Genomic DNA, 62,150 nt, shown 5'->3' with positions numbered 1-62,150 from the left:
GTTCCAGGGTGAATTCTGTCCCTGAATTCCTTTTCTGCCTTGACCTAGTTTGTTTAGATGACGTAATTAATTAACTAATATCTGTATTATCACACTAATTCTTGTCCGTAATTTTATTCTTTTATTCGTTTTCTCAAACATCCGTTTTAAAGGTATTTTCGACATAAATCGCCTATTCCAATGTAATTAATGTAATTTTTATTATTGTAGCTTATATTTATTGTATTTCTTTTATTGTTTGTATGTTTCTCGCATGTAAATCCACCTTAAATCCAACTTCGACCCAATTGTATGCTAATTACATGTCAACCGACTTAGTTAAATTCTCATATGTTAGGATTAATCTATGGATGTTGCATTGCATGCATATAGCCGACGATATATCGAGTACGAATAACTTCCCTAATCATTAGTAGAGGCCGCTATCGAGGCGGGCGGGATTAGGTGTTCGATCAAAAGAGCTTCCTAATACGTACCCTCACCCCTTACTCCAGATCTCCGTGAGCACCCGTGTTCATTGGCATCCACGAGAGTCATTCTAGACATAGAATGCTAAGGGTAACGATTGCTTAGTGTTCATGTCACTACTTTGTGTCTTGACATGACACGAGGTATTCGAACGGTTCCAATTTCCCATAAAAATTGGTGGCGACTCCATACGAAATGCAAACGCTTGTTTTCGAGCCCCTTCATCCAAGCGCCCCCGTGGGCGGCCCGCTGTCCACATAAAGATAATTGTATTTTCTACATATGTCTTGTTGCGGATCCTTACATTATCTCTATAGAGACGAGGAATATCTTGGTACTCTTTTAACAGAAGTCGAACCATATGAAAACAACATACGACAACAATATGACAACTTACACACAACTCTTATCAATTTTGCCTACTTTATCATTCGCGTGCCTACTTTATCAATCACGTACAAACACAAGCCAAATAATCTCCATTTTACTAATCATATAAAAATTAACAGTTTTGAATTATTCTGTTAGAAATTGTGGAGCACAACTTTGTGCTGCTAGATGAAATTAATGCAATTGTGATAAAAACGAGGATCCGAGGGCAAATTTTTTTCAAGAAGGAGATTAGAACAAAACAAACAACCCAAACAGCCTTACCCTCACCCGTTTTTGGACCTCGTCACAATTTGAGGTCTAACTCTAAATCCGTCTAAGAACTCATGGTCCCAATCATCTTATTTGTGAATTTGGGACATTTTTGTCTAAGGACTTTTATCCCAAAGAGGTACCTATCAAGAATTAATTGAGAAAACTTTTCGCGGGTACACATGGTCCTCGGTTTTAAGCAATGTGCTGAATGTCGCTTTCAACATTTCCTTTTTGATCAAACAAGCTTTATGGATTTCTTTTCCTGTCATTTAGGTCTTATTCCATTTCTTGGATGGTCCTCTTGACAGCCTCAAGAAAGTCCACATGATAAATAAATAAGAAGAAAGTTAGGAAACAAAGGAGGATTGTACTTTTATCTCTATTTACTTTTTTTTCCTTTACTTTATGTTTTATCTTCAGAACTTGTAAGGCCTTTTGGCCCTTTTTTTGGCTTCGATTTGCACCTACCTTTGTGGGCCTTAGATTTAATTTGAATGGTTGAGATTGCATTGTTTGGTACTATATAAACCAAGCAAACCTAATGAGAAAAGCACATTATTTTGAATCAAAAACACAAGTGTATGTGAAAATCTTAGTTTTCTCCTTAAAATTATTTGCTTAGTGCAAGAAAACCCTCCGTAGCTTAGGCTTGGGGCTGAGTGAGTTCATTGCTAGGTACTTGAATTAGCTATTAGTCTTAAACCTTGGTTTCATGCTTGGTTTAATTCATGTCCAACTCACTTAACTTTGAGCATTTGAGTAGCCTCTGTAGTGTCTTAATTCGTCCAAAAAAATCGAGTCCTTGAGTTTTAGTTCAAGATTTTTTTTTTTCGATACATACCGGCAAGTATTTGTTTGACAAAAATGAGCGTTCGTTTCACACATATCTCAAAACCCATAAAATATAGGTATTTTATACCTAAGGATGGGGTAGATATGAGACTTATACCAGAGTATCTAATTAGGAAAAACAAATTAAAAAACATATGGCATATTGTAAATGAAATTTTTTTACTATATATTTATTTGATTAAATCTTTATTTACTGTTTGTGTGAAACAAGATTAGTACCTTAAGGTATCTTGGAGATCATAACTACCCTCCAACACTTTGTGATGCACCCTTTAATGCAAGGGTTAGAGTTACGGTTGTAGATGTGTAATCTAATAAATAACGCTAAATTACTTATAATAATTTAGCGCTTAAGGATGAATGATATAATTCACAAACTGAAACACAGGAATCTTCAACGATACTTATATATCAAGAAAGATCCAAAACACAACTTCAACTAGAGTCTTCACAAGAGTACTTGTGGATGCTAAATTACAAACTAAGGGATAGATAGCTGATTACCTCCATGATCGAATGGGCTCGCCGTGCTATGTCTAAAGCTAATGCTAATCTAATCTAAGACTAAGAATCTACGATCTAAAGATAGACTAAGTTGTAGTTTTTGTTATTGTTTGAGTTGTTGCGTGTGTTGCCCCTGGACGAAACTCTCTTTATATAGGCATTATTCGGCTGCTTCAGAAACTACTCCTTCGTGGGGAGGCAGTAGGATAACCGCGAAGTCTTCATGAATATTGCATCTGGGCGCTTGACAATCTCTTGGCTCATCGTTCCTCACTACTGGACTTTTATCCGTCTTATCTTTAGGGATGTCAATGGATCGGGTTCGGGTCGGGTGAAGCCTCATCCGTCATCCATCCGTCCTTTTAAAATCTCATCCAACCCGTTCGTCATCCGTGAAACATATCATCCATCATCCATCATCCATCCATCCATCATCCATGGATGAAACGGGTGGATCGGGTGATAAACGGGTGTTGTGTATTTATATGTTCGTTTCAAGTTAAAAAAAATGATGATTTTTTATTCTCTATAAAAATAAAGTTAGTATATTATTTTAGTTTAATTTTCTAGTGGGTAGGTTCAAAAAATATCTATATTAAGAGTATAAAAATATGAAAATTTGAATATTTTATATCTTAATAATGTGTTATATGTGTAAAAACATTACATAAAAAGTAGTAAAATCGGGTGATGGATGGATGGCGGGTGAAATTTCTTCATCCAACCCATCCGTCATCCATTTCATCCGTCATCCATCCATCATCCATTTAAGTCGGGTTTTCATCCATCTTTTAGGATCGGGTGAATCGGATTTCGATCGGATGCGGGTGAAAATGACATCCCTACCTGTCTTGGATCAATATGACTAGGCCCAATCTCTTTACTCTTTAGTAAATAAGCCCACATGGCACATACCCTTAAAATAATAAATTTAGTACGTTGATTAAATTAGGCATCAACATTTACCTTAATAACTAGTATTGGTGCCCGGCTTTGCCCGGGCTACCTCTACTTACCATTAATTTTTGTTTCATAAAATAAAATTACTTAAAGTTGCATAATCCATAAATTTATCATTAATATATTTTTCTATGACATATCCTAAAATTACGATGAAATAAATTTTGAGACAAATTCACTACTCCCGCTATTAATATTTTATTCTTATTAATGAAACAATAGTAATAACATTTCAGTAACTGCCGGTAATCATTGTTACTTTCACTACTCCCGCCGCAAATGTAAAATAATTAACATTTCTATACATCTAATAAACTATAAAGTTTAATAAAATTGAATAGATTTTAAATTTAGTATATAATTTTATGATGATTAATAATTAATATCATAAGTGTGCATGTTTATATTAATTAATTATTTTATTTTAAAGAAATTGACCATCTTCTAGTCTTCTATAAATATTTAGGAAAATTACCAAGCATCTTCTTTCTTTTAATATCCTTGAAATTGACCATCTTAATTAATTATTTTATTTTAAGAAAATTGACCATCTTAATTAATTATTTTATTTTAAGAAAATTGACCATGTTTTAGTCTCTTACAAATGTTTAGGAAAATTACCAAGCTTCTATATAATTTAATTTTAACCCAAATTATATAATATTTGCATTGAGATCCCTTAATCGGGTCCATCACACGGTGCTAGTGATTTAAAACTATAAAGTATAATTAATTTGTATAATTTTCTTTAATTACATTGAAGTTGTAACACCCCACGGTAATTGAAGAGGTCCAGTGATAGGCTTAAATGACTAGTGCTTAAAGGGATTAGAAGTACTACTCATATCAACAAAGTGCACTTTCTTTTATGGTCATCCATGCGAAAGAACTCCAAAGTTAAGCGTGCTTGACTGGGAGTAGTCTTAGGATGGGTGACCTCCTGGGAAGGTTCCCGGGATGCACATGAGTGAGGACAAAATGCGCTATAAAGGACCCGTGTTGATCTGTGGGCCATGTACACGGTACTGGTGAGCTATCATAAGTAATCGCTCCCAGGCCGGTTTGGTAGGGGTGTTCTAAGTCCCTTGATTTCTGGATTTAATATATAGTATTGATTGATTTCGAAAATAGTTATTTGAAATAATGTATATTACTTAAGATTTTTAATTTTAATTAAATTTTAACTTGGTACCCACTCATAGACGTGGCTAGGGGTGTTAATGAGACGAGACAGCTCGCGAGCAACTCGAGATCGGCTCGGTTAAAGCTCGGTCAAAGCTCGGCTCGGGCTCGGGATCGGCTCGAAAGCTTAACGAGTCAAGCCGAGCAAAGGTTGGCTCGACTCGAAAAGCTCACGAGCGGCTCGAACTTGTGTGATTACATAAGATATTGGTCATATTTTATAAAAATATTCTATCATGATTGCATCTTTGTATCACACGTACCAAATGTCTCGCTGATTTGCCAAACATTTTTACATATAACTTTCGAACCTTATTATTGAAAATATCGGTACAAAAAAATAAACAATTTTATATAGGCTCGATTTGGGCTCGAGTTTGGCTCGAGCTCGCGTTAAAGCTCGCAAGCTTTATAACGAGCCCATTTTTTTCAGGCTCGGGTAAGCTCGAGATCGGCTCGAGCTTGAATTTTGGTTCATGAGCACAAGCCGAGCAAGGCCAAGCTCGGGCTCGGCTCGGCTCGTTAACACCCCTAGACGTGGCAAACAGATCGGATCGTGTCGGGTTTGTGTTCGTGTCACATGTAAACGGGTCACAAACTCTCCAACCTAAACCCGACCCAATTAAATATCATGTCGTGTTCGTGTCGACCCACTTACATCAATGGGTCATGAAACCTCATCCCTAATCCGTTAATTTCGTGTCGGGTTCGTGTTGTGTTTTTATGTCATGTCCATATTTGGAAAGTTTGAGTATATTTATGTGATGGAGAATCAAGAAAAATTAAGATTAATTTAGTAAACGGATCATTCCTGTCGGATTCATGTTTAGAAAGGTCAACCCAAACCGTACCCAATTAAATATCGTGCCGTGTTCGTATCGAACCACTTACATAAACGAGCAATTAAGCCCCAACCTAAACTCGTTAATTTTGCGTCGAGTTCATATCGTGTTTTCTTGTCGTGTCATTGTTTGCCCGCTCTAATGACCACTCATCACAATTGAAATAAACACCGGTATAAAAAATTAAGGTTCAACACTTCAACCGCATCTCTTTTATACTTTCCGATTCCAAACTTATACCCACCCACGAAACAGATAGGAAATAGGGTTAAGATTTCTTGGCCTAGTTTACTATAAATAGAATCATAAAAACAAAAACTTTCCAAGTAAACATGTCGCGGCAGCCATTAATCCCACGTCAAAACGATGTGTTCATGAAGTTAGCACACCAGGTTTCATCAACCATAGCCAAAGAACATAACTTGGTGTTCTCCCCGCTATCGCTCCACGTCGTCTTAAGCTTGATCGCAGCCGGGTCATCCGGAGTAACCCTAGACGAGTTACTGGAATTTTTGAAGTCGGAAACTATAGATGACCTTAACAAACTCTCCTCGATTATCGCGTCGAATGTTGTTGCTGATGGTAGCTCCTTAGGTGGGCCCGAGTTGCAGTTTGCTAATGGGGTTTGGGTTAGTATGGATCTTCCTCTTAAACCTTCGTTTGTTGATGTCGTTCATGGAGTTTACAAGGCCGTTGTGAAGAATGTTGATTTTGTAAATCAGGTATGAATAATATGTATTATGTTTGATTCGAATTTCGAATTGATTGATTATATATTTGTTTTTTGTTCATCAATTAGTCTTGTCTAAAACCGTTATAGTAGCATTGGTAGTTATTAATACGGAGAAGTAATTTCATGAGGTATATCGTCCATTAGCACATAGTATGACGTATATACGTTTTACATGTGTAAAACCGTTTTATACAACTTTGGATTCGATCCCAATTTAATTCTTTGATTTATTTTGATTTGGGTCTGGATTATTTCCCAACATATTTATTAATATGGACTAGTAATCCGAATCGTATAACCTTTTGAACTTGCTAATTAACGACGCTAATATATACTTTTTGGTGGTCAAAATTAAATGTTACCTTTGATCTGAATCGTAGGGAGATTATTATGTCTTGATAGCTTTGTCTTGTATACTTCTTGTATCCCAATTCAATCATTTGTTTACATTTGATTAACATACTCCTCACAAAAAATATAAAAGTTAAACAAATGACTGAAAAGGAAGTATATATCCACTGGTTTACGTTTGCTTTATTTTCCAAATGAAGTATGCATAACTAACGTTTCCTTCTGTCTCAGCCAATAGCTTACATTTGCTTTATTTTTCCGCACATTATAAAATAAGCGTAAACTATTCTCGGAGACAGAGAAGAGTAATCTTTATTCCAACTAAGTATGCATAACTAACGTTTTCTTCCGTCTCAGCAAATAATTTAAATTTGCTTTATTTTTCCGCACATTATAAAATAAACGTAAATTATTCTCGGAGACAGAGAAGAGTAATATTGTTTTTCCTAACAATGTTGCTTGCTTGTTTTGGTAATGAAGGCAAGGAAAGTGACTTCTGAAGTGAACTCATGGGCTGAAAACCACACAAAAGGCCTAATCAAAGAGGTTTTACCTAAACACGTAATTACCGTCGAAACTAAACTCATTTTAGCCAACGCTCTCTACTTCAAAGGTTCATGGGATATCAAATTCGATGCAACGAAAACAAAATCATTCGACTTCCATCTTCTCAATGGCGATTCAATTCAAGTACCCTTCATGAGAAGTTACGAAAAACAATTCGTACGCTCTTTCGGTGACTTTAAAGTCCTACGCCTTCTTTATAAGCAAGGCAAAGACATAAACCGACAATTTTCCATGTACGTCTTCCTACCAAATGAAATAGACGGGTTGCCTAGCTTAATGGAGAAATTCAGCTCGCAACCCGGGTTCCTAGAAGAACATCTTCCAAGTGATAAAAAAGTTCTTATGTGGGATTTCAAGCTTCCGAAATTCAAGATTTCATTCGGGTTTGAAGCGACTGATGTTCTTAAGAGTTTAGGGGTTGAGCACCCGTTTATACCGGGTGGTCTTACTGAGATGCTAGTAGACCCTTTTACAAGTGATGAACTTTATGTTTCGAATATTTTTCAAAAATCGTTTATTGAAGTGAACGAGGAAGGAACTGAAGCTGCTGCTGTTACGGTTGCTAATTTAGTTATTCCGACTTCCTGTTCTAATATGCCTCAAACCTTTGTGGCGGATCATCCGTTTATGTTTATGATTAGAGAAGATATTAGTGGTGTTGTTCTCTTCATTGGCCATGTGATGGACCCTTCATCTTAATTCTTAACATTATGGAGTCTTATAGCATACTGTTTCCGTCTCAATTATTTGTTTACTTTTTATATTCATTTTAAGGATTATAAATGATGACTGGGGCAGTAATGAATTTTGTTATTATGGAAATCCTTTTGTTATGGTATTTCTTATTTCCAATGCAAGGTTATAATATGGAGTATCAAGTATATCTATGAGTTTTAGGTTTGTATTCCCCTCCCCTCTATTGATGTCTAAGGCCCTGTATAGCAAACAGTATATTGAGCGAAATTAGTAGATTTCTGCCTAATTAATAGTTTGACTAAGTAATCTACTATTTTCATGTGTTTGGTAAACGCGTATTTTGATAGCATATTGGTCAGAATCTACTGTTTTTGAATATGCTTCTAAGAGCAGCATATTCCATTAGCATATTCACTTTATTCATGAAATCATTTTAATTATCTTAAAATCTGCTATTGTTAACAAACACGTTTTTCCTGATTGTTTGATAGTCAAACCTACTAACCGTATTCTGCTAACGTTATCCGCTATCATGAATCTGCTTCTGTTGTTTGTCAATCAGGGCCTTGATTTGTATTTCTACTTCCATGGTACGATTATTATGTTTCATACGGAAAAAAAACTATGCTGCCAATCGATAATTTTTTTTAACAAGGACAAAAAAGATTGGCGCGGCGTTCCTCGTTTAACTAAATTTGAGTTGTTAAAATGGTTAAGGCTTTTCCGTGCAAATAAAATTTGACATGTTAAAAAAGAATGACGTTCTTGTCGATGAAAAGATAGGTCAGGTGAGATCTTGTTTAAACTATCTTACCGGGTGCATTATGAATATCAAACTTGTATAATTTCTAGTAATATGTAACTACTAAAGTGAAGAACAACAGAAAATAAGTTGATAATATATTTTTTTGTAACATGTTTTAAAATTATGATAAGATATAGTAAAATTTATCATCAAATTTTAAGCCGCATTACTACTTCCGTTGTTAATATTACTACTTACCTTCCCAATAAATATTACTATTCACCTACTCCCACGGTTTCTATATACTTTACTACTTCCGTTATTTTAACGTTAAATTCACGTTTTCATTAATTTTATCAAACTTATATATTTAGATAGGGTTTTTCTAAAATGTGCCCTTAGGGCACATGATAATAATCTAATTAGGGAAATATTGTTGAGAATATATCATGTTAAATTAGAGTTGAAACTCATATTTACCATAATTAGTGATATATTCTCAACAATATTTCCCTAATTAGCTTATTATCATGTGCCCTAAGGGCACATTTTAGAAAAACCCATTTAGATAAATAAAATATCTTCTCAAACTTGATTAGTTACGTAATTGTTCATACTTTCTAAATTAAAGTAATAAACTATTAGTCTATTTAATGATTTTTCTTAAGATACTTACTTTCCTAAATTTGCCTTGATTTCCGATTTATTCATTTCCCATATATTACTAGATAATAACTTATTAGATTAGATTAGACGCTACTACATAATTAGATCACAATAATATTGAGAAATATTAGATAGCGTTATTCTGAAGTTTGTATTACTAATATAAATACGGATTTTAGGAAATTAGAACCGTTATTCAATAATAATTCACGAAGTTAACAACAATGTCTCAAAACCAATTAATCCCAAATCAAAATTACAGTTGGGGTATGGGAGAGTTTGGGGCTGATGCTGAGGCCGATAACGGGGTATGAGGGGGTTAAGAAATGGGTTGAGGATGTATTGGAGGTGCTCGATGAGGAGGAGATCGGGGTGTTTATCACGGGTGTCTGGGCTATTTGGGAAATGCGTAATAAGGTGGTCTTTGAAAATCGAGTGGCAAGAGTTGAGGATGTAGTGTTGAGAGTGCGGGGAATGATTGGCGAGCTCGATGGCATGGAGAGGGAAGGGGAGCAGCGGCTGGTGGGAATGCAGGAGAGGACCCGTGAGGCGGTGGCGGTTGGTCGAGGGGTAACGGTGGAGCCAGGGGTTGTGTTTCTTAGTGTGGATGCGGGTGTTAAGGAAGGTGAAGGAATGGGCTTGGGGGTGCTGTGCAGGGATGCGGATGGGAATTTGTTATGGGGTTGGGAAGGCCGCCGTCGAGAGGAGTTTGAGGCAAGAGTGGCTGAGGCAGAAGCGGTTCTGTGTGCACTTCGGGAAGCTAAACGGATGAAGCACGCAAGGGTCCATGTGGAAAGCGATTGCAAGACTGTCATCGAGGCACTGAATTGTCGTAATTTAGGGCGTAGTGATTTTCATATTGTTATTAGTAAAATTTTAAAATTGTGTGTAGGTTTTAATTCCGTCTCTTGGTCTTATGTTTGTCGTACTTTTAACCGAGCTGCTCATTTGCTAGCTCATTCTTGTGCTGTGGGTGTGAGTAGGTTCCTCGATGGTACGTCTATTCCTCGTTACATCGTTGAAACCGCTAAAACTGATTTATTAATGAGAGTATAATCCTGTTTTAGGATTGTTTCAAAAAAAAAAAAAAAAAATTACGTGTTCATGAAATTAGCACATTGTATATCATCGACCAAAGCTAATGACAAGAACTTGGTGTTCTCCCCGTTGTCGCTCCACGTTGTTTTGAGCTTGATCGCGGCTGGGTCGTCCAATTCAACCCGTGAAGAGATACTAGGGTTTTGAAGTCGGGATCTGTTGATGAGCTTAACAAACTCTCATCAGATATCGCCTCGTATGTCGTTATTGACGGTACGCCCGCAGGTGGACCCGAGTTGCAGTTTGCTAATGGGGTTTGGGTTGATGACACGGTTCCTCTTAAAGCCTCGTTTGTAGATGTCGTTCGTCGTGTTTACAAGGCTACGATTGAGAATGTTAATTTCTTACAGGTATGTATAATTTATTTTTGAGAATCGAGGCCAAACATACTTTTATATATGATATGAATTGCATTATGATTTCTTAATTAAACTAGATTTTACGTGTGCTTGAGTAATAATGGGTACATAGTATAACATTATTGGACTTGTTTGAAAGGAAAACTAAACCGTATTTGATGCTAATGGGATTTAAACTCAACACGAGTATTATAACTTTGTACTCAGTGAGGGAACTGTGAGCTGAGGGTAATGCATTACTCTTTCTAATGATCAAATCCGAGCACCATATAAATTCATAATTTTTCTCTCACAAAAAAAACGCTTTATTTTCTCCTCATAAAACAAAGCAAGTGTAAACTATTCAATGGGACAGAGAAAGTAAGTTTTTAAATTTAAATGTAGTGAGTGGCTATTTAGCAATGAATTTAACATTACTCTCTCCAGTTCTATGGAATTATCCCATTTTTTGTGATTAAGAGGATTATTTAAATAAATCGGCGAATTTCAAAGAATCAAAGGGAGTAACATACTAACTTTGTCTTTCTGTGTGCTTTCTTCTTTCATTACCCCATGACGAGAAATTTTATGTCACCGGGTGTATCAAGTCACCATACACCTGATTTATGTACGGTGAAATGGTGAATTCTCATTCTCATTGGATAGGGTGTACGGTGAAATGGTACGCCTGATTTATGTTTCCCTCATAATCGACAACACAAATAAGATTATATATACATCCAGTTGTAACATAAACATTGTACAACCAAGTATAAGAATCCGAACTTATATGTATTTTTTCTGAGCTAATTCGAAGTTCATGTTTTTAATGTGTAAATGGATGAGTTCAATACTTTCTTATAAAACTCATACTTGTATTATTTAACATAAAGTTCAGATACTTTATCACAAAGCTCAGATTTTACACCGTACAACATATACAACTGGTTGTATAATCCATAAATTGAATCGTCAACTAACACAGTGTTTATTTATAGGCAAATAAGGTGGTTTCCGAAGTGAACAAATGGGCTGAAACCAACACTAATGGCCTAATCAAAGAGGTATTACCTTCCAATGCAATTACTGATGAGACGAAACTCATAATCGCCAATGCTCTTTACTTCAAAGGAGATTGGAATGTCAAATTTGATACATCAAATACAAAGCCATATGATTTCTATTTCCTCAATAGTGGTTCAATTAAAGTACCCTTTATGACTTCCTCTAAGAAACAATACCTCAAAACTTCTCAACATTGCAAAGTCCTTCGTCTTCCTTACGAGCAAGGCTTAGACTTCGACAGACAATTTTCCATGTACGTTTTCCTCCCACACGAGAGAGACGGGTTGTGGAACTTAATGGAGAAATTAAGTTCACAACCCCGGTTCCTAGAGGAACACATTCCACTACATAAGGTCGGGTTAGGTCAATTCAGGCTTCCGAAGTTTAAGATTTCATTTGGGTTTGAAGCGACTAATGTTCTTAAGAGCTTAGGGGTTAAAGAGCCCTTTGTACCGGGTAGTCTCACTGAGATGGTAGAAAATAACAATTATCTTTGTTATGTTTCGAATATTTTTCAAAAATCGTTTATTGAAGTGGACGAGGAAGGAACTGAAGCTGCTGCTGTTACGGTTGCTCTATGTTATTTTCTTGTCCGGTGTATACCCCTGAAAATTTCGTAGCTGATCATCCATTTATCTTCATGATTAGAGAAGATATTAGTGGTGTTGTGCTCTTCATTGGCCATGTTATGGACCCTTCATCTTAAAAGTTCCTTCTATTCTTTGTAAGAGATATTTTAATCAAAGTTAAACAAAAGATAATAATCTCTGTGTTTAGCATGTGTGGATTAATTAAGGAGATTATCTTATGATTGTTTATGATGTGTTATCTTTTTTTTTTTTTTCTTATTGTACAACTCTTGCATTTTTGGTAAGACACTTTAGGCAGTTTATCTGATCAAAGTAGCTTATTTGACCAAATTTTCAGCTATCTAATTTTTTTACAAGTATTTGGTAAGTAGGTTATTTGACCAAATAAGCTAACTAAAATAAAATGCTACCTCAGGTAGAGTTTGAGAAATAAGGTACCTGAATTCTGAAATGAGATATTTTCCATCTTTTACCTCTTTAATTTATAATATTAAATAATTATCATATTCTTTTACGTCATTTTATCAAAATCAGCTAACTTTTCCGCTAGTTTACCAAACACATTTTTATTTTTTATATAACCAGTTATCTTATCAGCTCCTAATTTTCAGCCACTTTTTCAGTTATCTTTTTAGTTAGTTTTACCAAACAAAGCCTACGTAGAGGTCTTGCAAGCCGACCACCGTGTCGTGGCAAACAGTTCCTACGCTCTTTCATAGACTTCATCAAGTCCTACGTCTTCCTTACAAGCAAGGCGAGGACTTGAACCGACAATTTCCCATGTAGGTCTTCCTTCTACATAAATAGACGGGTTGCCTACTTGCCTAGCTTAATCGAGATTAAATTAAGCTCCTAACCCGGGTTCCTAGAGCAACACCTCCGGCGACATAAAAAGGTCGAGATGTGAAATTTCATGCTTTCGAAAGTCAAGATAGCATATTTGTGAAATCGCCAAAAAAACTTGATTTTTTTTAAATTTTAGTAATTCGACATGAAAATAAGATTTATTAGGAAAAAAATTGTACTTTTAAGTGCCCTATTTTATTAATGAATTGATTTTTTCTTCAAAATAAAAATTAGGAAATTAGAAGCGTTATTCAATATATAAATACCCTTTTAAGGTTATTATTTCTCAAACCCTAAATCATACTCCATATCAATAATAATACAAGAAGTAAACATGTCTCAAAACGACGTGTTCATGAAATTAGCACAATGCCTATCAACAACCGAAGCCAATGACAAAAATTTCGTGTTCTCACCGCTGTCGCTCCACGTTGTTTTGAGCTTGATCGCGACAGGGTCGTCTGATTCAACCCGTGACGAGTTACTAGGGTTTCTGAAGTCGGAGTCTGTCGATGAGCTTAACAAACTTTGTTCAGACATCGCCTCGTATATCCTTGCTGATGGTACGCCTTCCGGTGGGCCCGAGTTACGGTTTGCTAATGGGGTTTGGGTTCATGACAAAGTTCCTCTTAAACTCTCGTTTGTAGATACCGTTTGTGGTGTTTACAAGGCTAGTATTGCGAACCTTGATTTCTCAAAGGTATGAATGCTTGCTCCTCCTCATTTATAGTGTTATAAAACGGTACTACACAAGTATATTTTTACTTTTACGCTAACTTGACTTTCTTGTGATTTGTATTAAATCTATGAAGTATCCATAGATTGTAGTATTACTGTATTAGATTTGTTTACTTTTGATTAAAATAAAATACCTAGAGACAAAGTTAGCAAGGACCGACCAGTAGTTTTTGGTATTAATAAAGAAAAAGTAAGTTCGCACCAAAAAAAAAAAAAAAAAAAAGTAAGTTACAACGATTATAAATAAGATTTACACTATAAGAATTTGTGTAAAGCAAAGTTGAAAGATAATCTTACGAAGAGTATTTAGTTTCTTAAAGATTAATAGTCATATTCACTAAATATTTATTTTCTTTGATTCGGCGGGTTTGGAAAAATTATCAACAAAAGAAATTTCGGGTGTAGGTCTATATTCATACTCATATATATAATGAGTAGGTCTTGTATAAGATGGGTTACACACTAATATAAATATAAAACGGATCTAAACAAACCCAATTAGTAAGTAAAATTGGCTAAAAGATCTCGTTTTACGATAAATTTGTGTAAAAACGCCTTGCAGTAGTATTTTTGCCATATTAATATCCCAAACAAGTAGGAAATGTTTTATTGTTCTTGGTTTTATTTGTGTCTAAAGGGAATTATGGTGATATAAAATAATTATTAATTAATGCTAATGGATCGAGTTCAATTCATGAATACTACTCCCTTCGTCCCGATCAATTGTTGTCCTTTAGTTTTGGCGGAAAGACCAAGGAAAGAGGAGGGGGTCAATTACTAAATGACAAGTGGATCAAATTGAGTGTGATGGATCAAATTGCTCATCAGGTTGATTCTCAAAATAGAAATGACAACAATTCACTGACAATTTTGAACGTGTTTGATTGAGCAATTATAATGTGATAATGAATAGAACAATAGTTAAACATTATTCATTTTACCAGGTGAAATTTTTCGCCCCCCTAACTGCAATCTTGGCTCCGTCATTGTTAGGACAATGAACCCGCTAACATTGTTATTTGATGTATGTGTCTATATGTAGGCAAAGAAAGTGGTTTCCCAAGTGAACAAATGGGTTGAAGACCAAACTAAAGGACTAATCAAAGAGGTATTACCTTCCAAAGCAATTACTCCCAAGACAAGACTAATTATCTCAAATGCCCTTTATTTTAAAGGAGATTGGAATGTCAAATTTGATAAATATAATACAAGGCCATATGACTTCTATTTTCTCAATAATGGTTCAATTAAAGTACCCTTTATGACTTCTTACAAGAAACAATACCTCAAAACTACTCAACATTGCAAAGTCCTTCGTCTTCCTTACGAACGAGGTGTTGACTTTGACCGACAATTTTCCATGTACGTCTTCCTTCCACACGAAAGAGACGGGTTGTGGAACTTAATGGAGAAATTAAGCTCACAACCCGGGTTCCTAGAGGAACACATTCCACTACGTAAGGTCGAGGTGGGTCAATTCAGGCTTCCGAAATTTAAGATTTTGTTTGACTTTGAAGCTACTAAAGTTCTAAAGAGCTTAGGGGTCGAGAAGCCTTTCGTACCGGGTAGTCTCACTAACATGGTAGAATCTGAGGAGGACTTTTATGTTTCGAATATTTTTCAAAAATCGTTTATTGAAGTCGACGAGGAAGGAACTGAAGCTGCTGCGGTTACGACTGCTCCAGTTTATGGTACTTTATGTGCTAGTTTCTACATCCCTGAGAATTTTGTAGCTGATCATCCGTTTATGTTTATGATTAGAGAAGATATTAGTGGTGTTGTGCTCTTTATTGGCCATGTGATGGACCCTTCATTATCTTAAAAGTGACGTATTGGATCGAGCATGAATTTTGTGCTATACGTAACACCTTAGAGTATACTGCGTCTATATTATTTCTACGTTAATTAAGGAAATGTAACTATTTATAAAGGTCATGTTATATATTTGGATTAATTAAGGAGATTATTATCTTATAATAATATTTATTTATTTACAATGTGTTATGTTATTTTTTTTAATGTACGTAAAGGTTGTGCATGACGATAAGTAGACCTTGGACGGGTTAGTGCCAAGCAGGGTCAGCCTATGGCGGGTCACGCTCTTCTGACTGAATCCTGTCAAGGAGCTGCCCAGGTAGATTTAGGCTTGACCTTAACTCGACCCAATATGATATTTTTTTTGTTTAAGGAGAGGTGGCAATCGGGTCACTCGGGTCGGTTACGGGTTGGGTTAAAGCGGGTCAGGTCATATCGGGTTCGGGTTATGTTGGGTCTGTGACGAGTTCGGGTCGGTTCGGTTTATGTCGGGTCATCTTCGTGTCGGGTCATCGGCGGGTGGCAAGTCGGGTCGGGTCATTAGCGGGTCAGAGTCGGGTCGGGTTATCAACATATATTTTATCTTATATATTTAGTTTTAGATGGTAATTTTATATTTAAATAATTGGTAGGTGTATTAATTGTAGTTTTAAGTGAAAATAATTAAGATGAATGTCAATTTGGTGTCATTTAAACCATTATTAAGCTAGTTCATCTATCGGGTAGAGAAAATATCGGGTCACAGGTCGGGTCGGGTCGGTTCAGTTCGGGTTCGGGTTGGAAAAAATAGGGCTGCTATCGGTTATCGGGTCGGTTTGAGTCGGGTCAGTTCGGTTTCGGTTCACCCAATTTTCGGGTTATATCGGGTCGGGTTTCGGACGGGTCGGGTCGAATTCCTCGAATCGGGTCAGCTTTTGTTAGCTCTTAAGGATCAAGGAAGGACGGAGGCTCAGAGTCTCAAACTTGAGCCCAAAACCGGCCCATATGGATGTGACAGGCCATGCATTCCACTGAAAAAAGGGCACAATAGCCCGGATGGGTGAGACTTGCCTGTGCTACTGTCCCCTCTACTCTCTAGCGGTAAGTGTATGTATAATTTTATCAGCTACTCTTGCTATAGACGGATATATTCGTTTATAATTAAAGACGGGTTAAATAACTTGAAAGTGGTGATATTTTTTGCCCCTACCACCCACTTGTTATTTGTCCTATTAGAAATGTGATATTGTATTTAACCCGTCTTTAGTTATAGACGGATATGTGCCGTCTATAATGAGATTTTGTGTAATTTCATGGTCTCATTTTTCTCGGTAAGTCTTCCTTAAAACGACATTATTGATGGGGCATATTCTGCACCCCCTGACCGAGTCAACATATTGAGCAAGGTCAAGGATCAAGAGACAGCAAGTCAACATGTTAGACCGCCTAACCGACGCAGCCTGTCGGCCGGTCACTTGGGTCTCGGCTGGACAATCGGCCAGCCGGGAGACATATCCGCGTACTCATATCCAAGACCCCTCGGTATGGAGTCAGCCGGCCTGCCATGGGTCCCTCGGCCGAGGGTAGAACAGTCTTTCCACCTGCTAGCCACTTGGCCACTACGTGACAAAAGGTGAAAGTCTATAAATACTCCACTTCTCTCATTGAGAAGGGGATCCACAATCTAACCTAAAGTTACACTATTCATCTGGTATAAACTCCTTTATCTCTCTACAATATACTTTGTCAAGTAACACACAACTTAATCCCTTTAAGTTCACTGACTTGAGCGTCGGAGTACGCTCGGTGCAAAGCCGAGCCCTCAGTTTGTTCATCGTTTCAGGAGAGACCGAAAGGAAGAGTCAAAGCAAGGAAGGACATCCATTCACCAAGCTTACGTGGTAAACAATACTGCTCTGGAATTATACACGGAACAATTATAATCTTATATACCTTGTGTATGTAACAATACATACATACAATAATATAATAGTAAACCCGTTTTAAGTTGAAGACGAATAATGTCGTGTCAAATAAGAATTTGCGAAAATATAAATCAAGGAACAAATAAAGTTCTCTCCCCAAAGGGTCACCCCGTAAATGCAAGACACTCATGCCCCAGTCACTTTCCCTATTGTCACCACCTACACAACGTGGAAGGGAGGCCCAAATTCCGTATGAATCATTAACAACAATTGGTCCAAATACTAGTATATTTTTTTACACAAAATCTCATTTGTGACGGCACATATTCGTCATTTTGGAGTGACGGATACCATTTTCCCTTACAAATGACCCAAATAGAGGATAGAGGGAAGTACATGGGGGTGCCCCCACCTTGTCCCCCCTATTCGTTTTATGAGTGGCATTATCCGTCACTTGCTCCGACCCGTCTTCAACAAGACTAATTGTTTTTTTTATGAGATGATTTTGTAAAAAAAATTAAAAGTGGTATATTTTTTCAATTGCTATAATTTTACGAATAAATGCAAAATAGACATTTTTCTCAATTGCTAAAATTTATATGAAAATTATGTTCCAAATTTGAAAATTCAAAATACAATACATGTTGATACCACGATCCAATAATAACTTGATCAAAACCTTATCAGTTATCACTCGATGATGATCTAATAAAAACAACGATCTCACAAACCAAATTGAGCATAAAGTATAATCGGATCTAGTCATTTTGGGTTTCGGTCATTCTCCAATCAATTATTAACAAGTTATTTGTGATAAAAAATCAGTGTGCAGTGCGTAAAGGTGAAATCCAGCCGTTTACCTCTTCGTGAGAGCACCCGCGGCGAGAGGTTCAAGCCTCCACAAGAGCAGCAAAAATCTTGTGGAGCATTCTTGCTCTGGTGAGTCCGTGTCTAATAGACTTCAAGTCTGATACTCTCGGGTGGCGAGGGTTTATCCAGTGCGCATCGAAGGTAACGCCTGTGGATTCCCTCGTAAAAAAAAAAATAAATAAAAAAAATCAGTTTGCAACAATAAAAATCAGGTTATACCAGCAATTTGATTTAGGGTCAAGTTTGATTCTTGAGTTTGGGTATCGAGTTGGATGCAGGTGGGGTTATTCAAGTCGGGTTTTGCCAAGTCTATTAGCAAGACCGCTTAGGTAATCATGCAAGGTCTTAAATTAAAACGGTATTAAGCATGACCGAACGACGTCTATAAATACGGTCCGTTTTTCTTAAGACCATTACTTTTGGTTTGAAATAAGACGGGTAACATGTCATCATTTTATAATAAAATGTTGTTATTTTTTGATAACATGTTACCATTATTGTTCACATCATTTTCAGGGTTAAAAATGACACCTCTAGTCATAACATTTTGTGAATTAATTGGTTACATTTTCTTAAAAAATGGCAAAATTTTATCCGTCTGACAAATAAGACCAAAAGTGTCCGTCTGAAACAAGAATTTGTGCTATAAATATCCTCTTAAGTCGGCACACCATAAGAATCCAATCAAATCAAAATCCCAACTTCTCATTTCATCGCACTCTTCTCTAAAATGGATCTCCGCAAACTAATCACCGACCAAACCGACGTGTCACTCAAATTAGCACACCACGTGGCATCAACCGAGTCAAGCAAAACCAACTCAGTATTCTCACCACTTTCTCTCCACGTGGTACTCAGCCTGATCGCTGCCGGCTCATCCGGGTCGACCCGGGACGAATTACTTTCGGTTCTCCGATCAAACTCCATCGATGACCTCAACAAGCTTTCATCGGAGCTCGTTTCGCTTGTGTTTGCAGATGGGAGTGCAGCAGGTGGGCCCAAGTTGAGCTTCGCTAATGGAGTTTGGGTTGATCAGACGATGCCGTTTAAACCCGAGTTTAAACGGGTCGTTGATGATTTGTATAAGGCTGCTTCTTCTCAAGTTGATTTTCTTAATAAGGTAAGTATTTAATTTACGTATATTTGCGTGATTTGTAGGCTATCATATCTGTCGGGTTCATATTTGTAGGCTATCATATTTGATAATTCACGCTCAATTTGTTCCACTTGTTATTTAATAATAATTGACTCATTTCTTTTTCCTTGGTCTTTGTGCCAAAACCAAAGGACAACAAATGATCGGGAGGGAGGGAGTACTCGGGTAAGGCCGCCTTACACAAGAATATTGTAAAACTGGTTGATTAGTTTCGTAACTGCTTTTCCGTTAATATGGATTATGATTTTTTGGTGATTGAATGAATCCGTTTTACCCAAAGTTAAATCGCTATAGTAAGACTAACTACTTTGTTGAATTATGAGACGGTTTCCATTGTTGTGATTGCAAAAATGTTAAGGGTTTGAATCCATTTGATGCCTTTGAGGTTTCGAATAATGGGCTGATTGTAACATTGTTGTACCTTTTTGTGTGGTAGAAATGTGGTGATGTTGTTTAATACTCGTACCTCATTTTTTTTCGATGTTTTGTGATTTTCATAGTTATGGCCTAAGGATAAGTGATGCTAGACCAGTTTAAGATGCTTTAGAATTCGAGTATGCTTGCCTTATGCGATTTTAGGAAGTACTCTGTAACCTTATTTTGATGTCTATTGTTCATCTGCATGAAAATGTTCATCCTCTTCACTACCAAATACAGTATAAAACCTCACCAGATAATGAATATTAGCAATAATATAGCCTGTGATTTTTTTTAAAATGAAAATTTAGTTTAGATGTTTTGTGATTGAGATTCATACTTTTGTCCTCGAAAAAAAGTGATACTAGGCTAGTTTAAGATGCTTTATCGAGTAATGCTCACCGTTGTTTAGGAATCTTCTTTTTAATGGTGTGTACTTTCAGTAGAGCATCTCAGGTTTTATGTATTTGATTGAAAAGAATGCCGAGTCTTATCTCAAACAACATCTGGCGCTTTGTCGTTGTTCACTTACGTTACGCGTATGGTACAGAGAATAAAGTCAGTGGGAATGCACTAAGCCTAATATAGAAACTCGTCGTGTTTTTTATGGTGTGAAGCTTCGTGTTGTTGTAGGCATCTTGTAAGGGTTTCTGAATTCTTCCAGGTTTTGAACTATTCTACTGGTTAGTACGTCAGCAAGTGTCCGATGTTAACACCAACTTACTGTCTTGTGTCTTTAGGATTCGAGTAATGCCCACCGTTGTTTTGGCATCTTCTTTTTTAATGGCGTATACTTCTAGTAGAGCATCTGTGCTTTTACTTATTTGCTTGAAATGAGTGTGGAATCTTATCTTAAACAACATTTAACGCTTTATCATCGTGCACTTACACGTATGGTAAAGAAAATAAAGTCAGTGGGAACGCACTAAGCCTAATGTAGAAAGTCGTAACTGTTTTTATGGTGTAAAGCTTCTTTTTGTTGTGGCATCTTGAAACACCTATTTACTGTCTTTTGTCTTTTATCCGGTGGCGGTGTTATGCTATCCTGTCGACAATTACTTAAGAAATGGATTGAAAGATTTAGAACATCCACGAGCATGTGGGTAATATTGTCAAATGTCAATATTGTCCATAGAGGCTTACTATGACTATGCATTTGGTGACTAAGGGTGTGTTTGGTTACCATTTTAGGAGGGAAAGGAAGGGGAGGGGGAGGGAGGGGAGGGAAGGAAAGGTAGGGGAGGGGAGGGGAGGGAAAATGAATTATGGTTGTTTGGATAGCAAATATGATGAAAGGGAGATGGAAGGGAGGAAGAGGGAGATGGTAGAATGGATGGAGGATAGTGATGAAATGAGAGTCAAAAAAAGTTTTCCTTCAAAATCTTGCCAATGATGGAAAGATTTTGGTTTAGTCTAAAAGAGAGAAATTAAATCCTCCCATTCCCCTCCCCTTCCATTTCCCTCCTTTCATATATTGTAACCAAACAAAGGAAATTGACTCCCTCCCTTTCCCTCCCCTCCCTTTCCCTCCAATTCTCTCAATCCAAACATACCCTAAATGATGAAAGGTCATCTATTTTGTGACAAAAAGCAGGGGATAAAAACTAAATTTGGTCGTTCATGTCGTCGATTTCTAGCTGCAACATTGAATTGTGATTTTGATTTTCGTTGTTCAATGCATACTCATTTTTTCTTGATTAATAATTGTGTCAGTATGTACAGAACTGCATTTCACCGGTGTATCCGACACGGGTGTGTGTCCAAGTGTCGGACTCAGCTATTTTTTTATGAAAAATATGCATATTTTGGTCTAAAATGAGTTGTCCAAATGTCATACCCATGTCTGATGTCCGAGTGTCGAGTGTCGGACACGGGTACGCGAGGAAATTAGAAGAGTCTGAGTCACATGGATTTCACCCCTAATGTTCTTCACTCTATTTTTCATTTTAATTTATTTTACTGTGACACGTGTCTGATATGCCAGAGTCGACACCGTCACCTTATCAGATTTTTTTTTTTTAGTTGCCAGCAGATTTTATAAAAATGAATGTTCATGATTTATTACGATGTTTTGGAGCTATATATGAACCTGTGGTAGTTATTACTGATATGAAACATTAATGCAATTGAGTAGTGAAGTACTGATCAGATGAACTTTTTTCCCTTGATTTTTCCGACTTTAGGCAGTTGAAGTAGCTTCTGAAGTGAATTCATGGGCAGAGAAACAGACAAGCGGTCTCATTAAAGAATTACTGCCTCCTGGATCAGTTGATAGGAATACCAGGCTTATATTTGCAAATGCACTATACTTTAAAGGAGCATGGACTGAGAAATTTGACGCATCAAAAACAAAAGAAGATGACTTCCATCTACTCGGTGGCACCTCAGTCAAAGTGCCATACATGACAAGTAAGACGAAACAATTTGCCAGAGTTTGTGATGGTTTCAAAGTCCTTAAACTTCCTTACAAGCAAGGAGAGGACAAACGTCAATTCTCTATGTATTTCCTTCTTCCTGATCAAAAAGACGGTCTGTTAGGGTTATCAGAGAAAGTGGGTTCTACACCCGGTTTCCTAAATCAGCACGCTCCATACGAAAAAGTCGAAGTAGGCGACTTTAGAGTTCCACGGTTCAAAATATCATTTGGGTTTGAAGCTTCTAAGGTTTTGAAAGGTTTTGGAATTAACTCGGCTTTCTCGGAAGGTGGCCTGACCGAGATGGTTGACTCTCCTGTTGATAAAAACCTTGTTGTCTCGAACATTTTCCACAAATCTTTTATCGAAGTGAACGAGGAAGGCACAGAAGCCGCTGCTGCCACTGCCGCTGTGGTAATGTTGAGGAGTATTAAACTTGCTCCCAAGGTCGACTTTGTGGCTGATCATCCATTCATGTATTTGATCAGGGAAGACATGACCGGAGTGGTGCTTTTTTTCGGACATGTCCTGAATCCTCTTGAGAATTAGGAAAATGTTTCGGGTTTGCTGACAAATACGGAATGACGGGTACTAACATCCAATGTATAAGCTTTATGTTTTAGATACCATCTTATGAAGGTATGGATAATTATGTGTGTTTTTAGACCTGAAAGAGTGAAGACGTAATGTAATTTAGTACTTTTATATTGCAGAATAAACCATATACATTTCGTGCACGATTTTCGAAATGGATGCATGTATTAACTATTTCTATAGAGTTTGTGCACTTGGGGTATCTTACTCTTTGTGGTTTAATTTCAATTGTTCTTTCTAGCAGTGCTTGTTTAATACTTCTCACTAACTGGGTTATACAAAATGGGATGGAGGGACTAGTATGTTACGTTTTCCCGTTCGACCTGTTTATAGAGAGCGGATTCTCTGTACCATATGGTCTAATTGTTGCTTAACTATCTCTCGTTCTATTCTATTCATAAAAAAAGATTGATTTTGTAATTACGGAAATTTCTCATGGTACCCCTTAATTTTGTCGTATTTCCCACGGTACCCCTGTTTTTAAGAATCTGCCTATGATATCCTCGAGGTTCTATTCTATGCAGCATACATAAAATCTTTGACATGATGATGTACTATATGTTCCATTTTTGTGCCCATGCTACCCTAATGTAACGGTCGTTAAGTTTTGATGACGTGGCAATAAATTAGTAATTAAAAATTACGGAAATTTCTCATGGTATTCCTTAACTTTGTCAGATTACTAATTCATTGCCACTTCATCAAAACTTAACGTCAATTTAATGGGTCGTTATATCTGACAAAATTAAGAGGTACCATGGGAAAATTTCTTCGTAATTATGTTGAGAGGGTGACGTGTCAAATAGAAATTCGCGGCCTCGTGAGGATTAAATCATTTGTCCAGTTTACGGCTCTGTTTGGCAAAACTACCTGAAAAGGTAGCTGAAATCTGAAAAGATAGCTGAAAACTGAAAAGGTAACTGATAAGGTAGCTGAAAATTAGGAGCTGATAAGGTAATGATTATATAAAAATGTGTTTGGCAAACTAGCTGAAAAGGTAGCTGATTTTGGTAAAATGATATAAAAGGATATAAAAATTATTTAATATTATAGAATAAAGGGTTACAAAATGAAAAATAAGTCATTTCAGGTACCTTATTTGACCAAATAAGCTACTTGTCAAACACTTGCAAATAAATCAGGTAGCTGAAATTTTAGTCAAATAAATTATTTGAAGTGTCGTGCCAAACGGAGCCTACGTGTTTCATTAATGACCTACGTTTGTTGCTCTTTTTAACACATCAGCCTTAATCTGAAAAAAAATTGTGTAAATTATATTAACCGGATGATGTGGGAAAAGAAGAATGTACTACGTCTCTTCGGAGTTTTTGTGATATTTGTAACATCTACCTGCATTACAAAAGAAATCAAATTTGCAAATATTCTCCAACGACAATACAAATCAAAACAGATGAACAAAGTTGACATGGACCTCCGACAATTGATCACGAACCAAACCCACGTGTCACTCAAATTAGCACACCACGTGGCATCAGCAGAGTCAACCCCAAAAAACTCAGTATCATCCCCACTCTCTCTGCACGTGATACTCGGCCTAATCGCAGCCGGGTCATCCGGGTCAACCCGGGATGAGATACTCTCGGTTCTCAAGTCAAACTCCATTGATGACCTCAACAAGCGTTTCTCGGAAATCGTGCCGGTTGTGTTCGCAGATGGGAGTACGTCAGGTGGGCCCAAGTTGAGCTTCGCTAATGGAGTATGGGTTGATCAGAGTTTGCCGTTTAAATCCGGATTTAAACGGGTCGTTGAGGATTTGTACAAAGCTGTCTCTTCTCAAGTTGACTTTCTCAACCATGTAAGTCTCTGGTTTTTGTGTTTTTTTTTTTTTTTTTTTTTTTTTAATAAAACGCGCACATAAATAATAAAGGGGAACGGGATTCGAACATATTATCCACAATACATTCGTCTCGTCTTAGTCACTAGACTAAAACGTCTCTGGTAGTTTATGTATTTTGATACGACATTAGTTGTAGATGCCAGCTAGCTTTGTCGATAATGTTCTGACAGGACATAGTTTATGTATTAATAATAAGGTTAATGATGATAACAAGAGTTAGCTCAAGTGACATAGTGCGCTCATTTAAACCAAAAGAAAAATAAGGTAAAAGAATTTTGATCATGGAACGACGGTCTTGAAATCCTTATTTTGACCATCTTTTTATCCATTAATATGTTACTCCCTCCATTCAACTCCACTTTACATGTTTCTCTTTTGCACACTATTCACAAGCGGACATTCAACTTCAATTTTCTCTCGATACATAAGTTAAAGTATATTCATGCGGAATCTTATTTGATTCGTTTTAAAAGTACATTAACAATATGTAGTTTTTATAATTTTTGCAAATACGTAACTAAAGATATTTACCGCCTAAAAGTTGCGTTGACAAACGTGATAAAGGAAACATGTAAAGTGGAGTTGAATGAAGGGAGTATAAATTTTGTCAAAACAAATATAATAGAGGAATTTTTCGGATCATATTTACTTTTTGACCTCACAAATTCTTGTCAAATTTGAATGGAGGGAATATAAATCACAAATTCTTGTCAAATTTGAATGGAGGGAATATAAATGGTTGTGCATTCGAATCTTGTCATATGTCGTGTAACACAAATTCTTGTTTAAGATGAAGTATTAGTCTTAAACTTAAAACGGCTCAAATAAGTTATACTCCGTATATGTCAAAAGTGAAATGCCTAGGGTGTAGGGAGTAGCCGAGTAGGTACTAACAGGATATATCCGTTTTAAGAGAGACTAATCGGTCATATGTAATTGTTGTCGATTGGTCATCACTTGGGACTAGGAAGACTAATTGTTGTTTGCAATTGGTTTCATTTGCATATGCCTCGATCGTGTCTTGAATTCTTGTAGTGTTTTGTTGTGATAGTAAAGGATGTCCATGTATTTGATGCCTTCTAATGTGTTGTTTGTACAAATTGGTAAAATTTTGTGTGTTGCAGGCCTTGATGTTTAAGGTCTCATTTTAATTAAATTCCATAACATATAAGTATATAACCACTTTAGGGACGGAACCTAGAATAAAAAGTACAGAATACATGGAAGTATGGAACTAAAATAAAAAAATACTCGGGATTTTCTTACATATGCCTTGAATTTTGTTAGTAGAATACTTATCATTAACTGTTTTTTTTTCCGACTTGAAGGCAGATGAAGTAGCTTCAGAAGTGAATTCATGGGCGGAGAAACAGACATGCGGCCTCATCAAAGATTTGCTACCTCCTGGATCAGTTGATAACATGTCGAGGCTTATATTTGCAAATGCATTATACTTTAAAGGAGCATGGGATCAGAAGTTTGATCCATCGAAAACAAAAGAAAACGACTTTCATCTCCTCGATGGCACCTCAGTCAAAGTCCCCTACATGACCAGCTACTCCGACCAGTTTATCAGAACATTTGACGGTTTCAAAGTTCTTAGTCTACCTTACAAGCAAGGCGAGGACAATCGCCAATTCTCCATGTACTTCCTTCTTCCTCATGAGAAAGACGGTCTGCTAGCGTTATATGAAAAAGTGGCTTCTGAACCCGATTTCCTAGACAAACACCTTACGCACGTGAAAGTCGAGGTTGGTGATTTTAGACTTCCACGGTTCAAAATATCATTAGGGTTTGAAGCTTCTAAGGTCTTGAAGGGTTTAGGAATTAACTCGGCTTTCTCGAGGGGTGGCCTGACCGAGATGGTGGATTCTCCTCAGGCTGAAGACCTTGGTGTCTCGAATATTTTCCACAAATCTTTTATCGAGGTGAATGAGGAAGGCACAGAAGCTGCTGCGGCTTCTGCCGGTGTCTTTAGAGAGATGTGTCTTAGAGAGAAAGTGGACTTTGTGGCTGATCATCCATTCATGTATTTGATCAGAGAGGACACGACTGGAGTCGTGCTGTTCGTCGGACATGTCGTGAACCCTCTTGAGAATTAGGAAAACATTTCAAGTTTCCTGATAAATATGGAACTGATGCATCTTGGGAAAGTATTGTGTGTTTTTGTACTCAAATTGAAGACATTATGTATACTTTAATTTTCTTGTTGGTGTGAAGGTGTTATATATGTTCACAAAATCTAATTGAAGACGGCATGTATCCGTCACTTTAAAGTACTCATTAGTATTGATTAAACCTGGTGAAAACTACTCAGTATTTTGAAAAGTATAACTAACGGCTTGTAGGAATTTTACCAAGTTTTAACCACTAGACTCTATCCTTACGGGCATATTTTCTCCATATTACCTTAGTTCTTAATCTAAATATTTATTTGACCAGGTAACCAGCAGCCGCTACCTTAACTTAGATATTTAGCTTTCTTAAAGTCAGAGTCCCTCCGTAATATTTAAGCATCAACTCTTAATACGTTTTTTTAGCGGCCCTAATTTTTCTCAACATGGACGACCTCCGACAATTGATCACAGACCAAACCCACGTGTCACTCAAAATAGCACACCACGTGGCATCAACCAATTCATCGCCGACCAACATAGAATTCTCCCCACTCTCACTTCACGTGATACTCGGCCTTATCGCAGCCGGGTCATCCGGGTCGACCCGGGACGAGTTACTATCCGTTCTCTGGTCGCACTCCATTGATGACCTCAACAAGCTTTTCTCGGAAATCGTGCCGCTTGTGTTTGCAGATGGGAGTACGTCAGGTGGGCCCAAGTTAAGGTTCGCTAATGGAGTTTGGGTTGATCAAAGTTTGCCGTTTAAACTCGAGTTTAAACGGGTCGTTGAGGATTTGCATAAAGCTTCCTGTTCTCAAGTTGACTTTCTCCACAATGTAAGTCTCTAGTTTGTTTGTTTTAATGCGATAGCGTTTGTAGATGTCAGTTAACTTAGTCGACAATGTTATAAAACGACATGGTAAACAAGCAATTACCTAAACATCCAAATGTCTTGTAATTCTTGAGAAAAAGGATTCATAATAATGGATTTTTGAGTTTTTGTGTATTTTTTTTAATTCTGTAGCGTTTATAAATTAAATTTTAGTTTTATATCTAATTTTTTTGAGTAAATGAACTCAAATTTTTTATAATAAAACTTAAAATTTTTAAATTTATACTCAAAAACTTCATTTTAATGTTCAAAAAGTATATCATCTAATGTAGTACATCTAATGTATAATCCAGTTACTAGTGATCCTTTGTGTTCAATTGTTGTTGTGCTCGTGACTTCTTGTGATCGTGTGTTAAAATTGCATATATGAACAAATTCGAATTAGGTGGTGTCATCTGATGGCTCATTTGAATTAAATCCGATAACATATAACCAGACGCAGGGCAGAACGCAGAATCAGGAATAAAAAATACTCCATATATGGATTTTTCTAACAATTGCCCTGAATCTTTTAGTTTTACTTGTAGTGTTGTTTTAATTTGTGATCAACCCGTCTCACGTATCTGTCTCGCCAAACTTGAATTGTAAAGGCTTAGACTACATTTCAATTTTTAGTAGATTTTATGAAGATAATGTTAATTTAATTAATTAGTATAATACTGAATTACTATTGAATATGTTTTAGCTTAGGGGTTAAGACGGAGGTATTCTAGACAATAAGTCCCAGGTTCAATTCCCCCCTTCCCTTTCGTAATGCGACTAAGTGTGCACTTCGTTGAATAAAAAAAAATTGACGGTTTCAAAGTTCTTCAACTACGTTACCAGAATGGGAAGGGGAGGCGGCACTTCTCCATGTATTTCTTTCTTCCTGATGAAAAAGACGGACTGTTAGCGTTATCTGAGAGAGTGGCTTCTGAACCCGGTTTCCTAGATAAACACTTTCCGTTCAGGGAAGCTAAACTTAGCGATTTTAAACTCCCACGGTTTAAAATATCATTCGGGTTTGGAGCTTCTAAGGTTTTGAAGGGTTTAGGTATTAACTTGGCTTTCTCGGGAGGTGGCCTTACCGAGATGGTGGACTCTCCCGAGGGTAAAAACCTTGGCGTCTCGAGCATTTTCCAAAAATCTTTTATTGAGGTGAACGAGGAAGGCACATAAGCTGCTGCGGTTTCTGTTCTTCGCATAAAGAAACTGTGTTTTAGAGTTGTTGAGAAAGCGGACTTTGTGGTTGATAATCCGTTCATATATTTAATCAGAGAGGACATAACTGGAGTCGTGTTGTTCGTCGGACATGTCGTCAACCCTCTCGAGAATTAGGAAAACATTTCATGTTTTTAAGAAACATTTGGCATTATTACCCTTCAGTTCATTTGAGTGCGTGAACAATTTCAATAATTAGCTACTTCGGGCAGGGGCGAGGTCACTATAGGCTTTGGTGTAGCCGCCGCTTCACCAAAGGCGAAAAATTCGGTTAGAATTTCGTGATTTGCTACCAATATTTATTGCTTTCACACTAATTATCTATACACTTTAACTTGAGTATATATTTACCGCTTTGACTTGAGTATATATCCGGTTAGAAACATTTGGCATTATTTACTGCTTTCACACTAACTACTGGTTTTGATATAACTCGAAGGTAGTGGTCGTAGATATCAGCTAGTTTAACTACTCGGTAAAATTATAATAAGACATGCGTATTTGAATCCTGTTATTATGTGGACATGTTTTCAAATGGTCACCCTTTGAAAGTAGATTTGTCAGCATTTGACCTTTTACCCGTTAGGGCTAAGATCCGTAAATGTTAATTACCGCCTTTAAATAACCCGTTTTTTCGGGTTTGCTGATAAATACGAAATTGCGGGTACTAACATCCAATGTATAAACTTCATAAATACGGATTATTATGCAACAATGTACTCCGTATATTCGATTAGATTAGATTAGATTAGATTAAATTAAATTAAATTAGATACAATGAGTGGAGGACCAATGGACCATTCAAGTTGTGATCAAATACGTTTATACTTCCTCTATTCCATATGATAGTTTACGTTTGCTTTATACATGTACGTCAATGTTTGTTTTATTTTGTTCATATTTTAGTTATATATCATTAAAAATTATAAAAATTTGATTTTCATAATGCACTTGATAAGATGATTTAAACAAGATTTCATATGACTATCTTTTTTATATTATATACGTTAGAAGTTGTATTGAAAAAATTTTTCACCTATAAACAGTGTCAAAAAAGCAAACGTAAACAATTCAATTAAAAAAAAAAGTACTTCGTATATTATATTCCAGTTAGTCTTGCTGAAGACGGGTCGGAGCAAGTGACGGGTAATGCCACTCACAAAACGGATAGGGGGGACAAGGTGGGGGCACCCCCATGTGCTTCCATCTCTCCTCTATTTGGGTCATTTGTGAGAGGAGATGGTATCCGTCACTCCAAAGTGACGGATAGTGACGGATACCTGCCGAATTCGGAGATTTTGTGATTATATTCATACTTCCTCCATTCAAATATTTACTCAAAAAGTCAAATCTCACAAATTCAAATATTGTCCTCCTCTCCACAAAACAAACAAATCAAAGCTAATGGAGAGGGTTGACATGGACCTCCCACAATTGATCACAAACCAAACCCACGTGTCACTCAAAATCGCACACCACGTGGCATCATCAGAGTCAACCCCAAAAAACTTGGTATCATCGCCACTCTCTCTGCACGCGATACTCGGCCTGATCGCAGCCGGGTCATCCGGATCAACCCGAGACGAGTTGACCTTGTTTCTTGGGTCGAACTCAATCGATGACGTCAACAAGCTTTTCTCGGAAATCGTGCCACTTGTGTTCGCAGATGGGAGTAAGTCAGGTGGGCCCAAGTTGAACTTCGCTAATGGAGTTTGGGTTGATCAGAGCTTGCCTTTTAAACCCGAGTTTAAACGGGTCGTTGAAGATTTGTATAAGGCTGTTTCTTCTCAAGTTGACTTTCTCACCAATGTAAGCCTCTAATTTATGTGTTTTGACTTTTGATATAAAATGGATATGGTTATTCATGGAAGGTAAACGGTCCTAGATGTTAGCTAGCTTAACCGGTTAACTTGGGTTTGATTCCCGTCATTTGGACATGTTATCATTTATCAAATGGTCACCCCGTCGACCTAAAGAGTAGACTTGCCATTTGCCAATAGTTGACCTTTGACCCATTTTTCACTACGAGTTAAGATTTTGGTGAATTTTTTTCAAACTGAAGATCTTAAGACGATCAATTTGACAAAAAGTTTTATCGTATTCTGAACTTGTAATTAAGAGCTTTTAACCGTTCAAATTTTTTACAAGAAAAGAGCGGTAAATCTTAGAAAATGAAAAAGTTGATGAATACCAAAAGAATATCCCTTAAATCTTTCATTCATGATGCCTATAATTGGTACTTTCTCATCTTTAGATATCTAAAGTACCCCTCCAACTCAATATCTGTTTAAATTTTATTAAAATACTCATCATAAAATAATAAAAGTGTAAACTTCATTTTTATATTTTGTGCTCCGTCACAAAATAATATAAGTGTCAACTTCATGTTTATCTGTTGCCTCTATGTTACTATTGACTACGATGTAGGGAGTATCAGATTATATTTCAATTTTCAGCAGATTTTATAAATGTGAACGTTAATGTTATACTAGGCCCGTAGGCCGTTCCAAGGCAATATGAAGTTATGAACTGCTTAGTAATATCAAAATTGATTGCAATAAAATACTGATCACGTGATGAACTGTTTTTTAATTATTTCTTTTCCGACTGAAGGCAGCTGAAGTAGCTTCTGAAGTGAATTCATGGGCAGAGAAACAGACAAGCGGCCTCATTAAAGATTTGCTACCTTCAGAATCAGTTGATGAGACGACGAGGCTTATATTTGCAAATGCACTGTATTTTAAGGGAGCGTGGAATAAGGCGTTTAATCCATCGAGAACAAAAGAAGACGACTTCCATCTCCTCGATGGCACCTCAGTCAAAGTACCTTACATGCGTAGCTATGAAGACCAGTATATTAAAACTTGTGATGATTTCAAAGTCCTTCGTCTACCTTACAAGCAAGGCGAGGACAAGCGCCAATTCTCCATGTATTTCCTTCTTCCAAATGAGAAAGATGGTTTGTTAGCATTATCTGAAAAAGTAGCTTCTGAACCAGGTTTCCTAGATGAACACCTTCCCGTTTGGGAAGTCGAAGTTGGAGACTTTAGAGTTCCGCGGTTCAAAATATCATTTGGGTTTGAAGCTTCTAACATTTTGAGGGGTTTAGGAATTAACTTGGCTTTCTCGGGAGGTGGCTTGACTGAGATGGTGGACTCTCCTGAGGGTCAAAACCTTGGCGTCTCGAGCATTTTCCACAAAGCTTTTATTGAGGTGAATGAGGAAGGTACAGAAGCCGCTGCAGCTTCTGTTGGTGTCATGAGGGCATGCTGTCTAAGAATTGTTGAGAAAGTGGACTTTGTGGCTGATCATCCATTCATGTATTTGATCAGAGAGGACACGACTGGAGTCGTGTTGTTCGTCGGACATGTCGTGAACCCTCTTGAGAATTAAGAAAACACTTCAAGTTTGCTAATCAATATGGAACTGATATAGTGATTGCCTTTTGCCTTGTATTGACTGTTGCATCTTGTGAAGTTATTGTGAGTGTGTTTTGCACCTCATTGTTTGAAGACGTTATGTATTTTTAAATTTACGTTGGCAATGGATTTTGTTTTGCGAGATTTAAACCCGCTCCACTTACCTATTGAATTACTGATTCATATCCAATTACGATCCATATACAAAACATTAAAATTCATATCCAATCTATTCTACTTTTTTTCAAAACCATATATACTTGCTCAGAAACTCGATTTGATCACTATATACAAAAATAAAATTTTAAGTTCAACAAAGCGTAAATTATTGACTCGGATCGGTTTTACAAAATCTACAACGTGCTTTGCATGTAATATATATACTCGGATATGTACCAAGTCAAGTTATTGACTCGGATCGATTTTGCCAAGTCTACGACGTGCTTCTCGGTAATCGACTTCCCAAAAACCAAAATCGCTAAATCAAAACACATGGACAAGGTAGACATGGACGACCTGCGTCAATTGATCACAGACCAAACCCACGTGTCACTCAAACTCGCACACCACGTGGCAACATCCGAGTCAACCCCAAAAAACTCGGTATTATTGTTATGGAAAGATATTATTTAGCAATAATAATAGGCATATTGTTATTGCTAAATAATATCAACATCCGAGTCAACCCCACTCTCAATCCACGTGATACTGGGTCTAATCGCAGCCGGATCCTCCGGTTCGACCCGGGACGAATTGACCACAGTTATCGGGTCAAACTCCATTGATGAACTCAACAAGCTTTTCTCGGAAATCGTGCCGCTTGTGTTCGCAGAATAAACCATATACATTTCGTGCACGATTTTCGAAATGGATGCATGTATTAACTATTTCTATAGAGTTTGTGCGCTTGGGGTATCTTACTCTTTGTGGTTTAATTTCAATTTTTCATTCTAGCAGTGCTTGTTTAATACTTCTCACTAACTGGGTTATACATGTTGGAGAAAATGTGCAGCAACAATTAAAAAGCGAAAAAACAGAAGAGATATAACCCGAATAGTAGTGCCGTGGTAACGGAGCCACTGCCTTGAAAACTATATTCCGATACGACCGTGGTGGCGATCAGCTAGTGCCGGTAGTTCCCCAAGGATAACACTACAGTCTCCAACTCAGTTGCGCCCACTCGGAACTGTGAGACTTGGAACGAAAATAAATATCTTTACCCAGAATTATAAGAAGAGAAGAGAAGAGGAGAGTGATGATTTTTGTGTGTATACTGTGACGGTAGGGCTCCTATTTATAGCAAAATAGGAGCAGTTAGAGGAGCGTAAACAGCTTCCTAAAACGGGGCAGTCAAGGACTGAAAGTGGGGAGGAAGAATCGCACCCACTAACAGTCACAAAGACTGATTAAAAACCGCACAAGCCCAATGAACTTAGACAGTTCAGAAACACACAAAACCAAAAACAAAGGACAAAAGGGGGCCTTTGGCCCGCACCGCAGGTGCTCTACCCAAACCCGAGCCCGAGCTCGAGCCGGGCCGGGCCGGCGCGCGCGCGCGTGTGTTGGACCCAAACCCACAGGCCCAACAAACACAACAAAACCCACCTTGGTCCATTCTCTTAACCATACAAAGGAGGGAGGATATAAAAACAAGAGGAACTTGTTGTTTCCCACCGATGTGGGACAACAAACAAGTTATTGCCTTCTTCAATTAGGCATTATGTCCAACAATCCCCCACTAATGGCTAAGAGAAGACAGAAAGAAAGAAAACTGGGTAAAGGAAGGATTGGATACTTAGGTATCAATATCTTTCGATTTGAATTGACACTTTAGTGAAATGAGGAAACAACTTACTTACAGCGAGAGAATATCTTGCGATTTGAATTCCTAGCTGAGCTTCGGTCGATACCCCCCACAACACATATCATACCTTCAAATTAAGGTCGTTCCGCGAAAGTGCAACGCGCTCTTTTAGAGCTATGCGTTTACCTCGGTACTAATAGATGTGTTCAGAAGACTTCACATAGTCTAATGATCGTTACATCTACGTAGGTGACTCAAGTGCTTCTCAATAGCACTTCTCACACGAGTCATTAAGGACCTAAGTCCAACCTGGTGTATAATTCATCAAGTGCGTCTCAAAAGCACCACCATAAAGGCTATGAATCATACAACGCCATAGGAATAGAAGCTTTAGACCTAGTCAAGTCTCACTCTTGACCTAAGGACTTAAGCCCCATTCCCCTCGACGTATCAACGACTAGTCTCCTAGCTTGACCCTTTAGTAAAGGGATCGGCAAGATTGTTTTCGGACTTCACATAGTCCAAAGCAATCACTCCATTGTCTTGGAGTTGTCTAACTGCAGCGTGCCTTATTCGAATATGTCTCTTTTTCGAATTGTAGACACTATTCTTTGCAACACCAATGGCGCGACACTGCGAGTCACGGTGCGGGGAGACCGGTGTTAGCCGTCCGCCCCCCCACATTGGTATATCGGCTAAAAGGTTTTTCAACCATTCGGCCTCTTGTCCCGCCAACTCAAGAGCTATGAACTCGATTCCATGGTAGAGCGTGCAATACAAGTCTGTTTAGAAGACTTCCACGATATAGCACCTCCACCCATGGTAAAGACATAACCACTAGTAGAGCAGATCTCATCGTTACGCAACCTTGATTCGCATCACAATATCCCTCTAACACAGCAGGAAATTTACTATAATGCAAACACAAGTCAACTGTTCCTTTTAGGTATTTTAGTAAACGACGAAGAGCATTCCAGTGTTCATTGCTAGGGTTATGTGTATAACGACTCAGTCTACTAACTGCATAAGCAATGTCTGGTCGAGTACAGTTCATTAAAAACATCACACTACCTAGGATTTTAGCATATTCTTCTTGGGAAACACTCTTGCCCAAGTTTTTACACAATGCTACACTAGGATCATAGGGTGTTCTAGCAGGCACATCATCAAAGCAGTTAAACTTTCTCAACACTTTTTCAACATAATGAGATTGACTTAGACAGATTCCATTGGGGTTTCGGATGACCTTAACTCCTAGGATAACATCAGCTTCTCCTAAGTCCTTCATCTCAAATTGTGATGACAAAAATTCTTTGGTTCTAATTATCACCTCTAAATTATTACCAAGTATTAACATGTCATCAACATAAAGGCATATAAGCACACAATCGGATTCTATTACCTTTGAATAAACACATGAATCAGAATTGTTAACCACATAGCCATTACTTATCAAAGTGTTGTTAAATTTCTCATACCACTGTTTAGGTGCTTGTTTCAGTCCATAAAGAGACTTGTTCAGTTTACACACTTTACTCTCTTGATCCTCAATCACAAAACCTTCAGGTTGAGACATATAGATCTCTTCCCTTAGTTCACCATTCAAAAAGGCAGTTTTAACATCCATCTGATGTATAACAAGGTTATGAATAGCAGCTAAGGCAATAAGAGTCCTAATAGTCGAAATTTTGGTCACAGGAGAGTAAGTATCAAAATAATCAATACCCTTCTTTTGTGTAAAGCCTCTAACTACAAGTCTAGCTTTGAACCTCTCTATTGTACCGTCAGGTCTCATTTTCTTTTTAAAGATCCATTTACTTGTAATGGGTTTACTACCTTTAGGTAAATCAGTCAACTCCCAAGTCTGATTTGACACAATAGAGTCAAGTTCACTTTTAATAGCATCTTTCCAAAAATTAGCATCAATGGATTTCATTGCCTCACTATACGTTTTTGGGTCATCTTCTATTAAAAAGGCTGAAACAAATTCATCACTAGCACAAACAGTGTATCCATGTTCAGACAGCAAAGTTGAAACAAAATCAGCTCCAAAGTTCTTTGGACATCTAGGTCTCTTAGTCCTTCTAGGTTCAACAACATGATCAATAGAAGTGCTACTACTAGCATGTGAAGAGATATCAACAGATGTAACAGGTAAACTAGGAGGTGAATCAACATTCTTCTGTAATGGAAAAACATGCTCAAAAAACACAGCATCTCTAGCTTCAGATATAGAACGGTCACTTAAAGACATGAATCTATAAGCGGAACTATTTTGAGCATAACCTATAAAAACACAATCATAGGTCTTTGGTCCAACGGTAGGTCTCCTAAAATCTGGTAAACCCACTTTAGCCAAACACCCCCATACCTTAAGGTAACTCAGGTTAGGAGGATAGCCCTTCCAAATTTCATAGGGTGTCTTGTCAAGTTTCTTATGAGGTACACGGTTAAGAATGTGACAAGCCGATAGAATTGCTTCCCCCACATATCGTCGGATAGGCCGAACTTAAAAGCATAGCATTCATCATCTCTTTTAAGGTTCTATTTTTTCGTTCAGCCTACGCCGTTAGCGAGGTAAGTAAGGTGGACTAGTCTCATGTATTAAACCGTTAGCGGCACAAAAGTCGGCTAGATAACTAGATTTATACTCACCACCCCTATCAGACCTTACCCTTTTAATTTTTTTACGTCGAGTTGATTTTCGACTTCATTTTTAAAGTTTATAAACGATTGTTTTGCTTCATCTTTAGTCTTAGCGAGATAGACACGGGTGTACCTTGAACAGTCGTCTATAAAGGTGACATAATAATTCTTTCCACCTCTACTTGCCACATTTTTGAAGTCAGCTAGGTCGGTGTGAATTAACTCAAGAAGACTCGTATTCCTAGTTGTGACTGGTTTACTAGGTTTCTTTGTGAATTTAGCCTCAACACAGCTAGCACATTTAGAGAATTCTTGACTCGTCAAACTTGGAATTAAACTCATAGTTCTAAGTTTTTTAATATAGTCAACATTCACATGACCTAATCTACCATGCCAAACATCAATAGACTCAGCAATATAAGCAGAAGTAGATGCATTATTATTAAAAACTGAATCAGTGTTCAATACAAAAAGACCCCCAGAAAGATAACCCTTGCCCACAAATTCCCCATTACGCGACATTACAACCTTGTCAGCCTCAAAAACAAGTTTCAAACCAGCTTTGTTCAATAAGGCACCAGACACGAGGTTTCGACGCAATGAGGGTACAAATAAAACATTGGTGAGAGCAAGTGTTTTCCCCGAGGTGAGTTTGAGAAAGATCTTGCCTTTGCCTGTGATGATTGCAGATGAAGAATTACCCATGTAGACACATTCCCCATCAGCTACTTCCTCGAACTCAGCAAATAACCCCTTATCAGCACAGAGGTGTCTAGAAGCACCAGTATCCAAGACCCATTCAGCAGCATTGCCCACCAGATTAGCTTCCACAACCACAGCAGCAATGACATCGTCGATCACAAAGAACATTAGCTTTCAGCATTTTCTTTTCGATTACCTTTGGTAGGCTTTGTGACCAGTTTTCCCACAGACGTAGCAAACAATGGGACCCTTTGGTTTCTGAATCTTAGCAACTGGTTTGGTATGCTTCCCTGGACCATTCTTCTTAGCCTGACCCTGGTTCTTACCCTGACCAACCTTGGCCTTACCCTTACCCTTGAACTTCTCAGTATAAGACGGACCACCAGACTCAACCAGATTAGCATTAACAGCAGCAACAGAAGTTTTAACAGGTTGACTAACAGGTTTGTCTTTAAGGCGATTTGCCTCTTCGGTCCTCATGTGTCCTACTAGTTCTTGGAGAGACAGGTCCTTTTTCTTATGCTTAAGGTGGTTCCTATAGTCAGACCAGGAGGGAGGGAACTTTTCTAACAGAACATTAGCCACGAAAATGTCATCTAATTTCATACCCTCATTCACTACATCAGCACATAGGTTTTCGTAGACATGAACTTGTTCCATGATGGGTTTCCCGTCAGCCATCTGAAATTCCAGCCACTTACCCACAACATATTTCTTTTTCCCGCATCATCACCCCATACTTAGCCTCTAAGCTTTCCCATATCGTTTAGACGACTTATGAACCATAAACAGTCAAACAGGGTGTCGGTCATGTTGTTTAGAAGCGGCATCTAACAAGTTTATTGTCCTTATCAAATTTCTTAATATCCTCTTCGTTTGACTTAGCCCAGATTTAGCGGGAGGGGTGTTCTCTACGGTCTCGAATGCTGACCTCTTTAACAGAGCGGGCGGGTCACTAAACAAAGACATAATCAATTTCCAATTGTTCGAAGAACATCAACGATTTGTGACCAACGCTTATAATTATGACCGTCTAATTTTTCCTGTTTAGTCAAATCAGGAAGAGTTTTTGCTAAAACAGACGACATTGTTCTGACAATTAACAACAACGAGATATATAGTTTTCAAATTGTTGGAGAAAATGTAAAAGCAACAATGAAAAAGCGAAAAAACAGAAGAGATATAACCCGAATAGTAGTGCGTGGTAACTGAGCCACCGCCTTGAAAACTATATTCGGCACGACCGTGGTGGCGATCGGCTAGTGCGGTAGTTCCCCAAGGATAACACTACGGTCTCCAACTCGGTTGCGCCCACTCGGACTCGTGAGACTTGGAACGAAAATAAATATCTTTACGAGAATTATAAGAAGAGAAGAGAAGAGGAGAGTGATGATTTTTGTGTGTATCTTTGTGACGGTAGGGCTCCTATTTATAGCAAAATAGGAGCAATTAGAGGAGCGTAAACGACTTCCTAAAACGGGCGATCAAGGACCGAAAGTGGGGAGGAAGAATCGCACCCACTAATGATCCAAAGGCGATTAAAAACCGCACAAGCCCAATGAACTTAGACAGTTCAGAAACACACAAAACCAAAAACAAAGGACAAAAGGGGGCCTTTGGCCCGCACCGCAGGTGCTCTACCCAAACCCAGACCCGAGCCCGGGCCGAGCCGGGCCGGCGCGCGCGTGTGTTGGACCCAAACCCACAGGCCCAACAAACACAACAAAACCCACCTTGGTCCATTCTCTTAACCATACAAAGGAGGGAGGATATAAAAACAAGAGGAACTTGTTGTTTCCCACCGATGTGGGACAACAAACAAGTTATTGCCTTCTTCAATTAGGCATTATGTCCAACAATACAAAATGGGATGGAGGGAGTAGTATGTTACGTTTTCCCGTTCGACATGTTCTTAGAGAGCGGATTCTCCGTACCATATGGTCTAATTGTTGCTTAACTATCTCTCGTTCTATTCTATTCTATTCTATTCTATTCATAAAAAAGATTGATTTTGTAATTATGGAAATTTCTCATGGTACCCCTTATTTTTGTCGTATTTCCCACGGTACCCCTGTTTTTAAGAATCTGCCTATGATATCCTCGAGGTTCTATTCTATGCAGCCTACATAAAATCTTAGACATGAACGATGTACTATATGTTCCATTTTTGTGCCCATGCTACCCTAATGTAACGGTCGTTAAGTTTTGATGACGTGGCAATAAATTAGTAATTAAAAATTACGGAAATTTCTCATGGTATCCCTTAACTTTGTCAGATTACTAATTCATTGCCACATCATCAAAACTTAACGTCAATTTAATGGGTCGTTCGTTACATCTGACAAAATTAAAAGGGACCATGAGAAAATTTCATCGTAATTATGTTGAGAAGGTGACGTGTCAAATAGAAATTCGCGGCCTCGTGAGAATTAAATCATTTGTCCAGTTTACGTGTTTCATTAATGACCTACGTCTGTTGCTCTTTTTAACACATCAGCCTTAATCTGAAAAAAAAATTGTGTAAATTATATTAACCGGATGATGTGGGAAAAGAAGAATGTACTACGTCTTTTAGGAGTTCTTGTGATATTTGTAACATCTACCTACATTCCAAAAGAAATCAAATTTGCAAATATTCTCCAACGACAATACAAATCAAAACAGATGAACGAAGTTGACATGGACCTCCGACAATTGATCACCGATCAAACCCACGTGTCACTCAAAATAGCACACCACGTGGCATCAGCAGAGTCAACCCCAAAAAACTCGGTATCATCCCCACTCTCTCTACACGTGATACTCGGCCTAATCGCAGCCGGGTCATCCGGGTCGACCCGGGATGAGATACTCTCGGTTCTCAAGTCAAACTCAATTGATGACCTCAACAAGCGTTTCTCGGAAATCGTGCCGGTTGTGTTCGCAGATGGGAGTACGTCAGGTGGGCCCAAGTTGAGCTTCGCTAATGGAGTTTGGGTTGATCAGAGTTTGCCGTTTAAACCCGGATTTAAACGGGTCGTCGAGGATTTGTACAAAGCTGTCTCTTCTCAAGTTGACTTTCTCAACCATGTAAGTCTCTGGTTTTTGTGTTTTGATTTTTTTTTTTCTAGTAAAACGCTCACATAAGTACGGGATTCGAACCTTGGACCTATTTTCCACAATACATTCGTCTTAGCCACTAGACTAAAACGTCTCTGATAGTTTATGTATTTTGATACGGCATTAGTTGTAGATGTCAGCTAGCTTTGTCGACAATGTTATGACAGGACATGGTTTTTGTATTAATAATAAGGTTAATGCTGATAACAAGAGTTAGCTCAAGTGACATAGTGCGCTCATTTGAACCAAAAGAAAAATAAGGTAAAAGAATTTTGATCATGGAACGACTGTCTTGAAATCCTTATTTTGACCATATTTTTATCCATTAATATGTTACTCCGTATAAATTTTGTCCAAAAACATATAATGGAGGAATTTTTCGTATCATATTTACTTTTTGACTTCACAAACAATAAATTCTTGTCAAATTTGAATGGAGGGAATATAAATGGTTGTGCATTCGAATCTTGTCATATGTCGTGTAACAAAAATTCTTGTTTAAGATAAAGTATCAGTTTTAAACTTAAAATGGGTCAAATACATTACATAGGTCAAAAGTGAAATGCCTAGGGTGTAGGGAGTAGCCGAGTAGGTACTAACAGGATAATATATGTTTTAAGGAGACTAATCGGTCATATGTAATTGTTGTCAATTGGTCATCACTTGGGACTAGGAGGACTATAATTGGGTGTGTTGTTTGCAATTGGTTTCATTTGCATATGCCTCGATCGTGTCTTGAATTCTTGTAGTGTTTTGTTGTGATAGCAAAGGATGTCCATGTATTTGATGCCTTCTAATGTGTTGTTTGTACAAATTGGTAAAATTTTGTGTGTTGCAGGTCTTGATGTTTAAGGTCTCATTTTAATTAAATTCCATAACATAGAAGTATATAACCACTTTAGGGACGGAACCTAGAATAAAAAGTACGGAATACATGGAAGTATGGAACTAAAATAAAACAATACTCGGGATTTTCTTACATATGCCTTCAATTTTGTTAGTAGAATACTGATCATTAACTGGTTTTTTTTTCGACTTGAAGGCAGATGAAGTAGCTTCAGAAGTGAATTCATGGGCAGAGAAACAGACAAGCGGCCTCATCAAAGATTTGCTACCTCCTGGATCAGTTGATAACATGACGAGGCTTATATTTGCAAATGCATTGTACTTTAAGGGAGAATGGGATCAGAAGTTTGATCCATCGAAAACAAAAGAAAACGACTTTCATCTCCTCGATGGCACCTCAGTCAAAGTCCCCTACATGACCAGCTACTCCGACCAGTTTATCAGAACATTTGACGGTTTCAAAATTCTTAGTCTACCTTACAAGCAAGGTGAGGACAGGCGTCAATTCTCCATGTACTTCCTTCTTCCTGATGAAAAAGACGGTCTGCTACCGTTATATGAGAAAGTGGCTTCTGAACCCGATTTCCTAGACACCCACCTTACATACGTGAAAGTCGAAGTTGGCGATTTTAGACTTCCACGATTCAAAATATCATTAGGGTTCGAGGCATCTAAGGTCTTGAAGGGTTTAGGAATTAACTCGGCTTTCTCGAGGGGTGACCTGACCGAGATGGTGGATTCTCCTCAGGCTGAAGACCTTGGTGTCTCGAATATTTTCCACAAATCTTTTATCGAGGTGAATGAGGAAGGCACAGAAGCTGCTGCGGCTTCTGCCGGTGTTATTATGTTGATGTGTCTTAGAGAGAAAGTGGACTTTGTGGCTGATCATCCATTCATGTATTTGATCAGAGAGAACACGACTGGAGTCGTGCTGTTCGTCGGACATGTCGTGAACCCTCTTGAGAATTAGGAAAACATTTCATGTTTCCTGATAAATATGGAACTGATGCATCTTGGGAAAGTATTGTGTGTTTTTGTACTCATTTTGAAGACATTATGTATACTTGAATTTTCTTGTTGGTGTGAAGGTGTTATATATGTTTGCACCTGAAGTGTTAACTATTGTACTATTTTATGAAGGTGTTTGTTGGACCTCTAGTCCTAATTAATTGTTTTGATAATGACAGTAATGATTTGTATGTGAACTTAATATATAAACATATGCGTGTAATTGTGTGCTTAAGTCTTTATTTAGAAAGGAACAATTACAATGACGCAAGCTTGAAGTTTGGACCAAGGAGGTACAACTTCAAATACATTTGATCGATGCATTCAAGCGAGATCAAGATTGGAAATCAACCACGAGACTCAAGATGAAGAGACTTGTGAAGAGACGATTCGTGTACTGAAGATCTACTGAAGATTAGATAGTATAGGTCGTCATTCGGTAATGGTTTTACTTTGTTTGATTTAAAGGTTAGTGAAGTTATGACCTAATAGACATAACTTCATTGCTAGACAAAAATGATGCGTTAATTTTTGGAAAATATATTTTTAATGGTTTATAAAAATAAGAGAGTATTTATTTGGTTGGAATTAATTAATTAGAATTTAAGTTAAATAAACTATTGGTTTGTAACACGATATTTATATCGTCATGCAACCTAGGGCTTTAACTAAATTCTATCTCGATTTGTTGCGGGCTAAAGAAGCAAGTAATGGACCGATGGAGGCCTAGAGGCCGGCCAAACCCTAGGTGGCCGAACCCTAGGTGGGCCGAGCTCTAGGAGGCCGAAACCCTAGGGTGGCCGAATCCCTAGGGAGGCCAAACTCCTTCCTTTGCTTCTTTCTTGTTCTTCAAGTCATTTGTTTCCAGAACATTCCTATGCCCTAATTCCAGAACATTCCAAACCCTAATCCTCTCTACTATAAATACTCTCATTCATTCAACATTAATGGTTGACACACACATCTACATATTTCAAAGAGAGAAAAATATTTTTAAGCAAAAATCATTTGAGCTTTAATTCATATTTTCATATTTGCTTATACAAAAATCACGCATCAATTTGTCAATCACTCGAAGAAAAATCGTTATTGGATATTAAATACACAAGGATAGTATACTCACTCGCATAACGTGAGATTAGTATTTATCGTTGTATTTTTCTTATTAACGTAAGAGCAACCTAGAGTATTTAGCGATACTCAACTTGAGTTATAATCATATAGTTGATTATACGAGTGGATTGGTAATTTTTGTAATCCGGAGAAAGGTACTAAAAATTATTAATCGAGAATAGTGGACGTAGGTTTCGACTTGTGAAACTGAACCACTTCAAAATCCTGTGTGTCTCTCTTTCTCTCTCTCTTTATTATTGTTATTTCGATTTTGCATATTATTGTTAATAATTTAATTAGTTGATTTTAATCAATAAAATCAAGTAATTAATTTATATCATATATTTCGAAAAAGTGGTCATCGTTTTTAATACTCAATTCACCCCCCCCTCTTTCGTATTCGATCAATAGACTCCACAATTGGTATCAGAGCCTCGTGCTCTTGATCGCCTAATGACTAGAGTTGATCGATTTTTTTTTGTAGTCTATTTATCGTTTTTTTTTCCATTTGCATTTATTTTTTATCAAATGGATTCCAAACACCTAAAGTGTCCTATATTCAATGGGAAGAACTATGGTTTATGGAAAAATATGATGACCCACTTCATTAAGGGAAACGATTGGGAGTGTTGGTTGATTATCAAGAATGGTCCTAATAAGATCTTACTTGCAACCGTGAATGGCACTACCGTCGAAAAAAAAGAAAGAAGAAGACTATATTGAGGCGGATTATAAAAAGGCCGAGAAGAATTCAAAAGCAATAAGCTTATTGCAAAACGGTATGATTGCCTTTGATTCGATCGTTTCTCAACCAGTTCATCTGCCAAGGAAATATGGGATGGTCTAGAATTAGCCTATGAGGGAACCACTTTTGTCAAAAAGCAACGTATGGCATTACTAATGCGAAAATACGAGCTGTTTGCCATGGAGCAAAACGAGTCGTTGATAGCATGTCCTCTCGCTTTTCTAGCATCATCAATGAGCTAAAGAATTTAGGAAAAACTTTTGACTCTGAGGAAATTGCTAGAAAAATACTCGGAAGTATGTCTCATGAGATGGAGACATAAAGTATCTGTCATAGAAGAATGTAAGGACCTAACTTCATTATCCTATCAGGAGCTACTCGGAACCCTAATGGCTCACGAGATTACTCGAATCGGGATGAGGAGGAAGTTAGTACAAGCAAAAAGATAGCCTTACAAGTTTGAGTCTAGCAAAGTTGATGATTCTTGAGATATTGAAGATGAAGCTGTATTGTTTGTTAAACGTCTTAGGAAAAAGCCCTTCTTTCAAAATCAAAATAAGACAAATAACAAATCAAAGCAAACCCCTAAGAAATCGTTTGAGTCAAAAGGATCCTTCTCTAATCGTGGATGCTTCAAGTGTGGTGATAATGATCACATGATCAAAGATTGCCCTACATGGAAGAAAATTAAAGACAAAAATCTGCGTGACAAAACAAAGAAAGAATTCAGGCAAGTTATGATGGCATATTGTTGGGGAGACTTGGACTTTGAAGATGGCGAATCCGAAGATGAAGAAGAAACTGCCAACGTTTGTCTAAGTAACGTCAGTCTTGACCTATTCTCCGAAAGCGACAACGAAAGCAATGCTTCAAATTCTGAGAGATGTCTTGTTGGAAATTGATTGATTCGAGAGGATGATGAGGTAAATTATCTTGACCTTAAAAAGCGTGTTAGGAAACTTTCTAAAGATAATTTACTTAAGTGTTGTGAACATTCCCTTGATCATTGTCATGAACAAAGTCTAGAGTTAAAAGACCTTAAGGAACAGATCTTAGATATTCTTTGAGGAAAACCAACTTCGAAAGCCAACGCCAAAAACTCAAATCTAAAGTTATGGCTACTCCAGCTACAACTTCGGACATGACAAATCTTTGAGAAGAACGCTCTTGAATCAAAAGTTAAAGCTAGTGATGCTATAACTTCAGAGCTTAAACTCAACATTAAGCATCTTCAAGCTAAAGTTACTGACTAGTGATGCTATAACCGAGTTGAAGAAAGTCAATGAAATCTTAAAAGATGAGCTTAATGGCAAAGATAGTGTGGTTTAGAACACAAGAGAGAAATTGTATTTCTCTCTAAGCAATTAGAAGAAGCTAGTAATAGCATGTCCAAACTTAAGGAACAACATGAAATTGAGAAACGTGTCTTAAATGAACGGTTTGATAAATTTCGTGATAACTTTGAGAAAGGTAGCTCTTCCAAGGATTCAAATGAAGATCATTCAAAATGTGAAAAAGAAATTGAGTCCTTGAAAGAATTACTTTTACATGCTCGAAAGGTTCATGATAAGTGGGAAGGAAGCACAAAGGTTTTAAACTTCCTTCTTGAACAATCCGACAATAACATGAAGATGGGACTTGGTCATGAATGTTATAGCCGTAGAGACCATGATAAATGCAAATCCAATCCTTCGAAAATGATTTGAGAAAAAAAGAAAATACGTTAATCTTCGAATACTTGATTTGCAATTACTGTGGCTCTACTGGACATATACAAGTCAACTGTGTCAAACTTGCTTGGGATAAGAAAAAGAATGTCGAAACTGCTAAGACTTGTGATTTCATAGTAGAAGATGATGTTTCTACTATAGATGAGCCTAACGACAACGAAGAGCGTAATAATGAGTTTAGATGGACTTATGATTTGGCTTTTGATTACTCATCTATTCCTTCAAAATCAACCAAAACAAATGAGAATCGAAAGCAAACGTTCAAGCCCAAAGTTCAAAACCCTAAACCTAGAGCGTCTCATGAAGGTACTAGACCTAGAGCTACTTTTGTTAGAGCAAAACCTAAAGTACCTTATGTTCCGATTGTTAGACAACCCAATGTCAAAGCCAAAAGAATAATAAGACAAGTATGGGTTAGAAAGGATCAAATATATAGAATTACTAACCATAAAGGACCCAACCTAGCTTGGGTACCTAAGAGTTGTATTTGATACATTTGCAGGTAGAAGTGAAAGAAAATAATCTATGGTATCTCGACAGTGGATGCTCGAGACACATGACAGGAGACAGAAATCTTTTTCTTTCACTAGAGCCCTTCTTTGGTGGCAAGGTTACCTTTGGAGATAACAAGAAGGGTACGATTATTGGAGTAGGAAAAATTGGAATTTCAGCCTCTCATTCAATTGATAAAGTATATCTGGTAAGTGGTCTTAAACATAATTTACTTAGTATCTCTCAATTATGTGACAAAGGAAATAGAGTTGTTTTTCATGCCGATGTTTGTCGTATCATAATTGAAGGTACTAGTAACGTTTTACTTGAGGGTCACCGTATGAGGAATGTGTATATGATTGACTTAAATGTTGTCAATACAAATTCCTTTGCGTGTATGAAAGTAACTTCCGATGAGTCTTGCTTGTGGCACAAGAGGTTTGCACACGTTAGTCCAACTATTTTAAAGAAACTTAAGTCCATGGATTTAGTTGAAGGCTTGCCCTCAATTAATTTCGAGCAAGAGACAATGTGTGACTCATGTGCCCGTTGCAAACATGTTAGATCCTCTTTTAAACCTAAAAGAATAGTTAGCACTAAACGACCACTTGAGATGGTTCACATGGATTTATGTGGACCTATGAGAGTTAGAAGCCGTGGTGGATCAAAGTATGTATTTGTCCTAGTCGATGATTACTCAAGGTACGTCTGGCCAATCTTTCTTTCTTCTAAAGATGAAACTTTCGATGAATTTGTGGTATTAATGAAGCTTGCCCAAAATAGATATGATAATAAGCTTATTTCGATTCGGACGGATCACGGCACGGAATTTGATAATCAATTATTTATAGAATATTGTAGGGAAAATGGTGTGGGGCATAACTTCTCCGCACCACGTACCCCACAACAAAATGGTGTCGTGGAACGTATGAATCGAACCCTAGAGGATATGGCTCGTACTATGCTTTTGTGTAGTGGCCTTCCTAGAAGCTTTTGGGCAGAAGCTGTTAGTACCGCATGCTATGTGCATAATAGAGCTATGATCCGACCTGTTTTGAAAAAGACTCCCTATGAACTTTTAAGAGGGAGAAAACCCAATATATCACACCTCCGTTGCTTCGGGAGCAAATGCTTTGTTCATAATAATGGAAAAGAAAATTTAGGAAAATTTGACCCCCGAAGTGATGAAGCTGTTTTTCTGGGATATTCGGATCATAGTAAAGCTTACAAAGTGTTCAATAAAAGAACTTTGCGCATAGAAGAAAGTGTTCATGTTCGCTTTGACGAAGATAATGTGCTTGATAAAGCTGAACAGGAAGAAGAGGATCCAGATGAGCCCGATTTCTTTTTAGCAAGAAATGAGCCCTTAAATGAAGAAGAAGATATTCAAGGTATCAATGATGAACTAGAAAATTCTGCAAACAATCCTAAGAGAAGTGATGAGTCCATAGTTAATGATACTATTGATCCTTCCTTGGATAAAGAAAAAGATCTCGAAGTTATACCTAATGATGTTGTAACTTCCGATCCAAATCATGATATTTCTAATGAAGTTAGTGATGCTTCTGAAGAAAATCCCGAGTCCAACTCAGGGGGAACAAATCATGATTTGTCGTCTGCAGATGATGCTAGTCCATCAAATGATAATGAGCCTAGAGTTCTCAAAAAGTGGAAACATCAAAGCTCCCACCCTTTGGACAAAATCCTAGGGGATCTAGAGCAAGGCATTAAAACTAGAAGGTCCTTGAATAATTTCTGCTCGTTCTTTTCGTTTCTATCAACCATTGAACCTACCAATATTAAGGAAGCTCTTGCTGAACCTGATTGGATAACCGCTATGCAAGAAGAGCTTCAACAATTCGAACGCAATAAGGTATGGCACTTAGTGCCACGACCTAGTGATCGAACTGTTATTGGTACTAGATGGGTGTTTAGAAACAAATTGGACGATACAGGACTTATTACAAGAAATAAGGCACGACTAGTTGTCCAAGGCTACAATCAACAGGAAGGGATCGATTATGATGAGACCTTTGCACCTGTAGCAAGACTTGAGGCTATACGTCTCATTATTGCCTTTGCTGCTCATAAAGGAATGAAACTGTTCCAAATGGACGTTAAGACAGCATTTCTTAATGGTTATTTGGAGGAAGAAGTCTATGTAGAACAACCTCCCGGATTTTTAGATAGCAAGTTTCAAAACCACGTTTATAAATTAGACAAAGCTTTATATGGTTTGAAACAAGCTCCAAGGGCATGGTATGACAGATTATCCAAGTTTTTGTTACAAAATAATTTTACAAGAGGGTCTGTCGATAAAACCTTGTTCCTAAAATCCGAGGGTTCAAATTTACTTGTTGTGCAAATTTATGTAGACGATATTATATTCGGTTCTACTAATGAAAAATTATGCAAGTATTTTTCCGATCTAATGACTTCGAGTTTGAAATGAGCATGATGGGAGAACTGGAAGTACTTTTAGGCTTACAAATTCAACAAACAAAAGATGGTATAAAGATACACCAACAGAAATATATCAAGGAACTAATCCGAAAGTTCGGTATGGAAAATGCAAAATCATACGATACACCTATGGTACCAGAAAAGAAGATGACTATAGATGAACATGGTAAGTGTGTCGATGAGACTACATATCGAGGTATGATTGGTTCACTTTTATATTTAAGCGCAAGTCGTCCGATATAATGTTTAGCGTATGTGTTTGTGCTCGATTTCAATCGTGTCCTAAAGAATCACATATGATTGCAGTTAAACGTATCTTGAGATATTTAATTGGTACATCTAATTTATATTTATGGTATCCACTTGAGTGTAATTTCGATCTAGTAGGATATTCAGATGCAGATTATGCAGGATGTTCTTTAGATAGGAAAAGCACTTCTGGGTATGCAACGTTTGTTGGACCTTGTATTATTACATGGGGATCAAAGAAGCAAAATTCAGTTGCAATGTCTACTCCTTGAAGCCGAGTATGTATCTCAGGACTGGTATGTTCTCAATTACTTTGGTTAAAGCAACAACTATGTGATTATGGTATTAATGTAGGTCGTATGCCTATTATGTGTGACAATACGAGTGCTATAGTAATTTCTAAGAACCCCGCCAAAGACTCGAGGACCAAACATATAGATATTCGACACCATTTTCTACGGGATCATGTAGAGAAAGGCAACATTTCACTTGAATTTTGTAGTCTTGAAAGGCAATGGGTGATATCTTGACTAAGGCATTAGCTAGAAAACGCTTTGAGTTATTGAGACTTGAGATTGGTTTAATTAGTGATAATTAAATCCGTCATAATTATGTCCGGGAACTGAATGGTAGCTAGGAAGATAAGATTGTACGATTGTGTCCGTATATTTTTGTTGCAAGTTTAATTATGTTAAATAATATTTATTTTACGTGTTATATCTTGCTTATGTGTATGATAGTATTTTATATTCTGCGTAATCACATTTCCTTACAAAAATCGACAAAATCTACAATAAACTGCCTTAATATAATAAAGATAATTCTATCTTATTATATTCCTCCACAAATCCTGCCTAAACTCCATCAAAGATTTTCTTTCCTAATTTTATATCAAATAAGAGATAATGCCAAAAACAAAAAAAAAAAAAAAAAAAAAAAAAAAAAAAAAAAAGGTGCGAAAAAAAAAAAAAAAAAAAAAAAAAAAAAAAAAAAAAAAAAAAAAAAAAAAAAAAAAAAAAAAAAAAAAAAAAAAAAAAAAAAAAAAAAAAAAAAAAAAAAAAAAAAAAAAAAAAAAAAAAAAAGAAGATGCCGAAAAAAAAAAAAGGGAAAGGCATTAAAGAAATAAGGAAATTGGTATTATTCTCTATCTTTTAAGGAAACCTAATCTTACCTTAACCCAAATTCCTTATACTATATATACCCCTTTAATCTCACCATAATTCTCATCAATCATAATTCTCTAAACCCTAATTACCTTTTACTACTTTCTATAATTCTCACAATGACTAATCAACCTACAACCCGTTTTCAATCAAAGAAACATGTTGTTATTCGAAAGAAGGTAAGCCAATCACCACCTCGCACCCGCTCCACCTCACCGGCCGACCGCCCTCGTTCCCCACGGACTGCCGCCGACCAACCGGCCAACCTCACCAAGCGTCGAAAGTTGTTTAAGGGTAAGGGAAAGATGGTTTCGGAAACTGAGGTAAGTTCTAAGACTGAGAACTATAAACTGCAAGATGGTTCTTCACGTATTCTTTACGCACAGCATATGGATGACTACACCAACAATGGACTAAATAATCTTAGACTAACTCAAGGAGAAAGAAGAGATGTCAATCAAGTTGCTCAATATCGCATTCATGCAGGAAGAGTTTATACGATTGATTGGTTAAAGAAATATAAAGCACTTGGGTTCTTCAGAAATTTTCTCAAAGATCAAGGATGGGAAAATATTGTTGCTGTAAGTGGTCCTGTCTTTCCTATTGAGGTATATCAATTTTATGCTTCTGTTCATCTTAAGGAAGGAAATTTATTTGCTGTGGTCAATGAGACTTCCATAAAAGTCTCACCTGGTGATTTCTGCGACTTGGCTCGAGTTCCTGAAGGAGGAACTGAGATCAATCCAAGCGTAGAATGGGGAGGTATGTTACCTAAAAAAAAGGTTGATAGTGAAACGGTATTTCAAACCAGATGCTACTTCGTCTGAGACTATCCTAGCTGCGAAGTTGTCACCTAAATTGAGGTTCTTTTTGAACTTTCTTTGGAGTACTATTGTCCCTAGAAAAGAAGGTAGAGATAAATTCGGGGCACATGAGATGATTATTATGAAGGCTTGGCTTGAAGAAGAAAAGGTTAGTCTACCCTTGCTTGTGTTTCATAAAATTATACAAGCTAGTGTAACGGCTAAGATGGATGATTTTGCTTCTACTTTGAGTTTGCCTTATGGGAATTGGATATCTCGAATTTTGGAGAAGAAAGGAGTGATTGGGAAGCAGAGTTATGGCGTTATCACTAATGACGAGATGAGCGATCTTTATTTATCTTATATGAAGCTCGTTATTAATGGCAACGAATTAGGTTTTGAGATAAAAGGAGAAAAGGGAGAAAAGGAAGGAAAAAGCAATGTGAATTTTGATATGTTGGATTCAAAGATGGATTCAAACTTTACTTCTATTCTTGGACGGATTAATGAACAAGACAAGAAATTGGAAGAATTGTTTGACCTAATTACAAAGCAAAGGAGAATTGATACTAGTGGACCAAGTGAAGTTAGCAATGCTCACATCAAGACCGTGTTGTCACGGTTTGATACACGGCTCGAAAGTGTCTTCAAGGCCGCCGTGCGCACTCACTCCGAGTCTACTCAAATAAAGGATGGTATGGCTAGTTTGGTTAAGTTTGGTGATGATCTTTTGCAATCTGGGAAGGAGATGAGGTCTGAGATGCAAACTATATATGAAGCAGTTAAAGCAATGACCTTGAGGATTGGAAACTTTGATACTCGATTAACTGCTCAAGCTGCACTTCTAGACCATTGTCATGCGCGACTCGAGGACTTGGAGTACCGTACCCGTCCTAGGTCGAACCCACCAAGCCCACGATACCCTTGACCGATTTGCCCTAATCCTTTCACCTTAGCCTTATCTTTTATATCCTTGCTCACAATAAAAAAATCCATTCTTATGGATATTAGCTTTTTCATTTCCGCATTATTCCTTGTGTGATTTCAGTTTATAATATTATTATGCTACTTAAGAACTAGATTGCGTTTAATATAATATGATTTTCATGATTATTTCTTGTTTCATAATATATTATTCTGGTCGTTTTATGTTTGTTCTTATCTTTTCAATGATGCCAAGAGGGGGAATTGTTTTTATGATTTGCGACCGTCTCAACGTTAATTCTCTCATGGCGTTCTATAGTTATAACTTTGAAGAGATCTTTAGTTTCTGCGCTCAACTGTTCTATAATTTGGGAAGTATTATGTTGAGGGGGAACTAGACTTAGACACAAATCATAGGAGACTTGTCATCATCAAAAAGGGGGAATTTGTTGGACCTCTAGTCCTAATTAATTGTTTTGATAATGACAGTAATGATTTGTATGTGAACTTAATATATAAACATATGCGTGTAATTGTGTGCTTAAGTCTTTATTTAGAAAGGAACAATTACAATGACGCAAGCTTGAAGTTTGGACCAAGGAGGTACAACTTCAAATACATTTGATCGATGCATTCAAGCGAGATCAAGATTGGAAATCAACCACGAGACTCAAGATGAAGAGACTTGTGAAGAGACGATTCGTGTACTGAAGATCTACTGAAGATTAGATAGTATAGGTCGTCATTCGGTAATGGTTTTACTTTGTTTGATTTAAAGGTTAGTGAAGTTATGACCTAATAGACATAACTTCATTGCTAGACAAAAATGATGCGTTAATTTTTGGAAAATATATTTTTAATGGTTTATAAAAATAAGAGAGTATTTATTTGGTTGGAATTAATTAATTAGAATTTAAGTTAAATAAACTATTGGTTTGTAACACGATATTTATATCGTCATGCAACCTAGGGCTTTAACTAAATTCTATCTCGATTTGTTGCGGGCTAAAGAAGCAAGTAATGGACCGATGGAGGCCTAGAGGCCGGCCAAACCCTAGGTGGCCGAACCCTAGGTGGGCCGAGCTCTAGGAGGCCGAAACCCTAGGGTGGCCGAATCCCTAGGGAGGCCAAACTCCTTCCTTTGCTTCTTTCTTGTTCTTCAAGTCATTTGTTTCCAGAACATTCCTATGCCCTAATTCCAGAACATTCCAAACCCTAATCCTCTCTACTATAAATACTCTCATTCATTCAACATTAATGGTTGACACACACATCTACATATTTCAAAGAGAGAAAAATATTTTTAAGCAAAAATCATTTGAGCTTTAATTCATATTTTCATATTTGCTTATACAAAAATCACGCATCAATTTGTCAATCACTCGAAGAAAAATCGTTATTGGATATTAAATACACAAGGATAGTATACTCACTCGCATAACGTGAGATTAGTATTTATCGTTGTATTTTTCTTATTAACGTAAGAGCAACCTAGAGTATTTAGCGATACTCAATCTGAGTTATAATCATATAGTTGATTATACGAGTGGATTGGTAATTTTTGTAATCCGGAGAAAGGTACTAAAAATTATTAATCGAGAATAGTGGACGTAGGTTTCGACTTGTGAAACTGAACCACTTCAAAATCCTGTGTGTCTCTCTTTCTCTCTCTCTTTATTATTGTTATTTCGATTTTGCATATTATTGTTAATAATTTAATTAGTTGATTTTAATCAATAAAATCAAGTAATTAATTTATATCATATATTTCGAAAAAGTGGTCATCGTTTTTAATACTCAATTCACCCCCCCCCCCCCCCTCTTTCGTATTCGATCAATAGACTCCACAGTGTTAACTCGAATCGAGTCCGACTGTGAATTTTCGTTATCTAACGGAGTACTCATTAGTAATGAGTACTCCGTTAGATAGTCATTAGTATTGATTAAACCTCGTGAAAATTACTCAGTATTTTAAAACCAAGAACACTCTACAAGAAATTGCTCTTGGAAGGCTTGTAGAAATTTTACCAAGTTTTAAACACTAGACTCTATCCTTACGGGCGTATTTTCTCCATATTATCTTAACCTAGATATTTATTTGACCAGGTAACCGGCAGCCGCTACCTTAACCTAGATATTTTAGCTTTCGTAAATTCAGAGTTCTCCTCCCTTACATTTAAGCATCAACTTTTAGTACGTTTTTTTTACCGGCCCTAATTTTTCTCAATATGGACGACCTCCGACAATTGATCACCGATCAAACCCACGTGTCACTCAAAATCGCACACCACGTGGCATCAACCAATTCATCGCCGACCAACATAGTATTCTCCCCACTCTCACTTCACGTGATACTCGGCCTTATCGCAGCCGGGTCATCCGGGTCGACCCGGGACGAGTTACTATCCGTTCTCGGGTCGCACTCCATCGATGACCTCAACAAGCTTTTCTCGGAAATCGTGCCGCTTGTGTTTGCAGATGGGAGTACGTCAGGTGGGCCCAAGTTAAGGTTCGCTAACGGAGTTTGGGTTGATGAAAGTTTGCCGTTTAAACCCGAGTTTAAACGGGTCGTTGAGGATTTGCATAAAGCTTCGTGTTCTCAAGTTGACTTTCTCCACAATGTAAGTCTCTAGTTTGTTTGTTTTAATGCGATAGCGTTTGTAGATGTCAGTTAACTTAGTGGACAATGTTATAAAACGACATGGTAAACAAGCAATTACCTAAACATCCAAATGTCTTGTAATTCTAGAGAAAAAGGATTCATAATAATGGGTTTTTGAGTTTTTGTATATTTTTTTTTTTAATTCTGTAGCGTTTATAAACTAAATTTTAGTTTTATATTTAATTTTTTTGAATAAATGAACTCAAAAACTTTATAATAAAACTTACAATTTTTAAATTTATACTCAAAAACATCATTTTAATGTGCAAAAAGTATATCATCTAATGTAGTGGAGTAATCTAATGTATAATCCAGTTACTAGTGATCCTTTGTGTTCAATTGTTGTTGTGCTCGTGACTTCTTGTGATCGTGTGTTACAATTGCATATATGAACAAATTCGAATTAGGTCGTGTCGTCTGATGGTCATTTGAATTAAATCCGATAACATATAACCAGAAGCGGGGCAGAACGCAGAATCAAGAATAAAAAATACTCCGTATATGGGTTTTTCTAACAATTGCCCTGAATCTTTTAGTTATACTTGTAGTGTTGTTTTAATTTGTGATCAACCCGTCTCGCGTATCTGTCTCGCCAAACTTGAATTGTAAAGGCTTAGATTACATTTCAATTTTTAGTAGATTTTATGAAGATAATGTTAATTTAATTAATTAATTAGTATAATACTGAATTACTATCGAAGATGTTTTGGCTAAGACGGAGGTATCCTGGACAATAGGTCTCAGGGTTCGATTCCTCCTCCACTTTTGTAATACGACTAAGTGCGCGTTTCGTTGAATAAAAAAAAAAATATTGAATTACTGATCACATGAATTTTTTTTTTTTGACTGAAGGCAGATGAAGTAGCTTCTGAAGTGAATTCATGGGCGGAGAAACAGACAGGCGGCCTCATTAAAGATTTGCTACCTCCTGGATCAGTTGATAACATGACGAGGCTTATATTTACAAATGCATTGTACTTTAAGGGAGCATGGAATCAGACGTTTGATCCATCGGAAACAAAAGAAAACGACTTCCATCTCCTCGATGGCACCTCGGTCAAAGTGCCTTACATGACCAGCGACCGATATCAGTTTGTCAGGACATTTGATGGTTTCAAAGTTCTTCAACTACGTTACCAGAATGGGAAGGGAAAGCGTTACTTCTCCATGTATTTCTTTCTGCCAGATGAAAAAGACGGATTGTTAGCGTTATCTGAGAGAGTGGCTTCTGAACCCGGTTTCCTAGATAAACACCTTCCGTTCAGGGAAGCTAAACTTAGCAATTTTAAACTCCCACGGTTTAAAATATCATTCGGGTTTGGAGCTTCTAAGGTTTTGAAGGGTTTAGGAATTAACTTGGCTTTCTCGGGAGGTGGCCTTACCGAGATGGTGGACTCTCCCGAGGGTAAAAACCTTGGTGTCCCGAGCATTTTCCATAAGTCTTTGATTGAGGTGAACGAGGAAGGCACAGAAGCTGCTGCGGTTTCTGTTCTTCGCATAAAGAGACTGTGTTCTAGAGTTGTTGAGAAAATGGACTTTGTGGCTGATCATCCATTCATGTATTTAATCAGAGAGGACATAACTGGAGTCGTGTTGTTCGTCGGACATGTCGTTAACCCTCTCGAGAATTAGGAAAACATTTCATGTTTTTAAGAAACATTTGGCATTATTACCCTTCAGTTCATTTGAGTGCGTGAACAATTTCAATAATTAGCTACTTCGGGCAGGGGCGAGGTCACTATAGGCTTTGGTGTAGCCGCCGCTTCACCAAAGGCGAAAAATTCGGTTAGAATTTCGTGATTTGCTACCAATATTTATTGCTTTCACACTAATTATCTATACACTTTAACTTGAGTATATATTTACTGCTTTGACTTGAGTATATATTCGGTTAGAAACATTTGGCATTATTTACTGCTTTCACACTAACTACTGGTTTTGATATAACTCGAAGGTAGTGGTCGTAGATGTCAGCTAGTTTAACTACTCGGTAAAATTATAATGAGACATGCGTATTTGAATCCTGTTATTATGTGGACATGTTTTCACCCTTTGAAAGTAGATTTGTCAGCATTTGACCTTTTACCCGTTAGGGCTAAGATCCGTAAATGTTAATTACCGCCTTTAAATGACCCGTTTTTTCGGGTTTGCTGATAAATACGAAATTGCGGGTACTAACATCCAATGTATAAACTTAATAAATACGGATTATTATGCAACAATGTACTCCGTATATTCGATTAGATTAGATTAGATTAGATTAAATTAAATTAGATTAGATACAATGAGTGGAGGACCATTCAAGTTGTGATCAAATACGTTTATACTTCCTCTATTCCATATGATAGTTTACGTTTAAACAAGATCTCATATGACTATCTTTTTTATATTATATACGTTAGAAGTTGTATTGAAAATTCTTTTCACCTATAAACAGTGTCAAAAAAGCAAACGTAAACAATTCAATTGAAAAAAAAAAGTAATTCGTATATTATATTCCAGTTAGTCTTGCTGAAGACGGGTAATGCCACTCACAAAACGGATAGGGGGGACAAGGTGGGGGCACCCCCATGTGCTTCCCTCTCTCCTCTATTTGGATCATTTGTGAGAGGAAATGGTATCCGTCACTCCAAAGTGCATCCATCCATCGATTCATACAACACCTTACTATATAGATACACAACACACAAAGTAAACACATAGCGATCCCGACTCATATCCCATGTGACTAGTTCAAAATTGTAGGACGAGTTCGCGACTTTAGGACGTCTCCCAAGCTTTTGCATTAGCTCCTACAACTTCTACCCCGAGTTCATTTTAGTTTGACTCCCTATGTTCATTAGGTTCATTGGTTACCGGTTTCAAGATCGTCGCTCTGATACCACTTTGTGACACCCCATACTCCAAGTGCCTTACCAAGACCACTTAAAGTGACGGATACATGCCGTCTTAGGGATTTTGTGATTATATTCATACATCTCAAGAGACTCACTCAAAAGTATCTCACAAATTCAAATATTCTCCTCCTCTCCACAAAACAAACAAATCAAAGCTAATGGAGAGGGTTGACATGGACCTCCCACAATTGATCACAAACCAAACCCACGTATCAATGAAAATCGCACACCACGTGGCATCATCAGAGTCAACCCCAAAAAACTCAGTATCATCTCCACTCTCTCTGCACGCGATACTCGGCCTGATCGCAGCCGGGTCATCCGGATCGACCCGAGACGAGTTGACCTTGGTTCTTGGGTCGAACTCAATCGATGACGTCAACAAGCTTTTCTCGGAAATCGTGCCACTTTTGTTCGCAGATGGGAGTAAGTCAGGTGGGCCCAAATTGAGCTTCGCTAATGGAGTTTGGGTTGATCAGAGCTTGCCTTTTAAACCCGAGTTTAAACGGGTCGTTCAGGATTTGTATAAGGCTGTTTCTTCTCAAGTTGACTTTCTCACCAATGTAAGCCTCTAATTTGTGTTTTGACTTTTGATATAAATACGGATATGGTTATTCATGGAAGATAGCTAGCTTAACCGGTATGTAAAGTTATAACGGGACTTGGGTTTGATTCCCGTCAGTTGGACATGTTATCATTTATCAAATGGTCACCCCGTCGTCCTTAGAGAGTAGACTTGCGATTTGCCAATAGCTGACCTTTGACCCATTTTTCAGGGTTAAGAATTAAGATCCGTAAATGCTAATGCCCGGCTTGTAAATCGTATTGACCCGTTTTTTCAGGGTCGTAGATGTTCTCTCCTAGAGCTGTTAATGAGACGAGACAGCTCGCGAGCTACTCGAGATTGGCTCGGTCAAAGTTCGGCTCGTATGAGCTCGGGCTCGTGCTCGGCTCGAGAGATTAACGAGTCAAGCCGAGCAAAGGCTGGCTCGACTCGAAAAGCTCGTGAGCGGCTCGAACTTGTGTTATTACATAAGATATTACTCATATTTTATCATGATTATATTTTTGTATCACATATATCAAATATCTCACTGATTTGCCAAATATTTTCATATATAACTTTCGAGTCTTGTTATTTAAAAATATCGAAAGAAAAATAAAATAAGAAAATAAACAGTTTTATATAGGCTCAAATTGGGCTCGAGTTTGGCTCAAGCTCGCGTTAAAGCTCGCAAGTTTTATAACGAGCACATTTTTTTCAAGCTCGGGTAAGCTCGAGATCGGCTCGAGCTCGAGTTTTGGTTCTTAAGCACAAGCCGAGCAAGGCCAAGCTCGGGCTCGGCTCAGCTCGTTAACACCCCTATAAATCTCTCCTATTTAAATCTTGGGATATTCTATCATGTACCTTTGAATTTTTCCGTTTTTAAAGGTGTAACCCTCGTTTTTCATAAAAAAAGTTTGACCGACAATAATTAGCTGTTACGAGTTCATAAAACGGTAATTTTTTTTTTCAAACCAATTAACTCATTAAGGCCTTAAATTTGAAAAAAAAAATTCACCTTTTTTTAAACTCATAACCAATAGTTATGGTTGGTCAAATCTTTTTTAACGAATAAACTTTAACCGACCGTAATTCTCAACTACGAGTTGAGACGTCGGTGAATTTTTTTTCAAATTGAAGACCTAATGAAGACGGTCAATTTGAAAAAAAAAAGTTTTATCGTATTGTGAACTTGTAATTAAGAGTTTTTGACGATCAAAAGTGTTTTTTTCAAAAAAAAAAAAAAAGAAGGTATATCTTAGAAAAATGAAAAAGTTGATTGATACAAAATAGAATTTCTCTTAAATCTTTCATCCATGATGCCTATAATTGGTACTTTCTCATCTTTAGATATCTAAAGTATTCCCTCCAATTCAATATTTGTTTATATTTTATTAAAATACTCAATCTAAAATAATAAAAGTGTAAACTTCATGTTTATATTTCGTGCTCGGTCACAAAATAATAAAAGTATAAACTTCATGTTTATCTTTTATCTCTATGTTACTATTGACTACGACGTAGGGAGTATCAGATTATATTTCAATTTTCAGCAGATTTTATAAATGCGAACGTTAATGTTATACTAGGCCCTTCGGCCATTCCAAAGTAATATGAAGTTATGAACTGCTTAGTAATATCAAAATTGATTGCAATAGAATACTAATCACGTGATGAACTGTTTTTTAATTATTTCTTTTCCGACTGAAGGCAGCTGAAGTAGCTTCTGAAGTGAATTCATGGGCAGAGAAACAGACAAGCGGCCTCATTAAAGATTTGCTACCTTCAGAATCAGTTGATGAGACGACGAAGCTTATATTTGCAAATGCACTGTATTTTAAGGGAGCGTGGAATAAGGCGTTTAATCCATCGAGAACAAAAGAAGACGACTTCCATCTCCTCGATGGCACCTCAGTCAAAGTACCCTACATGCGTAGCTATGAAGACCAGTTTATTAAAACTTGGGACGATTTCAAAGTCCTTCGTCTACCTTACAAGCAAGGCGAGGACAAGCGCCAATTCTCCATGTATTTCCTTCTTCCGAATGAAAAAGACGGTTTATTAGCATTATCTGAGAAAGTAGCTTTTGAACCCGGTTTCCTAGATGAACACCTTCCCGTTTGGGAAGTCGAAGTTGGAGATTTTAGAGTTCCGCGGTTTAAAATATCATTTGGGTTTGAAGCTTCTAACATTTTGAGGGGTTTAGGAATTAACTTGGCTTTCTCGGGAGGTGGCTTGACTGAGATGGTGGAGTCTCCTGAGGGTAAAAACCTTGGCGTCTCGAGCATTTTCCACAAAGCTTTTATTGAGGTGAATGAAGAAGGTACAGAAGCCGCTGCAGCTTCTGTCGGTGTCGTAAGTTTTTGCTCTCTAAGAATTGTTGAGAAAGTGGACTTTGTGGCTGATCATCCATTCATGTATTTGATCAGAGAGGACACGACTGGAGTCGTGTTGTTCGTCGGACATGTCGTGAACCCTCGTGAGAATTAGGAAAACATTTCAAGTTTTCTGCCAAAAACGGAACTGATGGTACTAACAAGTTTATTTTATCGCTTGCCTTTTGCCTTGAGAATTAGGAAAACATTTCAAGTTTGCTGTTCGTCTGACTATGCATTTAGTGACTGAATGATGAAAGATCATCTATTTTGTGACAAAAATCCGAGGATAAAAACTTATTTGGTCGTTCATGAGGTCGATTTCTGGCTAAAATACTGAATTGTGATTTTGATTTTGGCTATTCAATGCATACCCTCAATTTTCTTGCACAATCAATGATCAAAGAGTTGCTTCAATATCTAAGTGCATTTCTTACCCAAAGTTCTTCAGTCTGTCAGGTGCGTAGCGCATCAGCACATGTGTCGACTGTCGACACAACACTACACATTTTCCTCACATGCCAGAGTAGAACCGACACTTTTATCTGATTTTGTATTAAATGCCAGCAGATTTTGTGAAGATGAACCTGTACTAATTAAAAATGAAATGAAAGATTAATGCAATGCGAGATATACAAATGATATGGAATCTGCACTTCATATTGGGTCATTTCAGATTCGAGTTGGAATCTGCGCTTCATATTGGGTCATTTCAGATTCGGGTTTGTTGCTTGTGTAGTTGGTTATTCATGCATACGAATTAGTATGCGCCAATAAGTATTCGATTAAGATTTGATTCGACGAGTTTGGGTCAACTCAAATTGAGGTCAAATACCGGTCTTGTATAATTGTATGTAAAGGTGGCAATCAAGTCAATTAGGTTGGGTTTGGGTCAGGTCAAGCTGGGTAAGGTTATATCGGGTTCGGATTAGGCCAGGTCACCTGATTCTTTCGAGTCTAGTCGGGTTTTGGCCATGGCGTCATCGGGTCAGATCATTTCGGGTCAAGAGGTGTGGGTCGGATTAGGGTCGGGTGATTATCGAGTCCGATTACTTCATCGCATTATTTCAATTTTTGACCATTAAATGTAGTTTGTAACTAGTAATTGGTTTAATTCCTTCATTTTGAACTTAATAATTGTCGGTCATCATTAACGGTCAATATCGGGTCAAGCCAAAATCGGCAAGGTCTGGTTCGAATTCGGGTCACTGATTAATCGGTCGTGTCGGGTTACGGGTCGGGTCGCAAAATTCTTGGGTTCTAACGCGTTGATTTGCTCGAATTTGGATCGGATCATTCGAGATGGGTCAGATTTTCCAGCTTTAATTTTATGTGGGACATAT

At 37.4% G+C, this 62,150-nt stretch overlaps 9 protein-coding genes and 2 pseudogenes across 9 annotated transcripts; all 11 read left to right on the top strand.

The window, feature by feature from the left end:
• Nucleotides 1–5,719: 5,719 nt before the first annotated feature.
• Nucleotides 5,720–7,847, top strand: LOC141607019 (serpin-ZX-like). Its single transcript, XM_074426395.1, has 2 exons — nt 5,720–6,175; nt 7,018–7,847. The coding sequence occupies exons 1-2, from the start codon at nt 5,786–5,788 to the stop codon at nt 7,801–7,803; spliced, it is 1,176 nt and encodes a 391-aa protein (XP_074282496.1). The 5' UTR covers nt 5,720–5,785; the 3' UTR covers nt 7,804–7,847.
• Nucleotides 7,848–9,499: 1,652 nt separating this feature from the next.
• Nucleotides 9,500–10,267, top strand: LOC141606962 (uncharacterized). Its single transcript, XM_074426340.1, has one exon. It carries the CDS (start codon nt 9,500–9,502, stop codon nt 10,265–10,267), a length of 768 nt encoding a protein of 255 aa, XP_074282441.1.
• A 48-nt stretch (nt 10,268–10,315) lies between these two features.
• On the top strand, nt 10,316–12,418 carry LOC141606961 (serpin-ZXA-like; annotated as a pseudogene).
• Nucleotides 12,419–13,463: 1,045 nt separating this feature from the next.
• On the top strand, nt 13,464–15,816 carry LOC141607018 (serpin-ZXA-like). Its single transcript, XM_074426394.1, has 2 exons — nt 13,464–13,848; nt 14,929–15,816. The coding sequence occupies exons 1-2, from the start codon at nt 13,483–13,485 to the stop codon at nt 15,706–15,708; spliced, it is 1,146 nt and encodes a 381-aa protein (XP_074282495.1). The 5' UTR covers nt 13,464–13,482; the 3' UTR covers nt 15,709–15,816.
• Nucleotides 15,817–19,134: 3,318 nt separating this feature from the next.
• Nucleotides 19,135–23,284, top strand: LOC141604709 (serpin-ZX-like). The gene is made up of 2 exons (XM_074423174.1): nt 19,135–19,595; nt 22,232–23,284. The coding sequence occupies exons 1-2, from the start codon at nt 19,206–19,208 to the stop codon at nt 23,009–23,011; spliced, it is 1,170 nt and encodes a 389-aa protein (XP_074279275.1). The 5' UTR covers nt 19,135–19,205; the 3' UTR covers nt 23,012–23,284.
• Nucleotides 23,285–24,431: 1,147 nt separating this feature from the next.
• Nucleotides 24,432–27,104, top strand: LOC141604707 (serpin-ZX-like). The gene is made up of 2 exons (XM_074423173.1): nt 24,432–24,872; nt 26,243–27,104. The coding sequence occupies exons 1-2, from the start codon at nt 24,468–24,470 to the stop codon at nt 27,014–27,016; spliced, it is 1,179 nt and encodes a 392-aa protein (XP_074279274.1). The 5' UTR covers nt 24,432–24,467; the 3' UTR covers nt 27,017–27,104.
• Nucleotides 27,105–28,712: 1,608 nt separating this feature from the next.
• LOC141606960 (serpin-ZXA-like) lies at nt 28,713–29,240 on the top strand (annotated as a pseudogene).
• Nucleotides 29,241–30,482: 1,242 nt separating this feature from the next.
• On the top strand, nt 30,483–32,692 carry LOC141607017 (serpin-ZX-like). The gene is made up of 2 exons (XM_074426393.1): nt 30,483–30,932; nt 31,737–32,692. Exons 1-2 carry the CDS (start codon nt 30,528–30,530, stop codon nt 32,514–32,516), a joined length of 1,185 nt encoding a protein of 394 aa, XP_074282494.1. The 5' UTR covers nt 30,483–30,527; the 3' UTR covers nt 32,517–32,692.
• A 7,585-nt stretch (nt 32,693–40,277) lies between these two features.
• Nucleotides 40,278–43,373, top strand: LOC141604706 (serpin-ZX-like). The gene is made up of 2 exons (XM_074423172.1): nt 40,278–40,763; nt 41,836–43,373. The coding sequence occupies exons 1-2, from the start codon at nt 40,359–40,361 to the stop codon at nt 42,607–42,609; spliced, it is 1,179 nt and encodes a 392-aa protein (XP_074279273.1). The 5' UTR covers nt 40,278–40,358; the 3' UTR covers nt 42,610–43,373.
• An 11,114-nt stretch (nt 43,374–54,487) lies between these two features.
• Nucleotides 54,488–56,789, top strand: LOC141607015 (serpin-ZX-like). The gene is made up of 2 exons (XM_074426392.1): nt 54,488–54,950; nt 55,844–56,789. Exons 1-2 carry the CDS (start codon nt 54,558–54,560, stop codon nt 56,621–56,623), a joined length of 1,173 nt encoding a protein of 390 aa, XP_074282493.1. The 5' UTR covers nt 54,488–54,557; the 3' UTR covers nt 56,624–56,789.
• A 1,206-nt stretch (nt 56,790–57,995) lies between these two features.
• LOC141604704 (serpin-ZX-like) lies at nt 57,996–61,182 on the top strand. Its single transcript, XM_074423170.1, has 2 exons — nt 57,996–58,451; nt 60,143–61,182. Exons 1-2 carry the CDS (start codon nt 58,047–58,049, stop codon nt 60,920–60,922), a joined length of 1,185 nt encoding a protein of 394 aa, XP_074279271.1. The 5' UTR covers nt 57,996–58,046; the 3' UTR covers nt 60,923–61,182.
• Nucleotides 61,183–62,150: the final 968 nt, after the last annotated feature.

The sequence above is a fragment of the Silene latifolia genome, chromosome 10 (genome assembly GCF_048544455.1).
Source record: "Silene latifolia isolate original U9 population chromosome 10, ASM4854445v1, whole genome shotgun sequence".
Lineage (NCBI taxonomy): Eukaryota > Viridiplantae > Streptophyta > Magnoliopsida > Caryophyllales > Caryophyllaceae > Silene > Silene latifolia.
This window is presented reverse-complemented; position numbering and strand designations above follow the sequence as displayed.

What these genes read in the sequence shown, in the direction of transcription:
- LOC141604704 (XM_074423170.1), top strand. Translation starts at nt 58,047, where the DNA reads ATGGAGAGGGTTGACATGGACCTCCCACAATTGATCACAAACCAAACC. An exon ending in AAGTTGACTTTCTCACCAAT is followed by an intron (nt 58,452 to 60,142) that starts GTAAGCCTCTAA and finishes TTCCGACTGAAG; the next exon opens with GCAGCTGAAGTAGCTTCTGA.
- LOC141604706 (XM_074423172.1), top strand. Translation starts at nt 40,359, where the DNA reads ATGAACGAAGTTGACATGGACCTCCGACAATTGATCACCGATCAAACC. An exon ending in AAGTTGACTTTCTCAACCAT is followed by an intron (nt 40,764 to 41,835) that starts GTAAGTCTCTGG and finishes TTCGACTTGAAG; the next exon opens with GCAGATGAAGTAGCTTCAGA.
- LOC141607017 (XM_074426393.1), top strand. Translation starts at nt 30,528, where the DNA reads ATGGAGAGGGTTGACATGGACCTCCCACAATTGATCACAAACCAAACC. An exon ending in AAGTTGACTTTCTCACCAAT is followed by an intron (nt 30,933 to 31,736) that starts GTAAGCCTCTAA and finishes TTCCGACTGAAG; the next exon opens with GCAGCTGAAGTAGCTTCTGA.
- LOC141604707 (XM_074423173.1), top strand. Translation starts at nt 24,468, where the DNA reads ATGAACAAAGTTGACATGGACCTCCGACAATTGATCACGAACCAAACC. An exon ending in AAGTTGACTTTCTCAACCAT is followed by an intron (nt 24,873 to 26,242) that starts GTAAGTCTCTGG and finishes TCCGACTTGAAG; the next exon opens with GCAGATGAAGTAGCTTCAGA.
- LOC141604709 (XM_074423174.1), top strand. Translation starts at nt 19,206, where the DNA reads ATGGATCTCCGCAAACTAATCACCGACCAAACCGACGTGTCACTCAAA. An exon ending in AAGTTGATTTTCTTAATAAG is followed by an intron (nt 19,596 to 22,231) that starts GTAAGTATTTAA and finishes TTCCGACTTTAG; the next exon opens with GCAGTTGAAGTAGCTTCTGA.
- LOC141607015 (XM_074426392.1), top strand. Translation starts at nt 54,558, where the DNA reads ATGGACGACCTCCGACAATTGATCACCGATCAAACCCACGTGTCACTC. An exon ending in AAGTTGACTTTCTCCACAAT is followed by an intron (nt 54,951 to 55,843) that starts GTAAGTCTCTAG and finishes TTTTGACTGAAG; the next exon opens with GCAGATGAAGTAGCTTCTGA.
- LOC141607018 (XM_074426394.1), top strand. Translation starts at nt 13,483, where the DNA reads ATGTCTCAAAACGACGTGTTCATGAAATTAGCACAATGCCTATCAACA. An exon ending in CGAACCTTGATTTCTCAAAG is followed by an intron (nt 13,849 to 14,928) that starts GTATGAATGCTT and finishes GTCTATATGTAG; the next exon opens with GCAAAGAAAGTGGTTTCCCA.
- LOC141607019 (XM_074426395.1), top strand. Translation starts at nt 5,786, where the DNA reads ATGTCGCGGCAGCCATTAATCCCACGTCAAAACGATGTGTTCATGAAG. An exon ending in ATGTTGATTTTGTAAATCAG is followed by an intron (nt 6,176 to 7,017) that starts GTATGAATAATA and finishes TTGGTAATGAAG; the next exon opens with GCAAGGAAAGTGACTTCTGA.
- LOC141606962 (XM_074426340.1), top strand. Translation starts at nt 9,500, where the DNA reads ATGCTGAGGCCGATAACGGGGTATGAGGGGGTTAAGAAATGGGTTGAG.